The sequence below is a fragment of the Pinus tabuliformis genome, chromosome 6, assembly GCF_031772625.1.
Source record: "Pinus tabuliformis cultivar Carrire ecotype Pingquan chromosome 6, CPIR1, whole genome shotgun sequence".
Lineage (NCBI taxonomy): Eukaryota > Viridiplantae > Streptophyta > Pinopsida > Pinales > Pinaceae > Pinus > Pinus tabuliformis.
Genome location: NC_142292.1, coordinates 622,584,758 through 622,656,846, shown reverse-complemented (window position 1 = coordinate 622,656,846; position 72,089 = coordinate 622,584,758).

The following is a 72,089-nucleotide window of genomic DNA, read 5'->3' as shown; positions in this document are numbered from 1 at the left end:
CTTGATACTGATTATAGCTCTAGTGTTGGTCTTCTTTACATAGCTATGTTCAATTACAATCACTCCGCATAATGGTTGAAGCTGTGTCTGAAGTTGAGTGGAGTCCATGTAAAGTCCCTTGCCCACTTGATCTACTTGGAGAAAACTTTAGAAAACAAGAACATGATAATAACAAACCTAGGGGCAAAACCTTTTGCTTTGCAAGTTCTAGTTGGGTCTTTAATAAATATAGTTAAAGTCTATAAGCACTTTTTAAGGCATTTCAGCACACCTCAGTAACTAATTTAATCATTTGCACATCTCTTGTCTTTTACTTGTTTAAAACTTTTGAACAATTGATATCATTCAACGTTTTTGTGAATTAATTAAAGTCTGGCCAATTTTCGTTGATGAATCCATTGCTACTGCGTTGTAGCATTTCTTTTTGCATTCTGGTCAGGTGAAGCAGTAAACCTTGATGCATATTTAGCTATAATGGCCCTAGTGTCTTTTAACTCCTCAATTTATATTTTATGTGACAGCCAAAGAACTGGTAGCTTGTTAATTGAAAAGAAAAACTTATTGTTGGATGATACAGCTTGACATTATTCTTGTGATTGATCTCTATAGGATGAGTTTATGATTACACTCCATTGGCTGACATTGGAATGATGGCCATCTTAATTACACTTCACTGGCTCACTAAAGAGTAAAATATGTAAACAACTTAATAGTGATTATTGATGAGAGGATGAGATTTACTGTTTTGTTCTTTATGTTATCTGCAAAACATAAAACACATATAGTTGAATAGAAAATATTGATTGTGAACCAAAACAAGTTCTAACTGATCTAATAAAATTGAAACTTGAATGGCCACTGTAAACGCATGTGATAACAAACACTACTTATGAGAACAATAGTGTTTGACAATAGATTTCTAATTAGCAACTTTGTATTTTCTTTCGATTAATACAATTGTGTCTCTTCTTGTGGTCACTCGTTTTAGTGACCCACTGGTGCTCACTAGAGCTGAAAATTTTCTTGTCCTTGCCTTTGGAGCAATTGTATGTATGTGGAAGGAAAAGCAGGTATGATATCGCTATTGATTTTCCAGACCATTGTTATGTACCTTTTCAGGTGTGAAGATGTGTAACTTGTGGTTTAGCTTGATACATTCTCTTGTGTACCACTTTACTTTAACTTTGCCAATATCATAAGTCGAGTAGCGATTTAAGTGTATGTCTACATGGCAGAACTATTTGCATGGCAGAACTGCGTTGGGTTTGAACTTTTATAAAAAAATTACATTGTATTTAAATAAATATGATGTCCAAATAGAATAGAACTCCAAACATCAAATCTCTTTGCTCCTTGTAGGCTTCAACCAATATCTCTTTTAGAGAAATTCAACAACTCTAATTTAATAATCCTATCGGCCTCTCTTTGTACCTTTTGGGACAATTGCTAGTTTATTAATCCAATCATCTACACATTTTCATATATACCTTTGTTGTCGATAGATAAAATTTAATTTCCTTTTAAAGGAAAAATAAATTAATCGTCTAAACATTGTCATATATGCCTTTATGTTTAATGTTTTAATTCCCTTAGTAAACTAATAATAAGCTTCTTTAGTATATGGTATTTTAGAGATTCCTAACACTTCAATTCTAAAATATAAGTGTTTTAATAAACCTTATTTTGGAGTTACTTTAATAAATTATATTCAAATTTCAGATTTGAATTAAACTAATTGACCAAGGAAACGAGAGCACGAGAAATGAGAAATTTGTGATTAAATTTCAGATTTGAATTAAACTAATTGACCAACTAAGGAAACGAGTGCACGAGAAATGAGAAATTTGTGACTAGCACGTTCACAAATTTAAAATTTGTCTTTCTAAACATCTCCTCTTCATATAGAAATTTGGGGCACAATTTTTCTTGCAGAATGTACATATGTGTGGAATTTTTTTGCATCTTCACATTACCAAAGACAAAGTGCTGTGATATATTTAATCAATCATTTGTTATATTTTTCGGAAGTTACAGGTATAAACAGTAATGGCGGATGGAACAAAGAGTGATGACAGATGGAATAATTCGATACGGACGCATACTTCAAATGTGCGGATCATAATGAACATGCAGATTGCAAAGAATCGTGTTTCACTCCTGCCACTGTTCATACTTTCAACTGCATTTCGATGTCTTGTTCCTTGGATTGGTATTTTCCTTTGTCCTCTTCACTCTTTTCCTCGCATTTCTCCTTTCTCGGTTCCAACCGCTGCCCTCCATCCACAAGTTTTGCATCTTCAACACGTGGGCTCGTTTTGTTGCGATAAAAGCAGTATAAAACCATCTGAGCCAACCCCAACGGCACTCCAACAAAATTTGGTGCCTGCGCAAAATATGAAGTACACACAAAGCAACAAACCACTTAGCCGTAGTTTCAAATTAACGGTTCTTACTGCGCGATATGGTTGGGTCATATAAAGTGATCACGTGAATTTCAACGTATAAACTGGTAACAACAATTTATTAATTATATTACCATGATGACAATATCTCTGCTGAGAGAGCCATACACCATCCACAGCACACTTCCCAGGAAAGCGAACAACGAGAAATAGAAGCTCGGCATGAATTCCACGCTCTTCGTTCGGATTACCATTCTCTGAATAGTAATAAGCACAGTATAAAGACATTTACAATAGCCACTGTCAGTACCAATAATCGATGCTGAAAGCTGCTGACCCTTCCGAGATTTTTTAATAATTATGAAAATTGAACAGAGCAATGTAAAGCTTACAATTACGGATAACGGTGAAGCGTAGAGAATAACAGTCGCTACCATTCCTGCAGTTCCTACAAGCACCTTCATATGCTTGTGGTCACTTACAGCACAAAATGAAGCTATCGCAATAGCCCCAAACAGCATCAACGCACAGGCGACCATCCCGGCCATTTTCTTCTGCAACAATTATAGAGAGAGACAGTAAGTGCATTCCCTCCAGATTGCATTAGTTTTACCCGGTCGTCTCTTCAGTTTCTAGTTATATCAGAGGTAATATACTGAAATTCCAATATTTTACCTTGGGTTTAGGTGGAGCAAATATAAGATAGATACAAACAAAGCAGCACTCGATAAGGAGGCCAATGCCATTGACAACCATAACTACAACGTTATCCCACCCGTTGCTGATCAGAGGGGACCCATAGAACGTATAGAGAAGACAATTGAAGAGCGCTATTGTGTATGGTAACCCGGAAAAGCTCTCTGTAGTTCTCTTTTCTATCACCCTCTTGAATGTTGTACTGTTCACCAATATCACCAAAAAATATCAAATTAGCCCTATACCCAGTATGGTGCTTTATTCCTAGTTGAATTTTAGAATCTTGCACACAATACTCACATTGGCGCGCCATACATGAGCAAAGCAAAAGCACTTCCTGTAATGTCCATGCCAAATCAGAGAAATCAGTGGACATGATTAACATTTTAGTTCATTAACAACTATCTAAAATGCGAAAAAAATAGGTTTGATATGATCTATAAAAAAAGAAATTCATATCTATGATTATAGAGGACTTAGGCAGAGCTTAATATTAGGGATTTAGTGGTGCTGAGAGACCTAAAATTCCAACCCCCAAGCGTATGAAGTTGTTCATCATTTCTTTGTTCTCAACGCTGAGTTTTTTACTAGCGTCACTTGGACGACAAGAAAAAAACAATGCCTCTCAGCGGGGAGTTGGGGCAAGTCTTGTGCTTACAGCATTTGCACTATGGGCATACAACTATGAGAGGGTGGGTGTATACTTATACCCCTTTCATCACATGCAATTTACTTTGCTTTCTCTCTGTGTCTGCACTGATATTCTCTCACTTGCTGGACGCTGATGCAAAAAACGTCATGCAGCACGAGAAAGTAGATGTTTAGCACATTAAACAAAGAGAAAAGTACACGTTATTCAAATGGTTTTTGGTTGATCGTGCGTCTGCAAATGCATTTCATGCCTTCCTGGGAACTGTTGACAACCACACAATGTATATTCCTATCCCACAGGCATGCAGAGAATTAGTAATTTTGTATTCAGAAGGTGTCACCACCTTTGCTTTTGTTAATGACCGCATATGCCCCGGGTCATCTTACTTTTTCCACATATATAAGAACGGTTCTCAGGGCATCTCTCTGTTTCAATATTTCCTCTAATAGGTACCTGGTATTCATTTAGGACTTTAAAAAGTGTGTCCACATGGTTTTGTGGGTTTAGTTGTAACTAAAAAGCATTCCGTAAAGTTTTATTCCCACACTTCGCCTACCTGTATATGCCAAATTGCCAATGAAGCGCTCTTCTGCATCTCCTTTAAGTTTGAATCTTTCCTCTGTGATTCCCTTCAATATTAAAATATGTCGGAGGTGCTTTTTCCTCTACGGTTTACATCCAGCCTCCAACAACTGTTTTACGTAAAAGTTATGTAATAAATTTAAGAATAAAATAATTATAATTTGGAAAATAAAACTATCTTTTTTTTAAATAGAAAACTATATTGTTAGAATTATGATTAACTAATTTATTATTTTAGTCGATGATTTTAAACTTAATTTTTTATGGTTAGATAAAGTTTTTGTTTTAGTTAATTAATCAAGCAATCTAATTCTTAAGACTTAATAATTTACAGAAAAGTAATGAAAGAGGGATATTGTTGATCATTTTTTCCAAATTAAACTAAGTAGAAAATTAGAAACTTGTGACACTCCACCATTATCATGGATACATAAAGCTTCATATAACTCATATGATATTTAGCCTAATCACTTGTTGGACAACAATGTTGTAGATTATGTGATATCAAATATCTCTGTATACAACTAAATAATCATTTTTAACAGTTTAAATGACCTAGAGCCCAATTCTCATGATATACCTTTGACCCTATAAACTTTGTCATGCACAAAAACTCCATTTAAAGTCTAAAGTTTTCATGCATAAAAGCCCCCATTGAAAAGAACTCCAGTAAATAAAGGCACTTGCTTTTGAAAAAAATAAAATTCATATCTTTTTAAAGGACTTAAATACTAAATTAAATATCATATCATATAAGAACAATAGATCATAGTTTTATAACAACTCTCTCTACTTCCATAAAAAAAAGTCGCTTTTAGTAATGAGTAAAAAGAAAAATATAATTCTCACCCGTTATCTCAAAAGTCTAAGAAATACACTCTATCTTACCTCTTCATAGAAGGGATCCCTTCCACCATTGTACTTAACATATAAAAAGTAGATAAACAACATGGATTATAACCACAAATGACTTAAATCAAGATGGAATAAATATGTCACGTTTTGTCTAAATAATTGGGGAATAAATAAAAAAGTTATTTTATAGAAGATCCATGATATTAAAAATATATTATAGTTAAGTTTAAGAAGAATTCATGGGCGCAATAAATAATTAGGTAATAAAAGAAAATTAAAATGCTATGAGAGGGTTCTACTTTGAAACCTATCTCTCTATTTTCACTTAAGTAAATATCAACATTTCTAAAATAAGAACTAACTCACACCAAATTGCATATTGAAATATCATGGCATGTAAGAATGTATCACTTTAGAAGATTAAAGATGAAAAACACTTTCTCCTCAAGTATTGTGTTATACTCCAATTAGATCTCAATTTCAAAATATTAATTGCAATACCAACCTTCGTAACCAAATCATCAAAGTTGAAACAACATTTAAATACTTCCCTTAATACATTTTAAAGAAAGAATCCACTTTAAATCAAATTTAGCTCGTTTAAGGTGACTCTCATAATGTTTTATTATAATATTGATAGACCATCTAATAAATTAAGTTAATAATCACATCATAATTATATATTTATAAATTTATAGATAAATTAAATTAAATATTGAAAATTTGGTTCAAATGTTATATTAAAATATATATTTTTTAATTTTATATTTTAAAATTAATAATTTTACTATTAAAAATATATAAATAAGATTAAAAAAAAAATTAAAATTACTATAATTTTATAACAAAATTCTCGAAGAAATCACCCAACATGTGAAAACACTTTTCATCATCATGATATTCACGGTACATCCAATCTTGTCACTCTGATTTCTACTTAACTTATGTGAGAACTAATACTTGCTTTTAGTAAATTTAAGATATTAGCATATTTAAGTGTAGGATGGTCCATGAGAGCTTGTTAAGTATATTCAAATTCAAATATAAATATGGTATATAAAAACATACATAGTGGTATTTTTTTTCCTTTGTCTAACAAATTTTTCATTAAATTTTACAAAGTTTTTAATATAATTAATCATTATTAAATTTTTCATAAATTTCTAGAAAGTGTTAAGCATAATTTTTTTTATAATAAAATGATTATTTTTTGAAAATTTAAAAATAGTGAATTTTTTGAAAATTTAAAATATTCACTATTTTTATTTTGAGAAATTTATGATAATATTTTTTTTTATAGTAAGCATATATTTCATATTAATCACATTAATATTTTTTTTTGTGATCTATAATGCTTTTTATTTTGAGAAATTTACAATAATATTGCTTTTTATTTTGAGAAATTTACGATAATAATTTTTTATAGTAAGCATGTATTTCATATTAATCACATTAGTATTTTTTTTTTGTGATCCATAATTCTTACTACATTATGGATGACAAAAGCCTAAGATCTAATATTTTTTTATCTTTGTAGTTTGTGTTTAATTTTGAATTCAAATTATTTTTTAAAGGTATATGAAAATATTAGTATCATGACATTTTCAATGATCAATTGTCTATGGGTGAACATCAAACATACCTTATATATGTATGCCTTCCTTTATGTTGAAATTGATAATGGGGTCTTTTACAGAGGCCTTAGCACCATAGCTAGTTGGGAAACCTTCGACAGGTTTCTTCTATAAGCATACTTTATTAGCTATGCAAAACATATCTAGGTAAAGTGGCTCCAACTTTGGCTATATCATAATTGAACCATATAGTAATACAATGAATCCTTCTAAATTTGCTAGATGCATCTCTGCATTATTGATTTGGAACAAGTACTTATAATTTGATTAAATTTTTATTTCTTTCTTTCTCTCCAACATGAAGTTTCTTTGGTGTTGTGTGCATCCCTTTTATTATCTTTTCAAAATTTTCTTCATAATAAAAATAATTTAGGTATCCATCCCAATACATTTCACTATTTATCCTACTTAACTCCCACTCTATCAACCCCCTCTTGTAATTCTCCCTCCTCGCCTTGCATAGGATAACATTGCACTTTTCATAAGATGACCTTTCACACCATCATAGCTTATTGTGCATTTCATCGCTCATGAGCTTCTAAAGACTTATTTTGTGAGATAGAAACCCCTCTCATGGACATAATCAATGTGAAAAATATGATTGATCCTGATCTTAACATTGTATAGACGACTTACCGTATCTCTTAACCCATTGTTACTATGATCTTTACCTACACCTACTAGATTAATGATTGAGTGTTGAAGTAGATTATGGGAAATGATATTCAAAGTAATTTGGTCACCATCACCCATGTCAAGGCATTGCCTCTACCAATTAATCTTCAAATTGATCCTTACCATCTTGGGTGGGTCACCAAAGTTGCTCAATGATTATTCATGTCATCACAATGTCCCATCACCTTTGATAATGGTCTCTATTATCATGAAAAATTGATGTGAGATGTATCATTTCTTGATTCTATATAATTGTTGCTAGTTATTCCTTATGGGTGTGAACATTTTACCAAATGACTTCATGTGAACTCATACACCCTGTCCAGGGTCAAACCTATTTATTTTAGTCCTTTATGCCTTCCATGGGTTGAACCCCTATCCAAAAAGGGTGTAGTATGGTAGGTCACCCTTCATAAAAATGTACATACTTACATCATTCCTGAAGTGAAAACTATTAAGCCCCCAAGTATGCACAATTTCTTAGACCCTCTTCTCATTCAATTTAGTAAGGATTTTGTTGAATTTCATGATTTTCCACGTTCCTTCCATAATAAACATGACATTGAGTTAGTCGCTAAAGCCCCCCTTCCTAATTTTTATGTTGATCAAGTTTTACACGTATGTTGACCTATTGTCTTGCACATTGATCTATATTGTGTAATTATATACACCCACATATGAAGATAAAGGCTAAAATAGAGTAGTTATAAAAGAGAATGTGATCCAGTGAATCAAATTACAAAATCCTTCTAAGCTATAATAACATACTACCACATTCAAATAAATCCTTATTTTAAATATTAAAAACACCCATGGATCCATAAAGACATTTGAAAAGAGAAAAAAGATTAAAAGGATAAACAAAACCATGAAGTTTCTTCTACAAAAAGTAGCTATAATTGAGGATGACATTCCAAGATTAGGATTTGACACTTTTCATCATTAGGCAGAGAAATTTTTATGTTAAAACGTCTAGAAAGGTTTTTCTATAGGGATCCTTTAGTTTATAGTCCACACATTTGTCATCCAAACTAGGATGCATTAGCTATAGATAAAATTTTTGGTTCATTTCCAACAAGAACATGATATTTCTCTTGTCACTATAGTGTAAGTTTTATATCAATAGATTGCATAGGTTTTTAATTAGGATTTTACCTCCAAATAACTACAAATCCCAATGATAAATAGTTAACTACTCATATTTTGGCATATTATTAAATATCACATTATAGTTTTAGTTATTCACTCTTAACATCGATAGTGTTTTACTTTTGTCCCCCTGCCCATATTAGGTTGCTCATTCATATGCTCATGGGAGCTACCTTTAAATACTATTTATCTTCATGCTACCCATTAGTGTAGACTTTGGTTGTTCTTTTGTAGGGTCATCTATGTTTTTTTACCTAAATCGTCACATATATGTTGAGATATAATCATCTATAAAAACATCTATCTGTTGGAGAAACTAAATAATATTGTAGAATTCACTATAAAGTTGACAATGGAGTCGTATTTTGCATTCAATTCTATCATGCTTCCAATCAACTTGGAGATAATAGCAAAGGCGATAGAAAAAAATGTGGTGGTGGTGGAATGCTTAAAATATGCACTGCCAATTGTTTTATGGATTTTGAATATATAGATGTTGGCATGATCATTCAACTACGTGTCAACTACTATGAAACCTACAATGCTCCACCAAATGAAGAACAAACAACCCAACAAATGATAGTCTTCAAATATGGCATTTATATCCACACTTTATCTTTTGTGCCTCACAATAGTATCATGGAAATCTAGGCCATGATGCACTCTAGGTCGAAGTCAAAGTTGTATCACACCTTTCCTAAAGTGAAAGGACAATGGAGCCATTATTCACTTAAACTAAGAGGAAATGGTATAAAACATGAAAGAGCTAATTTGAGAATAATAATGTTGGTTTGTACTACATAATTAATACGTGGTTATAAAATTATTAAAATAAAGGGAAAAATAAGTCAAGATAACCACCTTCATTTTGTAAAACATTTTTTCCTATAAAGAGAAGCTAATTATATATGTAGGCACCATTTCTTGGGTCTCAAATATTCACTTACTCTCTGACAATATGTTCATGTTAGTGGATCAATTAAGTATGTAAATGGCAGGGTGTTTTGATAAATATTTTGTAGAATTGTATAGAATATTTTGTACTTGTAGGCAACTATTTTTGCATTTTGTTAAATGTTAATATAGATAGATATTTAAATGTTCATTTCTCTTTATGTTGTAAATATTGTACTTTAATATTTAATATTGTAGCATAATATCTTTTTTAAAGGGTCAATTACAAAAAAATTAAAGACCTCTGTATTTTATAATTTACATACATATCAAGGCAATATTAAATAAAAAAGATAAATCAACTTAAACTACTAGATTCGTGCAAAATGAAACTTAGTAATTGCATATTTCAATAGAAATAAACTACTAAAAAATATTTTAATTTCAAATAATGCATATTTATTATACATTAATCATGCATTCCACGATTTCCCTGTGTTATATAACATCACACACCAATAAAAATCATAAATAAATATAAAAAATAAACCCCCTCCACAATTTGAAATATGCTAGAGAGATTTATGGGTTTGTTTCTATAAACATTCGAAAATCTTATATAATTTTCTTATTATATATATATTTAACATTTACAACCATTTTTTTACTCCATAAATCACTATGAGGGTATTAAGAATGGTTGTAATTATTTAAAATTCTAAAATATTCCACATACAATATTACTCCAATGAAAATTGCATATATAACATCGTAATACCCATCCCAAATTTTAACATTTCAAAATGGTTCCCACAATACACTTATTGTGTAAGGGTTCCCCTTCAGCCATAAAAGTATCTTTTAAGCCCTAAGATGTTAGTTTTCATCTTTGGATGATGGTCAAGAGGTCGATAAAAAATTATGTTGTGTCAAAACTTATAATAATTTCCATATTAAATCATGTTAAATTTACTATAAGATCTTATGATCCTAGGGTTTTGTTCATTCAATCAAGACATTATTGGATTTTCTCTATAACATGTTTTATGGGAAGATTTTGATACAAAACCTTTGATGAGAGAGAGGAAAAATAGTGAAGAATTGATGATAGCTAATTAAAGTTCCAATGCACTATATCTTGGGATATATGGCCCATGGAAGGTAGGGTTCATAATAACCCGAAATCATTCTCGAATGAGTCAACTAGTTGTTTTCTCTAAGACTTTGTTTATGTGAATTTTTTGGAGGCTAGGGAAAAGTACCATAATATAGGTGATCAAATTTTCATATTTTTTTCATTATAATATTGGAGTTATAATTTTTCTATGATAGGGTTTGGGACTAATCCTAAAACCATTTTTAAATGAGTCATCTTGGAATTCTTGCAATAAACATTTTCAGTGAATTTTCAAACTCTGAAATTTTTAGACTATTGGGGTGACATAGAGAATTGCATGTGGAAAATTGTTAAGATTTTGATTTATTACACTTTATGAATTTTATCTTGTGGAATTTATGTATTTTGACTTTCCTTGAAATTATTCTCAAACAAGTCAATTTGGCATTTTTCAAGGTGCTACAAGAAAAATTTCATATTCAAAGGGGCTAAAATGTCAAAGATATATGAAAACAAATTTCATCCATCTGGATAGTCTCTAGTTCAATGTGTTAAAGGTACACAACTTACAATTGGAATAATTATTCATTTGACTATCCATTTTTAGGTGATTGGAAATTGCGATAGAGGAGTATTAATATTATTTTCACATATGGAAAAAAATTCTATCAGAAATAATACTCGTAATAAAAAATAAAACATGACATTGAAGAAAGCAAATACCTAAATATAAGTTCTCCCAATTAAATAACCAAGTCGATGCGTATGAATATTCTAAACCCCTATCTAAGTAGGAAGTTGAGCGTGCAGTTTCTATTTAGAGGATTGGCCCATAAATTGGAATTCTTATCATAAGGATTAGAGGATTGGCACATAAATTGGAATTCTTATCATAAGGATTAGACGATTGGCCCATATTGGCATTCTTATCATAAGGATTATAGGATTGGCCCATAAATTGGAATTCTTGGATTAAAGGAAATTATACTTTTAGATATTTATAGAAGAGGAATGGGAAGCTAAACATTGGACTTGAATTGATTACCAAGGTGGATTATGGTTGAATTAATGAATAGTCGTGGAAACATTTGAACAGGTGTTTGATGATTTCATATAAATGAATTTTTTATCTTGTTGTTGATCAAATGGATGAGACTACTAAGGTTCAAGAAAACATATTAGTCTAATAATTTTTTATTGGAAATGTTTTTGCTACTTGCATTCGGAAATTGTGTTGTTATATGTACTATTGAATTGCTCAATTAATTGTCTTAAAATTAGGGATGATATTTAATGATGTTGTTAATGCTTCAATGAGTGAACCCAGCTTGAGATATTTAGTAGTTTGATCAACTAAGGCATATTTTTTCAACTAACTAACCTAAGTTCAACTTAGTTATTGGGATATATAGATTAAGTAATATTGTGTTCCAAAGAGTGCATATTTTTTAATGGGAGCCTATTTAGAGGATAAGTTTTAACTATTGTTTATGTGTTATTGCCTAGTTAACCAATTGACTAGAAGTGTGTTGTATTATTATCTAGTTGTCTAATCGACTAGGACAACAGTGTCTTGTTTGTTTAGTTGGATCATTGACCAAGAGAGTTTGAACAATAATTTGGTAACTTTATTTTTTTTGTTTGATCATTTTTTTACGTGCTATATTTTATTAAATAGATGGAAATATTGTTTCATTTATTTCCAAGTAGATTGGGTGAAGAATCATATTGGTGATAGTTGTTCAAAATATACTTTCAAAAGAATTAATGTGCCATGGATTGATTAGTATGATGGTTATTTACAAGATATTGTTTAGAGGTGACGATGTTTCTTACTATACCTAGATGAATTATTATTTTTTGGTGATCGACACTTGTTGCCTGTATCAAATTGAGGGAGGAACTTATGTAATTTATTTTTTCATCCAAGATGATCCTTGGGCGGGGCCAAGGATGGTGGAACCAATTATTGTTTAAAAAAAAATCTTTTTGGATTATGGATTTTCCCATTAGAGGGATTCAATTGATCGACTATGTGTACCTACTTTGATCACTTCAATATCCATGTCTCATTACCAATTATGGTTATGTGTTCACATACATGATGGTTTGATCATCTACCCAAACTATATGTCAATATATCTAGTTGACTAGTTTATCATAAATTATCTCATGGAACGTTTCTCATCAAACTTTAATGTTAATGATGTCTATTAAAACCACCACTACTCTTGGAATATCTAGTGTTCGTTTCTAATGTTTATTATATGATCCACTAATAAATATCTTATTTTTGCTACTTAAACATGGTCAACAACCATGGACCCTTTCCTAGTATGAAAAAATTCCCATATGCACACATATCCCACTCAAATATTAAATACCCCTTTTCGAGGGCCTATCTGGTTCTTTGAGACCATGCTTATCGACACTATGCTTAAAATATTTATGCGTGACTTGAGGCCTTTACCTCCTTTCCTTACTATGATCAAGACCCAAATACCAATTCTTGGTGCTCAAAACCTCCTAATGGAATCCATATCCTAATTGGAGGCCAAACATTCCCTCAAAATTCCTTTATAGTGGTTCAAGGACTCATTAACGCTCATGATACTTAAGAGCTTTAATTATTTCATAATTATCTTTAACTTCCCCCATGACCATTATCAACATATTGAGACACATCCCTTGCATCTCAAAATTTATAATGATCCTCATATCTCATTCATAGAGCAAAAAACTATGAGCCCTAGAGGACTAATTTTGTTCATATGACCCTTTTTTACTTCATCGACCATGGTCTAGGACTTGAGACCATTCCAAACTGATGTAGGAGTCACAACCAACCCCAACCAATATTGGTTTAAGGATTCTTCCAAAAAATGAATCATGGAATCCAAAAAGAGAGGACATGATTTCCTCTGGTTTATGTAATTTTTTATTTTCTAGAATCCTCTAGAATGCATTAGTTGATAGAGGACAAGATTACTCATCTTGATTATGGTTTTTGTTTCATTGTTTCCAGAGATAAGTTGTTTGGGAGATGTGAGGCAGACGTGACTGATGCAATGTAAGAAGAAGACCAAGAGAGAGAGGACCAGGCTAGTTTTGAACTAGGACGAGAGAGAGAGAGAGTCGGGGTAGTTTTGAACCATGTTGAAAGGTCATCAAGCCATCACGACATAGATTTCATTAGGTCGTGATGCCATAGATGTAATCATTTTTATTTCAATTATATAAGTAGCCCATTTTTTTATTCAAATTTGTGTTGTTTTATTTATGCAATCCCTATTTAGAAGTTAATGGTTTATTACATGTTATGGTTATGATGTCTTGTCTAGTAGCCACAAGGATAGTATTGTATCCAGATCCAAGTCAACAACCATGCATTCAACCCATGAATTAATTTCGTTGTAAGTGAAATATGAGACCACCAAGCAGGGAAGGATTGTGTCTTCACATGAGAGCCATGCAAAAATGGTGAAGGTTCATTAGATGAAATTAGAGCAATAAAGGAGTCAAGGTCTACATGGTCAGGCGTAATTCAAACTAATGGCGAGGAAGGAGTCGACCAACCTAACCCCCAACTTAGGAGGGACCTTGTTGGATGGTTGGGCCCTGAGCTAGTCAGATGTCCGCAAGGAAATACAAAAACGCTAACCCTTGATCAAACTGAACACTTGTGACCTAATGTCATGGTAAACATGAGTATTACAGAAATTATCCACATTGGAATTGAGTCAACATAGCTACGAGATGGAAAATATTAGGCCACAAGGTCAGGAGGTTCTTTATTCGCGGCATAGAGAGATTTTGGGGTTTTAGAGTTGAGATTTCATTCTTGCGGATGCTAATTTGGAAGCTTAGTGACAAATTCCAATCATGGGACTATGTTCCTATTTTTTAATGATACCGCAAAAGCTAGGAGGATCATCCTGGAGGATGTGAGAGACCACACAGTCTCGAATTTACAAGGAAAGGAGAGTCCCTTTGCTATGTTGAATACCCTCACTAAGCTATTAAAAAATGGTATCGATGCTAGGAAATTTGCATTGATGGACAAGCTAAGAAACATATGAATGAAGAAGAATGATGTCATTCCATATTACCTGTCCTTATTTTCTCACTATCGAGATTATCTTAGAGGAGTTGGAGAAAATATTCCCTCTTTAGAACTAATGAGCCTAGCTCTCCAAGGCCTTCCAAAATCCTAGCATAGCTACCAAGACTCTGTAAATGGATGGGATAAATTACCAAATTTGGAGAGACTTTGGTATGATCTAGTGAAAGAAGAAATTTAGTGGAACACTAGAGATGGAGTAAAATCCAAATCTAAGGAGGAAGAGAAATTTTCCTTGGTTGGGAAGAGAAAGAAGGGTAATGGAAAGAAGGGACAAATCAAACTAGATTCCATCCAGAATAATGGAAAGAAGAAGGATCTAAAAAAGATAAAATGTTTTCATTGCCATGAATTTTTGTACTATGCAACAAAGTGTCCACACGAGAATTCTAACAAAAACCCTACATGAGGAGTAGGAGGTGAATAACTTGCCTCAAAATTCAAATTAAACATGACCATGATTGCATGCATGGCCAACACTTTAATGGGGAGTGTGTGGTATCTAGATTTAGGTATCGTGTTTCATATGATGGGACACAAAGAATTATTCAGTAGCCAAGAGGACAAGGATATCCAGATGCACATAGAAATTGGGGATGACGGGTGGTAGAGTAACAAAGGAATTGGAACTGTAACCTTTAAGAGGGAGTTGGGCTCCCATATTCACATGAAAGATGTCATGTATGTGCCTGGGTTGAAGAAGAACTTGATATTTGTAGTTGTGTTGCAGGATCATGACTATGATGTTGTTTTCACTAAGGGGAAATCCTTTCTAATACATGTATCTACCATGCAAGTGAAACATATTGGAGTTTGAGTGAAGAATATCTTCAAACATGAGGTGGAAACTTATGCTGCACCGAATATCAAGGTAGAAAATATGTAGAGTCTATGTGTTGGAGAACTCTGGATAGTCTCTAGTTCAATGTGTTAAAGGTACACAACTTACAATTGGAATAATTATTCATTTGACTACCCATTTTTAGGTGATTGGAAATTGCGATAGAGGAGTATTAATATTATTTTCTCATATGGAAAAAAAAATCTATCAGAAATAATACTCCTAATAAAAAATAAAACATGACATTGAAGAAAGCAAATACCTAAATATAAGTTCTCCCAATTAAATAACCAAGTTGATGTGTATGAATATTCTAAACCCCTGTTTAAGTAGGAGGTTGAGCGTGCAGTTTCTATTTAGAGGATTGGCCCATAAATTGGAATTATTATCATAAGGATTAGAGGATTGACCCATAAATTGGAATTCTTATCATAAGGACTAGAGGATTGGCCCATATTGGCATTCTTATCATAAGGATTATAGGATTGGCCCATAAATTGGAATTCTTGGATTAAAGGAAATTATACTTTTAGATATTTATAGAAGAGGAATGAGAGGCTAAACATTGGACTAGAATTGATTACCAAGGTGGATTATGGTTGAATTAATGAATAGTCGTGGAAACATTTGAACAGGTGTTTGATGATTTCATATAAATGAATTTTTTATCTTGTTGTTGATCCAATGAAGGAGACTACTAAGGTTCAAGCAAACATATTAGTCTAATAATTTTTTATTGGAAATGTTTTTGCTACTTGCATTTGGAAATTGTGTTGTTATATGTACTATTGAATTGCTCAATTAGTTGTCTTAAAATTAGGGATGATATTTAATGATGTTGTTAATGTTTCAATGAGTGAACCTAGCTTGAGATATTTAGTAGTTTGATCAACTAAGGCATATTCTTTCGACTAACTAACCTAAGTTCAACTTAGTTATTAGGATATGCAGATTAAGTAATATTGTGTTCCAAAAAGTGCATATTTTTTAATGGGAGCCTATTTAGAGGATAAGTTTTAACTATTGTTTATGTGGTATTTCCTAGTTAACCAATTGACTAGAAATGTGTTGTATTATTACATAGTTGTCTAATCGACTAGGACAACAATGTCTTGTTCGTTTAGTTGGATCATTGACCAAGAGAGTTTGAACAATAATTTGGTAACTTTATTCTTTTTGCTTGATCATATTTCTATGTGCTATATTTTATTAAATAGATGGAAATATTGTTTCATTGATTTCCCAGTAGATTTGGTGAAGAATCATATTGGTCATAGTTGTTCAAAGTATACTTTCAAAAGAATTAATGTGCCATGGATTGATTAGTATGATGGTTATTTACAAGATATTCTGTAGAGGTGGCGATGTTTCTTACTATACCTAGATGAATTATTATTTTTCAATGATCGACACTTGTTTCCTGTATCAAATTGAGGGAGGAACTTATGTAATTTATTTTTTCCTCCAAGATGATCCTTGGGCGGAGCCAAGGATGGTGGAACCAATTATTGTTTTAAGAAAAAATCTTGTTGGATTATGGATTTTCCCATGAGGGATTTAATTGATCGACTATGTGTACCTACTTTGATCACTTCAATATCCATGTCTCATGACCAATTATGGTTATGTGGTCACATACATGATGGTTTGATCATCTACCCAAACTATATGTCAATATATCTAGTTGACTAGTATATCATAAATTATCTCATGGAACTTTTCTCATCAAACTTTAATGTTAATAATGTCTATTAACACCACCACTACTCTTGGAATATGTCTTGTTTGTTTCTAATGTTTATTATATGAACCATTAATAAATATCTTATTTTCGCTACATAAAAATGGTCAACAACCGTGGACCCTTTCCTAGTATGAAAAAATACCCATATGCACACATAGCCCACTCAAATACTAAATACCCCTTTTCGAGGACCTATCTGGTTCTTTGAGACCATGCTTATCAATAATATGCTTAAAATATTTATGTGTGACTTGAGGCCTTTACCTCGTTTCCTTACTATGATCAAGACCCAAATACCAATTCTTGGTGCTCAAAACATCCTAATGGAATCCATATCCTAATTGGAGGCCAAACATTCCCTCTAAAATTCCTTTATAGTGGTTCATGGACTCATTAACGCTCATGATACTTTAGAGCTTTAGTTATTTCCTAATTATCTTTAACTTCCCCCATGACCATTATCAACATATTGAGACACATACCTTGCGTCTAAAATTTTATAATGATCTTCATATCTCATTCATAGAGCAAAAAACTATGAGCCCTAGAGGACTAATTTTGTTCATATGACCCTTTTTTACTTCATCGACCATGGTCTAGGACTTGAGACCATTCCAAACTGATGTAGGAGTCACAACCAACCCCAACCAATATTGGTTTAAGGATTCTTCCAAAAAATGAATCATGGAATCCAAAAAGAGAGGACATGATTTCTTCTGGTTTATGTCATTTTTTATTTTTCTAGAATCCTCTAGAATGCATTAGTTGGTAGAGGACAAGATTACTCATCTTGATTATGGTCTTTGTTTCTTTGTTTCCAGAGATAAGTTGTTTGGTAGATGTGAGGCAGACGTGACTGATGCAATGTAAGAAGAAGACCAAGAGAGAGAGGACCAGGCTAGTTTTGAACTAGGATGAGAGAGAGAGAGCCAAGGTAGTGTTGAACCATGTTGAAAGGCCATTAGGCCATCATGACATAGATTTCATTAGGTCGTGATGCCATAGATGTAATCATTTTTATTTCAATTATATAAGTAGCCCATTATTTATTCAAATTTGTGTTGTTTTATTTATGCAATCCCTGGTGAGAAGTCAATGGTTTATTACATGTTATGGTTATGATGTCTTGTCTAGTAGCCACAAGAATAGTATTGTATCCAGATCCAAGTCGACAATCATGCATTTAACCCATGAATTAATTTCGTTGTAAGTGAAATATGAGACCACCAAGTAGGGAAGGATTGTGTCTTCACATGAGAGCCATGCAAAAATGGCAAAGGTTCATTAGAGGCAACCAGAGCAAGAAAGGATTCAAGGTCTACATGGTCAGGCGTAATTCAAACTAATGGCGAGGAAGGAGTCTACCAACCTAACCCCCAACTTAGGTGGGACCCTGTTGGACAGTTGGGCCCTGAAATAGTCAGATGTCCACAAGGAAATAGAAAAAGGCTAACCCTTGATCAAAGCAAACACTTGCGACCTAATGTCATGGTAAATATGAGTATTAGGGAAATTATCCACATTGGAATTGAGTCAACGTAGCTATGAGATGGAAAATATTAGGCCACAAGGTTAGGAGGTTCTTCATTTTCGGCATAGAGAGATTTTGGGGTTTTAGAGTTGAGATTTCATTCTTGCGCATGCTAATTTGGAAGCTTAGTGACAAATTCCAATCATGGGACTAGATTCCTATTTTTTAAGGATACTGCAAAAGCTAAGAGGATCATCCTGGAGGATGTGAGAGACCACACAGTCTCGAACTTACAAGGAAAGGAGAGTCCCTTTGCTATGTTGAAAACCCTCACTAAGCTATTAAAAATTGGTAGTGATGCTAGGAAATTTGCATTGAGGGACAAGCTAAGAAAGGTATGCATGAAGAAGAATGATACCATTCCATATTACCTATCCTTATTTTCTCACTATCAAGATTATCTTAGAGGAGTTGGAGAAAATATTCCCTCTTTAGAACTGGTGAGCCTAGCTCTCCAAGGCCTTCCAAAATCCTAGCATAGCTACCAAGACTCTGTAAATGGAAGGGATAAATTACCAAATTGGGAGAGACTTTGGCCTGATCTAGTGCAAGAAGAAATTTAGTGGAACACTAGAGATGGAGTAAGATCCAAATCTAAGGAGGAAGAGAAATTTTCCTTGGTTGGGAAGAGGAAGAAGGGTAATGGAAATAAGGGCCAAATCAAACTAGATTCCATCTAGAAGAATGGAAAGAAGAAGGATCTAAAAAAGATAAAATGTTTTCATTGCCATGAATTTGTGTACTATGCAACAGAGTGTCCACATGAGAATTCTAAAAAAAACCCTACATGAGAAGTAGGAGGTGAATAACTTGCCTCAAAATTCAAATTAAACATCACCATGATTGCATGCATGGCCAACACTTTAATGGGGAGTGTGTGGTATCTAGATTTAGGTATCGCATTTCATATGATGGGATACAAAGAATTATTCAGTATCCAAGAGGACAAGGATATCCAGATGCACATAGAAATTGGGGATGATGGGAGGTAGAGTACCAAAGGAATTGGAACTGTAACCTTTAAGAGGGATTTGGGCTCCCATATTCATATGAAAGATGTCATGTATGTCCAGGGTTGTGACTATGATGTTGTTTTCACTAAGGGGAAATCCTTTCTAAGACATGTAGCTACCATGCAAGTGAAACGTATTGGAGTTTGAGTGAAGAATATCTACAAACTTGAGGTGGAAACTTACGCTGCACATAAGATCAAGGTAGAAAATATGTAGAGTCTATATGTTGGAGAACTCTGGCATAGGTGAATGAGATAGTTACAACATGGACCCTTAAAAATCATGTATCATATTATGACCATTCTCTCGAAATGCACCCTTCACGAGCATGATGTCTGCAAGGGATGCACATTGGGGAAATATGTCTAATCCACCTTCGAGGGTTGAGATAGTAGAGTTGGAGCAATGTTGGAGAAAGTCCACTTTGATACATATGGACATTTTTTATAGCCTCTATAGTAAAACATAGGTATTATGTGATTTTTGTTGATGACCTTTTCTAGAAAATGTTGGATCTTCTTCATATGGAAGAAATATGAAGTTTTCTCAAAATTTGTTGAATTCAAACCATTGTTTGAAAAGGAGACTCGTAAGAAATTGAAAGCCCTAAGAAATGATAATGGAGGAGAATTTGTATCTAACACCTTCAAGTTCTTTTGTTCCAAAGAAGGTATTAGAAGACAACTGATAGCACCTCATAACTAAGAGCAAAATGGGGTTGTTGAAAGGAGGAATAAAAGTATAGTGTGAGTAGTAAGATCCATGTTTCATGATGAGGGGTTGTCATTACATCTATGGGAAAAAGAATGCAACACTGAAATTTATCTGCGGAACAGGAGCACTCATAAAATACTTGCCATGACAGACAAAGAAGTTCTTTCTAGGAGGAAGCTAGATGTATCTCATTTCAGAATTTTTTGAGCTGCTCTGTATTGTCAGGTCTCCAAGGATAGCGAGAAGAATTTTGACCATACATCTAAGACAAGAGTCTTTATAGGATATATAGACGTACCTCATATTTATAGGGTGTATTTTCCCTCACTCAGGATGACAGTAGTGAGGAGAGATGTCAAATTTAATGAGGAGAAGTCTATGAAATTCTACTATAGCATGTGTTGAGTATCCCACCAGGGGAGGAGCCTCTACCTTCAAAGGAGAAGCCTCATGCAAAGCTTCGGTATGTTGTGGAGCAGCCACAAGTAGAGGAGCAAAAAGGAGGCCAAGTGGAGGCACCCACTCAACAAGAATCTTCCAGAGAGGGGGAGGAAGAGAACTAGAGAAGCTAACATATTGGTATAGGATGCACAATAACATGTAATAGCTCCTACATTAGTGCACCGGAAGAGGAGGTCACTAGACAGGTAAAATAGGTATATGGCTCTCATGACATAACTCATTAGGACATAGCCTTCCTCATTTGAGGAAGTAGTTTGTCAACTAGTGTGGGGTGATGCCATGGTGGAGAAGTATGACTCCGTCATGGGGAAAAGTGTATGGGAGGTGGTGTTGATACTAGAGAAAAAGTTAGTTGTTGGTTCCAAATGGATCTATAAAGTGTACCATGAAACAGATGGGAGAATTGAGTAGCACAAGGCTATATTTCTACCAAAGGGTCCTCCCATGTAGAGGAAATGGACTATGAGGAAACATTTTCTCGAGTGGAAAGATATTCCTCCACCATAACCATTCTAGCATTAGTTGCGTAGATGGAGTGGAAGATCCATTAGATGGATGTGAAGACCCCCTTTCTCAGTAATATTTTTGAGGAAGAAATTTACATAGAGAAACCAAATGGATTTGAGACATATGACAAGGAGAAACATGTATGTAGACTCAAGGGAGCATTGGATGGTCTCAAACACATGCCCTACGCATGGTACACTATGATCGACCCATATCTCAGTGAATTGGGCTTCAGCAAAAGTGAAGCAGATGCCAACCACTATCACATTGTGGTAGGTGGAAAGTTTCTTGTCTTGGTTTTGTATGTTGATGACTTGATACTTACAGGTGATGATCATTTGATTCACTCTTGCAAGGAGGACCTTTCGAGATAAGTGAGATGAAATAAATGGGCTTGATGCATTACTTCCTTTGGCTTGAAGTATGGTAGGGTGATGGTGAGCTGTTTATGATTCATTGGAAGTATTCCTCTAAATTAATTCAGACATTTCACATGGAGAAATGCAAGCCTAGGGACACACCTCTAGCTACAAACTGGAGGAAGGAGATGCCTCTTTACGAGAGGCAGTAGATGTTACCATCTATAGATATCTTATGGGATCCTTGATGTATCTAGTGAACACAAGGCCTGATGTATGCTATGTAGTTAATTAGTTGAGTCAAGCCATGGTGACGCTTACCACCCTGTATTAAAAGGAAGAAAATCATGTGTTAAGGTACCTTAAAGGCACAACCAAGTATCAATTATGGTACAAGAAGACAGAGGGAGTGAAGCTCCAATTCTTCACTAATGCAAATTGGGCATGGATTCTATCAGACATAAAAGCTATTTTAGGTTCTATCTTTAGTGTTAGGTGTGGATTTACTTCCTTGTATAGAAAAAAACAAAGGTCTATGCCACTCAACTCAGTAGAGGCTGAATACATGGCTACATGTCAACAAACATGTGAGGCCATATGATGAGGAAAATACTTGTGGGTCTTTTCAGTTAGGAGATGGATCTGATAATGATCTATTGTGATAATTATAATTGTATTAAACTCTCTAAGAATCCAATATTTCATGATAGGTCCAAGCACACTAATATCAGGCACCATAACTTGCAGGATTATGTGCAAAGGAGAATTATGTTGCTAGACTACATTCCAATTGAGGAGAAGGATGTAGATATCTTTGAAAAGACATTTTCAAGAGAAAACTTTGAATTCCACAGGTGTAGGATAGGGTGGTGCAAAATCCCTTCCTTGCTAAAAGAGAGTGTTAGAAATTGTAGCATGAAAGGTTCAATTTGACTTTTTCCTTAGTCAAATTGAGTAATTCAACTTTCCACATCAATAGGATGACTTGGATTATAGTTAGCTTGTGTTACATGGCCTTCTCTACTAGTTTATTCAGTAAATTTGAGTTATAGGCTAGAACTAGAGTTGTGCATGTAGTGATTGCTAAAATTTAGCAATGTCGTTTAAATTTTTTTAGTTGAACTCAATTAAATTGAGATCGAGTAATAAGTTGACTCAGTGGAAGGTCAATTGAGTAGTATAACTCCTGTTAACTTAATGATATCTTAGTTAAACTAGTCAATCGACTAAAAATATCCTAGACATGCATGTAATTCAAATTGTGTAGCTGGAGTGGAGGAAAAGGAACATTGTAATTATCAATTGTATACTAGTTGAGTCTATAGGCTTGATACTTAAGTAGGTGAATCATTCCTTGGGAATTGCATAATAAAATAGGAGAAAATTCCTATATTTTAGGAGCTAATTTCCTCCGGGATTGCGTAAAGAGATAGGAGAAAGTTGGAGTCTTGAATTAGCTAAGTGTTTTCCAAAGCAAGATGTTTAATTTGATACTTCTCTATGTTGTTTCAATTACTTTAGCCCAATTCAACTCTTCAATTAGCAATATTTTCAATAAAAAGTAATCTTTCCAATCATGAAGAGTAATTGAAGATAGAATAATAAATGTAATGATAAACGAGACAATCAACACGTCAACAAGAGTCACCAACTTTTTCCAAAGACTAGGGAAAAACCCCACTAGTGGTAAAACCTTTTAAAAACTATTCTTTTGAATTCAGACTTCTGTGATCCATATCAATATTTTGAAGAATTCTTCGGCGAAATCACATGGAGAAATTTATTAGATTGTCATAAAATGTTTAGAGAAGAGTACAATAAGCCCAATACAAAATAATACAGAAAAAATAACCCAATAACATTCAAAAATATCTTCTTAGCATCAATATATATTAGAGACAACTTTTCTTGTCTTCGGTAAACTGTGGTCAGTTGCAGTCAATTATCAAAATTTTCCCTAGTTTACAGTCGCATGGAGGAAGAGTTCATGCATGTGACTAAGAGATTCCAGCCACTCCCTTGAGCCTGCAAACCTTCGAATACAGTTAAAATTCTCCTTTGGCAAGCATACGACTATGACACAAAACTCTAAAAACATGAGCGAGCTTCGGACCCTATAATCTCAGACCCATGTGAATAAATTACCTCAACTCTGCCTCATACTTGTGTGAACCAATCAATGAAGAAGAGAATAAGAAGACGTTTGGTGATATTTAAATGAGCTTGAGGTCACTTTTATTTATAGCCTTCTGATGAATTTCTTGTTAGGGCCTACCTGTCCAAATGTGCATATGTGACATTTTCTTCATAAGTTCACTTTCCCTTATTTGATTTGAGTGCTTCAATAGTCAAAATGGGTACTTTCAAAAAGGGGAATCTCCTCCGATTGTTGGAATTTTTCACTGAGATACAAAAATTAATACTCCCTCCTAGATAGGGAGAAATTCCAATTGCATCCTATCATGTATATCCTATCATCATATCATGTCCCATCTCTGCTCAACTCTATCTGCTGAAACATTCTCGAATCTAAAGAAGAAGAATCGAGGAGCATTAGCTTCAGCCCTCTATAAAATCAGAGAGCACATCTCAATCTAAAATAAACATCAGGGAGCACATCTCAACCTAAATCTACATCTGGGAGCACATCTCAAACCAGAATCTCATGGGGGAGCTAAATATCTAAAACCCCATACCGACCAATAGGGGATATAGCGAAGAACATATCAACCCATCCTATTTCCCATGGATCTTCCAAAGAATGACCCTCAATATTCATTTGGTAGAACACATACATAATAATCATCTTGGGTTGTACACCCCAAGTACACTCTCAACCCATTGGTGAGATGGGAAGTGTTAATCCCAACAAGCCTAGCTTATGGGTGTGATGCCAACTGGGGTATACTCTGTAAATACCAAGATAAGGGAGAAACATGTCCAACCCTATGGGTAATAGGTAAGGGAGAAAAATCTAAGATCTTATTGTCCAGAGATCCCTCAATCCTAGAACCCTCCATCTCAATTCCTCATCCTGAGAGCTCAGACACGGGAAAAGAGTTAGCTCAGTGTTCTCAACCAGTGATTCCCCTTATCAGGAGGGGTCACATGCATCAGTCTAGGTTGCCCTTTGAAGACCAAGAACTTCCATTTCATTAAATCATATGTAAGAATGTTTACAATCTACTCATTTGTCGATATATGATGGAGTCTAACGACCCCTCTCTCCACCATGTCTCGAATGTAATGATATCAAATCTCATTGTGCTTGGACTTGTCATGAAATAATAGATTCTTTTCCATATGTATACCACTCTTTTTGTTGCAATATATCATTGTAGTGTCTATGAACTCCTCAAATATCTCTCCAAAGAGATTCCTCAACCAAATTTCTTCGCATCTAGCCATGTTAGAAGAATTATAGTCTACTTCAATGGTACTAAACGCTACGGACTATTGCTTCCTGCTCATCCAATATATCATGGTAGATCTGAGACCAAAACAACATCCTAATGTACTATTCTTGTCGATAACATTTCCTGCCCAGTCAACATCAATATATCCATGAATTCAAACATCTCTAGTAGTATATCTCAAACCAAGGGTGATCGTCCCATGCAAATATCTCAAAATGTAGTTGGCAGTGACCCAATATGCATGAAGAGGCTAGGTCATGAACTGATTCAATGTGTTTAGTACATATCATATGTCTGGAGGAGTCTTAAGTGAGAACATAAGATCCCCAATCAAATTTCTATACTCGGATGGATTCGCCAAGTCAAGTCCAAAATATCTTGTGTTTTCTTTCATGTTTTATTTTTTATCAAAGCTTTGACTTCCTTAAAAATTTCAAAGGCTTCATCCTTGTGCTTCAAATAATATATCCACGTATTTCTGTGGAAGTCATCAATGAAGGTGATGTAGTATGTTGGGTTGTGCTATATTTTTTCCATGACTAGCCCTAGTAGTTAAACCGAGGGATTAGAGGGGGGCTGGAGCCTTCCCTTCGTTGTGCTAGGAAAATCAGGGGGCCGAAAGGTTTAACCAGGCCTTTGTGTCTTTATACCACCCCCGCTTGAGCCTTAGGTGGTTTTGGCTAGAATTTAAACCTAGCTTAGGAAGTCTATGATCTCCTATGTTATTGAGTTTGTGCTTGTACAACAGAAGCCTACTCATAGCTAGGCTCTCGATAGAGGAAAGACCTACTTCTATAAGGAGAATAGGATAGGGTTTATTGCTTTTAATTTTCAGGTTATACGTTATAAAATGCTTTTGGATTTGCTCAGTCTTTCTCCAGGATTCTCTAGATATGCTGCAACCCCAGACCTCACATCCATATAAGATAACAGGAGTGACTAAAGTTTCAAAGAGGAACTTCTTTTTATCCCACGTTATGAGGTTTGTCGTTTTACAATTATTTTCAAGACAAAAATAAGCTTTCCAACCCCATTAATCCTTTTCTCAACGCTATAGTTCTAGTTGAGCTTGTGATAAATATCAATTCCTAGGTATTTGTAAGAATACACTTCCTCCAAGTTATTATTGTCATACATAATATTAGCATAAGTGTCGTTCTTGGATTTCATAATCATAACTTTTGTTTTGTCAGTGTTAATAGTAATACCCATGGTAGAGCAGAAATCCTTAAGAAGCCTAATTTGCTTATCAATATCAGATGAGCAACTTGCGAGAGAACAATATTATCAGCATAGAGAAGAAGGATGATGACTATCCCACCTAAGATCATGCCAACACAACCTACTTCCTCTAAATAACTTTCATGCTTGTCGATGTAAATGCCAAATAGGGTAGGGGAGAGGGGGCAACCTTGTTTAACTCCAATATTACATCTATTATCTTTCGACCACTCCTCATTGCTTTTTAGCTTGGCAATTACATTCTTGTATAATCTTATAGTGGTAGCTCTCAACTCGAAAGGAACCTTTAGCTCTTCTAATATATTCCAAAGGTTGTTTCTAGGAACCGTATCGAAAGCCTTTCTAAAGTCCACAAAGCAACAAAAGAGATTGGATTTATCATTACGACATTCCTCCACAATGATCCTAAGCGTAACGAGGTGGTCTGTTGTTGAGTGGTGCCTTCTAAAACCCACTTGGCCTTTAGCCCACTTACGTTCACTTTCAAACCATATGCTCAACTTCTTTTCCAAAATAATACCATATAGCTTCGCTAAGAGAGGGCTCATAATAATGGCCGATAATTAGAGGGATTGTAATTTACTATATATATTGTATATTATTATATAATATATATAATAATATATTATATTATTATATTATTATTATTATATTTTTTATATTTTTTATTGATGATGATGATAATAATAATACAATATAATTGTTATTATTTTTTTTATAATTTTATATTATTAGATTTTTTAAATAATATAATGATAATCTAATATTATTATGAGCCATTCTTATTATTAATTAATAGATATTACAAGTTTATATAATTATTATAATATTAATATAATATTTATACAGTAATATATATTAATAATCTGGTTGTTAGTATTCATATAGTTATTAATAATCCTAAATATTGATAATAATTAATCTATACAAACCTTGAGCTAAATATTAAAAATACTAAAGCTTAATAATAATAATAATACTAATATTATTATGAGTTTATATTATTATAATAATATAATATTATTATAATCAAATATTATCAATAACTATATAAATATTATCAACCAGATTATTTGTATATATTATTATATAAATATTATATTAATATTATAATAATAATATGAACTCCTAATAATATTGATTACATTATAATAATATGGTAATTATATTTTTATATTATTATAATAATATAATATTATAATCAATTATTATTATTATATTGTTATTATTTTTTTATAATTTTATATTATTAGATTATTTAAATAATATAATGATAATCTAATATTATTATGAGTTATTCTTATTATTAATTAATATATATTATGAGTTTATATAATTATTATAATATTTATACAATAATATATATAAATAATCTGGTTGTTAATATTTATATAGTTATTAATAATCTTGAATATCCATAATAATTATTAACGTGGTTGATATAGGTTTATTGGCGTATATCAATTAGATTGGAAAATATAATTGTATATATGCTTAATATACATTTTTTTGACATATATCAACTATATTGGTAAATATGGTTGTGCTAACCATATATACTACTAAATCTACCATTGAATCTTTCTCTATTTGCTTTAGAGGTATTTGCTTTAAACGTATCATAGGATAGTTTTCATAGGTACGTGGTATTCATTTCCAAGTTTAAAAGGTGCCCGGATGCATTATGCTTTTGTGGGTATCGTTGTAACTAAAAAGTATTGCGCAAATTTTTATTCCTACACTTGAATCTTTCCTCGATATATATAACGAATTATCCTCGATTCCTTTCCGTATTAAAATATCAATGTGATTTTGTCTAAGACAATTTAAATGCACCCGTCAATTTTTATTCCTACACTTATGTTTCCATGAACTTTTGTAATCTATTCGAGTACCCTTTTCTTCCCATGAACTTTTATTATATGGTGCATAATTTTATTGCACGCTTCATAGTGGACATAATAGGCCATCTTTTTCATTTTATATTTCCAAATCATATTAACCTTACATACGTAAAACGTTGTGGGGAAGATTTTAAATATTAAAGTTATGATGTATATTACAACTGGTCTTCATTGTTTATTAATTTTATTTTATTTTTAAATAGAAAAGTGTACTTCGTACAGAGTTTACATATTACATATTAATGTTATTATGTATATAACAATCTAGTTAACATTTTTTATTCGAAAAATGAGAGAAAATAAAATAATAATTTTTTTTAATAAGAAAAAAAAAAATAATGATTTTTTTTTTAATATGGTAATATTTTTTTGTAATTGTAGAATTATAACTAAACAGATTATTATTTTATCTAATTATTTCAACTATAACTATCTATAATTAGATAAGGTCCTTGTTTTAGGTGACTAATTAAATGATGATGATGATGATGGTGGTGGTGGTGGTTAATATCCACTGAGACCAAACATTGGTCTATCAGACCTAAATAAACAAATTATTTATTTTGATTTAAGATTTTATTCCTATGCTCAAAAAGCTTGGAGAGAAGCGTCCCGAGCTCACTATAATTTTGACATTGTAAAAGGCTAGGAAGGTTAGTATTGTAACAAAGATTGTGAAATTCAGATCTAATGTGGTTGTACACAAGGCACTCTAAGAGGAAGTGGTTTTCATCCTCGATATTCCTCTTCTCACATATATGGCAGATCCTTTCCATCCATGGCGTTTTAGGAACTACCCAACGACCTATTTCACTATGGAGCTCATGAGAATTCATTCTAATCTTTGCTATATTAATTTTCTTCTTTGAGCTAGTTAAAATAGAGAGATACTTTTGATCTTCTAGGGTGGGGTTGATGACCTTCTTATAATAACTTAATTTTCTTTTAGCCTCTAAATCTTTCTCACACCACATTTTTTTCTTTGAACTTAGAAGTAACAATATCTTTAATGTTATTTATGTTTTTCAATGCATCATTCTTGTTGATCTCCCAATGGTTCAACCAGGCCCTTGTGTCTTTATGCCACCCCCGATTGAGCCTTAGGTGGTTTTGGCTGGAATTTAAAGCTAGCTTAGGAAGTCTATGATCGTCTATGTTATTGAGTTTGTGCTTGTATAGCAGAAACCTAAGCATAGCTAGGCTCTCAAAAGGGGAAAGACCAGCTTCTATAAGGAGAATAGGATAGGGAGTATTACTTTTAATTTTTAGGTTATAAGTTATAAAACGCTTCTGGATTTGCTCAATCCTTCTCCATGATTCTCTGGAGATGCTGCAACCCCAAACCTCACAGCCATATAAGATAACAAGAGTGACTAAAGTTTCAAAGAGGAACTTCTTTTTATCCCACATTACGAGGTTTGTTGTTTTACAATTATTTTCAAGACCAAAATAAGCTTTCCACCCCCCATTAATCCTTTTCTCAATGCTATGGTTCCGGTTGAGCTTGTGATGAATATCAATTCCTAGGTACTTGTAAGAATACACTTCCTCCAAGTTATTATTGTCACACATAAAATTAGCGTAAGTGTGCTTCTTGGATTTGATAATCACAACTTTTGTTTTGTCAGTGTTAACAATCATACCCATGGTAGAGCAGAAATCCTTAAGAAGCCTGAGTTGCTTATCAATATTAGATGGGCACCTTGCAAAAGAACAATATCGTCAGCATAGAAAAGAAGGATGATAACTATCCCAGCTAAGATCGTGCGATCACATCCTGCTTCCTCTAAATAGCCTTCAAGCTTATCGATGTAAATGCCAATTATCCAAGACCTAATAATTTTCACTAGTTTAATGAAGTGGTGGAAATGACAACAAGAAACTTTTATACATGGACAAGGCATCACTATTGTGAATTATGTAATATTAGATATCACTATATCTAAGTAAATAACGATTTTTGACATTTTAAATGACCATAATCCTTCTAATCATAGACCTTTAACACTATAAACTCTAAAATGTGCCATGAATAAAAGTCTCTTTGAAGTGAATTTAGATAATAAAGGAACTTTTTTTTTACAAAAATAAACTTGATCTTTCCTTAAAGGGTTTAAATACTAAATTAGATCTCCTCTCATATAAGAATAATATTGAAGACCTTTGTAAAACCTCCCATTTTCAAGAACTTGAATTGTTATGTAATGGTTATAAAGACCAATGCTAGTATGTGATAAACGTGTTTATGTTAATGTTTATATTTTATTAATAAAGTTATTAATGTTATGATGGAAAATTCATGGACTGGCACTAGAGAAGAGGATGAAACTTGCCAAAATTGTAGAGGAATCAGATTCGTTATGATTTTTCCTAAGAAAAATATATATAGAAATATATATATGTGTGTGTTAACCTAGTGGGAGATAAAGACCGGGAATAAAAGCACTGCAAGTGGAAAAGGGAGGATTTTAGCTTTAAGGAGAAATATGAAAAAATCCTAGGCTGAGGGGAAATAGAACCCGTGGAGGCAGGACACTACCCAGGAAAAATTTATGAACATGATAATGATAAATAAGCATTATTGAAGAAAGAGTAGATGTTACTCATGCCTGGCAAGCTGTCATAGCTCGGGGGGAATTAGAGGATTCATGTTTGGGAGGTCTAGTGCAGTCAGCCATTAATTTTTCGAGCTCAAGTATATTGGTCAGAAAATTCTTAACTTTGCTTGAATGGTTTTACAGTAGATGTATGTTATTTTATAATGGTTGCATGTTGATGATCAACTATGTTTCGTCGATGATTATTGGTATTAATTGCAGAGTTGCATGTTATGTTAATATTCTTCCTAGTTGCAGAGTTGAATATTATATTTATTAAATGCATGATAAAGTTTAGATAATTATTGTAGTGTTAATATTCTACCTAGATGCAAAGTTCAATATTCTATTTATTAGATGGATGCTAAAGATTAGAAAATCACTATAGTGTTACTATTTCTTCCTAGTTGCAGAGTGGAATATTGTCCTATACTAGATGCATGCTAAAGATTGTTACCAACTGAGGTTAGATATTTCCTCTCAGTTGTAGAGTTAAATTGTTGTGTTCTATCTAGGCATACTAATGTTTGGTTAACCATTGTAGTTAGATATTCTTCTCGGTACAAGTTTATATAAATGGTGGGTACCATATTGAATAGTAATTGTATAAGGTATATTGGCTAAAGAAGGACCTGCATATTAAGGTGTTCCATGAACAGCTGCAAAGGAGGAGGATGCATAGGCATTGTTGTTGAATATGACAAAGCATTTTCAAGTATATGAATATGAAAGCAACTTGAAAGTGCGATTGGAAATTTATCAATTGTAGGGTAAAGCCACTCTGTGGTGCGAGAAGCGAAAGAGTCTTCAAGCACTGGAAGAAAAACAGTATCGTGGGAAGAGTTTCAACAACAATTCAAGTCTAGATTCATGAGCAAGAGGTATTATGATGATAATGCTAAGCAATTTCATGAGTTGAAATTGGGGCAACTAACTATGGATGAATTTGTAAACAAATTCACCAATTTGTTGCGTTATGTACCGTATTTGAAAGAAGAGAAAGCTAAAATTCAGTGTTTCCTTAACTTTTTTACGGTCTCTTATAAGGAGAGAATTGAGTTTTCATAACCCAAAGGCCATAGACAAAGTAATCAGAAAAGAAAGGCTATGTCATCAACAGTTCAAAATATAAAAATGAAGGTGGAAAACTGTGGAAGACCAAGGATGGTGGATGAACTAGTGGGGGAGTGAAGAAGCAAAAACTACTCTATTTGGGAAATTTTGGTAGAGATCGTTGTAAAAAAACGGGTTAGAGAATAAATACCCTTTCCAGCTTAGCCTCACATAGTCTCAAGATTAACTGAACCAAATAGCAAAAATTATGATGCCACCAAAGAATCACTAAGGTGCTAGGGATGTGCGGGACATCATATAATGAGAGTGCCCACATAACTTCGAGTCTATGTACAACATATAGATAGTTTGGGAGGCCACTACAATAAATGATATTGTAAGGAGCATGCCAAGGATCACTGCCACCGTGGAAAACTAGCAAGTTGAACATCAAGCCACTATGCTTGAAATAGAAGGTAAAATCTCAAACCAGTCTGTGTTTATTTTAATAGATCTGGGAGCTACCTTAAGCTATATTAGCCCCCAAACTATAGAAAGATGCAATCTAAAAATAGAAATTGAATTGAATCTTCTTCCACTTAGGTCTTATGACATATTAGTGCTAATGGACTAGTTAGAACAACAAGCTGCTATTATAAATTGTCTCAAGAAAACAAATTTCTGCCCTGCATCTGAAAAGAAGCACTAGGAAAGGTTTTCAACTGTATTTGGCATAGGTGGAGCCCAACCCTCAGCTGTCTGAACAAGAAAAGTTGGAAACGATCCCAATGATCAAGGAATTCCTAAATGTTTTTCCAGAAGAAATTCCAGGATTACCCCCATCCAGGATATAGATTTCACGATAAATATACTACCCAGGGCCATTCTGGTGTCTAGGAATCCATATCGTATGAACAATCCACAATTATGAGAGTTAAGAATGCAATTACAAGAGTTATTGCACAAAGGATATATCAGACCCAACATTTCTCCTTGGGGGCATTGGTTCTTTTGATGAAAAAGAAGGACAGTACATACAAAATGTGTATATATTACCATCAGCTAAACAATTTAAAGGTAAAAATTAGATAGCCCCTACCAAGAATAGATGATCTATTTGATCAAGTTAGAGGGACCTCAGTTTTTTCAAAGATTGACCTAATAATGGGGTATCATAACTTGTGAATTAAAGAGGAAGATATAGAGAATATGGCTTTTGAAACACAGTATGGGCATTATGAGTTCGTGGTGCTACCTTTCGGTCTCACGAATGCTCCTGTGACATTCATGTGTATCATGAACAACATGTTGCACTAGTATTTGTATCACTTTGTATCAGTCTTTATAGATGACATCTTCGTATATTCCAAGAACAAGGAGGAGCATCAACAACATTTAAGGATGTTACTGCAAACATTAAGAGAGAATAAGTTGTACGCAAAAAGTAGCAAGTACGAATTTTTCCAAACCAAGATATAGTAGCTCGTACATATCATATCTAAAGAAGGATTAGCAGTGGACCCTGAGAAGATTACAACCATTTTAGAATGGCCAGTACCAAGGGATGTGTCTGCATTTCGTTATTTTATTTGGATTTCATGATACTATCGCAAATTTGTGATGGACATTTCCAGATTGGCATACCTCATCACCTCATTACAAAAAGGGGAAGGAAGTTTGAATGGAGTGAAAAGTGTCAAGAAAGTTTTAATAAACTTAAAAAAATGCTTACCACGGCTCCTATCTTATGGATAGAAGATTCAGATCAGGAATTTCTATTACGCACAGATGCATGCCTTGAGGGATTAGGAGGAGTTTTGCTACAAATTTTTTTTTTGATAAACTATGAATCCTGGAAATTGGAAAAACATGAGCAAAATTATGTTGTGTATGATCAAGAGTTGACTATTTTAATTCATGCATTAAGAATTTCGAGACATTATTTGTTGGGTAAAAAGTTTGCTTTAATGTCCGACCACATCAACCTTAAATATTTTTTTAGTCAATCTGACTTGAATGCAAGATAGGAAAGATGGTTAGCCTTCCTCAGTGAATCCGAATTTGAAATCAAACATATTAAGGGGAAGGAGAACAATATTACTGATGCATTAAGTCGACATGATGGGAACATGGGAGTAAGTGTAAGAACGGACCTTGAGTAACATGTAAGATTATCAGGGCAGGATGACCCCCAATACTAAGAATTGCATAAGCAAATATAGAAAGGTAACACAACAAGGTATGTGATCAATTCTAAAGGATTGATCACCTTCTAAGTTAGGTGGGTTATTCCTAATAGCACCCCTCTCAAACATTTTTTTTTTTTATGAGAAACATAAAGAGCCATATGCGGGTCACCAAGGATACGATAAAATGATAACTACATTAAGGAAGAAATTTTCCTGGGCTAGAATGAAAAACAAGGTAGTTGATTACTTGGCAAGGTGCATGCCATGTCAACAAGTGAAAATAGAACATCAACATCCCGCAGGTCTGCTAAATACATTACATGTTCCATAATGGAAGTGGGAAATGATTTCCATAGATTTCATAACTAGATTACCAAGAGCTTGGTATTAGCATGATTCCATTATGGTGGTAGTAGATGTACCGACATAAGCAACCCACTTTATTATTGTACAATCCACCTTTGGAACAACACAAATCATTAATATCTTCATGAAAGATATTTTCAAAGTACATGGTATAACAAATATGATCATATTACATCGAGACGCCAAGTTTTCTTCAAAATTATTTTTGTTTGCTAAAATGAAACAAAATGACTTTAGTAGCTTATCATTTTCAAAGATCAACTACCCAATTGTGAGTGAGAATCATCATACCTTATATAATTATGCCTTCCTTTTTTTCGAACTTGATAATGGGGCATTTTACCATAATCTTAAGACCATAATTAGTTGTGATACTTTCTAAATAGTTCTTACAAGAATATACACTATTTTCTATGCATAAAGCCTCTATGTAAATCATATTCAACTTCTATTATATCATAATTTAATCATATAGTAATACATTAAATCATTGAACAAGTTATAGGTGTATCTCTCCATTGTTGGTTTTGAACAAGTAATTATAATTAGATTATTTTTTTATTTACTTCTTTCTCTCCACCATGCAGTTAATTTGGTGCCTAATTAATCCCTTTCATTATCCTTCCAAAATAGAATTCCTAACAAAAACAAATCCGGGAAACCATCCCATGACATATAATATCTATCACACCTGACTCCCACTCCAGTAAGCTGCTCTTGCAATTCATCCTCCCCATATAGCAGAATATAGCATTACACTTTTCACAAGATGCTTTCTCACAACATCATATTTGATCATGAATCTTATAATCCATGAAATCTTAAATCCTTATTTTGTGAGATAAAAACTCCTCTCATGAACATAATTAATGTGGAAAATCTAGTTGATCTTGATATTCACCTTATATAAACAACTCACCAAATCCCTTAGCCCATTTCTGCTATGACATTTACCCACAACTAATATAATAAAAATTGAGTGGTCATGTAGATTGTGGACAATGGTATTCAAAATAATTTTCTATTCATTACCCATGTTAAGGTATTAACTATACCAATTACTCGTCATTCTTGTGCTTACCATCTTCAATAATTATTCATGTCATCACAATGTCTCATCACCTTTGTTATCATTGTCTAGTTTTATGAACAAGTGGTGTAAGATGTCACTCATCTTGAGTCTATAAACTTGTTGCTAGGTATTCTTTATGAGTCTGACAACTTTAAGAGAAGCACTAGTTAGAGTGTCAGAGTACATAAGTCCTACTTTATTAGGTGTGATCACTCATTTGAGAAGTATCATGTCATTATTATGTAGGATTTGGTTAGATTTAGTTGGGTTGAAAAACATTCTCCAATTAATTAGCTTCCTAAATAAGAGTATGTTTGAGATATTTCCTCAAATAGTTGATTGTGCAATCAAGGTAAATCACTCATGTATTTATACATGTAACATTATTTGATTAATGAATTAGTGTTTATGCATTTTTACTTTTACATAGCTCAAACTTACAACTCTAACAAATATTTATTTGATTTTTGAAAATTTTTATAGAAAATGTACCAAATTATAGAATAGTGAGACTAATTGAATTGTTTTAACCATAATAATTTAATGTTTTAAATTGCTTTATATAATATATACATTTTGTAAACCATATACATAATATATATAATTGACATTAAAATATTGAAATCTTTTATTTATGGATCACATTTTTTAGATATACATCAATATTATTTAATCTTTCACATTGAAATATATTTTATTATGTCTAATATTGATTTTATTTATTATTATTAATATTTTTTAAATGCCACATATTAATTTTATGTTAAAATTGAATGAATTACACATATTCCACTTATTATCCTTGTCGTAAAGTAATTATTTTTTATAGTCTAAGGAGGTGATGTTTTCCTTGAAAAAGAAGCATGATTTGATGAAACGAGGCATAATTTTTTGGATGTCCTGGTTACTATTGTTAAGCTTCTGAATTTTGGGTGCCCTAAGGCTTCTTCATGGTGTTGAATATGTTTGCATCATTAAAAAAATTGATTCAGACACTCCCACATTAAGATTTGTTGGATAAATTTGTCATCATGGAAAATCATAGCCTAGCTAGAGAACACCTTTTTTTACTTTCAATTGCTTCTTGGAAACATTAAATTTTTTATTAAAATAATTAGTTACTTTGAATATTCAAATAGTTTATTTTGAATATTATATTGAAATAGTTTTAAAATGTATAAGAAATAAATATTTTCATTACCCTCAGAAGTGAAAATATAATTTTATCTTTTATTTTTATTTAAAATATATGTTTATAAATTCATATAAAATTATGTTACTACATGTTATTACATGAACTGAAATATTTAATTTGTTGTTAAGAGTGTGAATGAAATACTTTTACCAAGTCTCTTTTATACTCAATTGTAATATAACTAGTATAGAGTCATCCTAAGTGTGGATCTTACAATAGCTCTAAAAGATCAAAGTTGTCAAGGTGTAAAAAATCCAGGAAAGGTTTTCACCTATTCCTTTTAGCTCTTGATAAATGAGGAGCTAAGATATATTTATTATTTATACTGATTTTTAATAATATTATGTCGCTCACACACACATATTATAATTTCATTAAAATCTTAATAAATCACTCATAAAGGCCTCCACACACACATATGTTTGACATTTTTCTTTGACATGTTTTTTTATTTTTTAACATTAAGTGGGGAGGATAATAGCCACCCCTCCTTACCACCCAAGCTAGACCTACTTCACAATGAAATATAAGATTATAAGATTATGAATCATTATTTTAATTTGTATAGTATTATTTTATTTTATATAGATATTATATTTCTATACAAAATATTTATATTTCTAATTATATGTTTATTAATTAAATTTATTAAGTTTTTATATGTCTATTAATTATATGTTTTGAAATATCATGGCTATGAATATGAATTATTATTATTTTAATGTGACATGAATAGTTTTATGGGGTAATTTAACTAATAGATAAAATGACTTATTGTTGTCATAGTTTAGCAATATAATTTTGGGTGAGATTGTGATTTCTTGTCGTTTAAAAATGCATCAATAGATTCAGCATATGCAAAGGCCTAGAGACACTTGAACTTTGCAAATTACATAGCTTAAACTTATGTTTAATATATATATATATATATATATATATATATATATATATATATATATATATATATTAAAAAACCTAAATATTATTATTATTTTTAAATTAAATTTTATAAATTATAATTCCAAATCAAAATTTATCTCACTTCACTTTATACTTTATATCAATAACATTGATGATTATGATCCTTAACATTATATCAATAACATTAATGACTATGATTCTCACATGTCACTCTTTCGTTTTCGCAATCTATTATACTCTTTCCTTTTCACAATCTATTAACTATAATAGTCACATATAAGGTTTTCCTGGTCAATATTTGTACTTGTAACCATGGTGACATTGGATTTACTTTTAAATGAAAATTAAATTATTTATTAATTAGATTTGGACGAAAAAGTGTTTTAATAAATCGTATTTTGGAGTTACTTAAGTAAACTCCATTCATTTATCGGTGGCACTATACATCGAAATTAAAATGAGAAAAACCAAGGCCATGAGAAATGACCAATCACAAATTGTGTGACTAGCGTTTTGACAGATTTAAAATTTGTTTTTTAAACATCTCCCTCTCATACCTAAATTTCTCCACATTACCAAAGACGAAGTGCTATGATATAAATAATCGATTATTTGTTATATTTTGCTGGTATAAACAGTAATAACGGATGAAAGAATTCGATACACGGATAAATGAACATGCAAGTTGCAGATAGTCGTGTTTTACTTCCCCTCTGCTCATACTATCAACTGCATTTCGATGTCTTGTTCATCGGATTGGCATTTTCCTTTGTCGTCCACCCTCTTTTCCTCATATTTCTCCTTCCTCGGTTCCAATGGCTGCCCTCCATCCACTAGTTTTGCATCTTCAACACGTGGGCTCTTTCTGTTGCGATAAAAACAGTATAAAACCATCTAAACCAACCACAATGGCACTCCAACAAAATTTGGTGCCTGCGCAGAATATGAAGTACACACAAAGCAACAAACCAGTTAGCGGTAGTTTCAAATTAACTGTTCTTGCTGCGCGGTATTGTTGGGTCATATAAACTGATCACAACAATTTAAACTGGTAACAACAATTTAATTATTATATTATTACCATGATGACCATATCTCTGCTGAGAGAGCCATACACCATCCACAGCACACTTCGCAGGAAAGCGAACAACGAGAAATAGAAGCTCGTCATGAATTCCACGCTCTTCGTTTGGATTACCATTCTCCGAATAGTAATAAGCATAGTAAAAAGACATTTACAACAGCCACCATCAGTAGCAATAATCGATGCTGCAAGCTGCTGAGCCTTCCGAGATTTTTTTAATAATTATGAAAATTGAACAGAGCAATGTAAAGCTTAATATTACGGAGAACGGTGAAGCGTAGACAATAACAGTCGCTACCATTCATGCCTTTCCTACCACATTCTTATGCTTGTGGTCACTGACAGCACAAAATGAATCTATCGCAATAGCCCCAAACAGCATCAACGCACAGGCGACCATCCCGGCCATTTTCTTCTGCAACAATTATAGAGACAGACAGTAAGTGCATTCCCTCCAGATTGCATTAGTTTTACCCAGTTGTCTCTTCAGTTTCTAGTTATATCAGAGATAATATACTGAAATTCCAATATTAACTTGGGTTTAGGTGGAACAAATATAAGATAGATGCAAACCAAGCAGCACTCGATAAGGAGGCCAATGCCATTGACAACCATAACTACAATGTTATCCCACCCGTTGCTGATAAGAGGGGACCCATAGAACGTATAGAGAAGAATATTGAACAGCGCTATTGTGTATGGTAACCCCGAAAGGCTATATGGTGCTTTATTCGGAGTTGAGTTTTAGTCTAGTAATATTTGTAATATTTGCAAAAGCACTTCCTGTAATGTCATGTCAAATCAAATAAATCAGTGAACATAATTGACGTTTTACTTCATATACGACGAACACGACTACCTCAAATGCAAAAACCCGTTTCGTCAATTAGAAAAGACCGTCCTCCAGCGTGAGAAAGTGGACTTGAGCACACTGAAGTCCCTCCCTTGCCTTCTTGGCAACTGTCAACAACACAATGTTTAATATTGTGTTCCTCCCATGGACATCCAGTTAGTTTAGTATTCAGAACGTGTAGCCACCTTTGCTTTTCTTGTTGACCGCATATGTGCAGGGTCATCTTATTCTCTCCATATACTAATGGTTATCAGGGCCTCTCTCTCAGGGTCATCTTACTTTCTCCATATACTAATGGTTACCAGGGCATCTCTCTCCATTGAATCTTTCTCTATTTGCTTTATAGGTATCGTAGGATAGTTTTCATAGGTACCTGGTATTCATTTCGGAGTTTAATATTGTGTTCCTATTCCCATGGACATTCAGTTAGTTATTTAGTATTAAAGTGTCGCCACCTTTGCTTTTCTTGTTGACCGCATATGTGCAGGGGCATCTCTCTCCGTTGAATCTTTCTCTATTTGCTTTACAGGTATCTTAGGATAGCTTTCATATATACTAATGGTTATCAGGGCATCTCTCTCCGTTGAATCTTTCTCTATTTGCTTTATAGGTATCTTAGGATAGTTTTCATAGGTACCTGGTATTCATTTCAGAGTTTAATATTGTGTTCCTATTCCCATGGACATTCAGTTAGTTATTTAGTATTCAGAAAGTGTCGCCACCTTTGCTTTTCTTGTTGACCGCATATGTGCAGGGGCATCTCTCTCCGTTGAATTTTTCTCTATTTGCGTTACAGGTATCTTAGGGTCGTTTTCATATATACTAATGGTTATCAGGGCATCTCTCTCCGTTGAATATTTCTCTATTTTCCTTACATGTATCTTACGATAGTTTTCATAGGTACGTGGTATTCATTTCGGAGTTTAAAAGGTGCCCAGATGCATTATGCTTTTGTGGGTATCGTTGTAACTAAAAAGTATTGCGCAAATTTTTATTCCTACACTTGAATCTTTCCTCGATTTATATTACGAATTATCCTCGATTCCTTTCCGTATTAAAATATCAAGGTGCTTTTGTCTCGACAATTTAAATGCACCCGTCAACTACACTTTTGTTCCCATGAACTTTTATTATATGGTGCATGATTTTACTGCACGCTCCATAGTGGACTTTTGCATTTTATATTTCCAAATTATATTAACCTTACGTACATAAAACGTTGTGGGGAAGATTTTAAATATTAATGTTATGATGTATATTACAACTTGTCTTCATTGTTTATTAATTTTATTTTTTTTAAATAGAAAAGTTTACTTCGTACAGACTTTACATATTACAGATTAATGTTATGATGTATATGACCATGTAGTTATTGAGTGTTTATTTATTTATTTTTTTCTTTCTTTCTTTTTTTGAAAATAAGTAACATAGCAAGAAAATAAAATAATATATATATATATTTTAATTAGGAAAAAATAAAATAACATTTTTTTTAATTATGGTAATATTTTCTTTTTGATCGTGAAATTATAACTAAACAAATTATTATTTTATTTAATGATTTTAACTATAATTATCTATAATTAGATAAGGTCCTTGTTTTAGGTGACTAATTAAATTATACAATTATCCAAGACTTAATAATTTCCACCAGTCTAATGAGGTGGTGGAAATGACAACAAGAAACTTTTATACATGGACAAGGCATCACTATTGTGAATTATGTAATATTTCATATCACTATATCTAAGTAAGCAGTGATTTTTGACATTTTAAATTACCATAGTCCTTCTAATCATAGACCTTTAACACTATAAACTCTAAAATGTGTCATGCATAAAAGTCTCTTTGAAGAGAACTTAGATAATAAAGGCACTTGCATTTTGACAAAATAAACTTGACCTTTCCTTAAAGGGTTTAAATACTAAATTAGATCTTCTCTCATATAAGAATAATATTGAAGACCTTTGTAAAACCTCCCATTTTCAAGAACTTGAACTGTTATGTAATGGTTATAAATGCTAGTATGTGATAAACATTTGTTATGTGAATGTTTATACCTTATTAATAAGCTTATTAATGTTATGATGGAAAATTCATGGATTGGCACCAGAGAAGAGGACAGAACTTGCCAAAATTGTAGAGGAATCGGATTCATCATGATTTGTCCTAAGAAAAATATGTATATATGTGTGTGTGTGTGAACCTCGTGGGAGATGAAGACCGGGAGTAAAAGTGCTACAAGTGGAAAAGGTAGAATTTTAGCTTTGAGGAAAAACATTGAAAAATCCTAAGCTGAGGGGAAACAGAACCCCTGGAGGCAGGACGCTACCCAGGAAAAAATCTGTGAACATGATAATGATGAATAAGAATTATCAAGGGAGAGTAGAGGTTACTCATGCATGACAAGTTGTCATAGCTCAGGGGGAATTAGATGATTCATGGTTGGGAGGTCTGGCGCCGCCAGCCATTGATTTTTCGAGCTCAAGTATATTGGTCAGAAAATTCGTAAGTGTGACTGAATGATTTTATAGTAGATATATGATATTTGATAATGGATGCATGTTGATGATCAACTATCTTTCGTCGATGATTATTTTTTTTAATTGCAGAGTTGCATGTTATGTTAATATTCTTCCTAGTTGCAGAGTTGAATATTATATTTATTAAATGCATGCTAAAGGTTAGTTAATTACTGTAGTGTTAATATTCTTCCTAGTTGAAATGTTGAATATTATATTTATTAAATTCACATTAAAGGTTAGATAATCATTGTAGTGTAAATATTCTACCTAGAAGCAAAGTTGAATATTGTGCTTATTAGATGGATGCTAAAGATTAGAAAATCACTGTAGTGTTAATATTTCATAGAGTTGAATATGGTGTTATATTGGATGCATGTTAAAGGTTAGATAACCACAGTAGTGTTACTATTTCTTCCTAGTTGCAGAGTGGAATATTGTCCTATACTAGATGCATGCTAAATATTGCTACCAGCTGAGGTTAAATATTTCCTCTCAGTTGCAGAGTTAAATTATTGTGTTATATCTAGTCATACTAATGTTTTGTTAACCACTGTAGTTAGATATTCTTCTTGGTACAAGTTTATATAAATGATGGGTAGTGTATTGAATAGTAATTGTATAAGGTATAATGGCTGAAGAAGGACCTGCATATTAAGGTGTTCCATGAACAGTTGCAAAGGAATATGCTAATCATTACGGTATTATGAACGACTTGGTTTCATGTAGGAAATTTTAAAGCTCATATAGTGAATACTGAATATAGGTATTTTGTTTTAATTAAATTGAAATTACGCAGCCAATGTAGTAAAGAGAATACCACACAAATGAGCATGTAGGGGTTTTGAATGGGAATTTCATTCTTGAGATGGTCTTCTATTTAAGGGAAATGGTACAATGGTAGATGAAGATGAGTGAGACTACATAGGTAAAATGTAATTAACCGATACCCTACGGCCATAACATTTTAACTGTAGATATAAGATAAACTGGTAATTGAACAAGAGATAACTAAAATAATTAGATAAGACACAAAATGTGATTCTTCGATTGTCATTCATAAAGTATTTCCATTCACATGTGTAAAAGAAAAAAAATAAAGATGTGAATCAAAAGGAACCTATGTTACTCTGAAATTTGAAAACAACATCCATCAAATTATGGGAAAACTGACTTAAATATCCAAATTCATGAGGGGTGTTTAATTCAACTCTTTAGCAATTTTTTTTTTACAAGATATCTTATAATCTGGATCAATCTCGTATTAGAGAAAAGATAGGGACAAACTAGAACAACCGCAGTGACTCTCAATAGCACTTATACATTCGGCATAATCAATGCTCTATTCAAGCTAGAAATCAAATGTACATATAAATATGACTAATAATGGATCAACAAAAGGGAACTCAAGCCCTGTAACCAGGGATGTAAAATCACTTCTTGGTAGTAGAACCGCCACCACCAAAATTATGAATGTCAAGAGTCTAGGGTAAAAACCCCTAAAGAACCAGAAATACAATTAAGCGAATTGTGGATCCTAATCGGCTTCACTAGGTCGGAACCACATAGACCTCTATAGATAGTAGAACAGAAGCAATGGGGATAAAATTTCAAGCATCAGAACCCATTTTCAGCGGGAGTCACCAACCTGTTCAGTAGAAAACCATCACGAGTTATATGTTGTAATCTTGCGTATCTCTGTCTCATATTTATCGACCTAGGGTATAACTGGGATAAGAAAAAACACCCACATCAGTAGAATAACTTAAAAACAAAATTGGGTTAGCGATTAAACAATAGCAACCCTATTTTAAGGGAGAAATCATTGGTAAAAGGGTTACCTATGGAACCATGTGAACCTATCACCTCTCCTCATACCTGCATGAGGAATCCAAGGAAAGGAATTAGAATAATAGGTTAAGAGAAAATAAAACAAGTAAACAGTAGGAGTGGATTTTCAAACTATCCAGGGAAGGACTCACCTAAGACTGGATAAGTGCCTTTCCAAAGGGAGGCATGATAGTGAGGAAGTCCATGTATTCCTCTGTCAACATTAAAAAAAGAGATAAACCAAAATCAAGTCTAACCAAAGGAAAATGTGAATGATACAAGAAAAAAATAGAGTTCATGGGTAGAAATAGAGAATCAAAGAATTACCCTACTTTTCCTGCGGTGCTCTCCTAAATGTGTCATCACAGGACAAACCTTCTCTTCGTTATAAGCCAAGGGTGGAAGGAGGAAAGGTAGATGTCCACTCTCTGATTAGAGAAGGGTATCAGCACCACAACAGGAAGCTGAAACCCTCCCCTCCACTTCGGCTTTGTAGGCCGCAAGAGGAAATGACAAACCCAATGGAGAAGATAAACAAACGAGGTTAGCGTTGGTGAGGATAATTTGAGCGGTAGATCGACCATAATGGATCCTAAGTATTGAAACTCTCCTCGACCCATAAATGTTTGGGATGCACACCTAAGGAATGGATGCACAGAGTGTAGTCCTATTGAAGCGACATAAATTAAAAATGGCATGGTGATAGCATGGAGTAAAAATTGGTTCGTAAAATATGAATTAAATGTATACAACTGTTATGTACCGGAAAACGACGAGTGCCTCTACCATTACACCAAGGGAAGTGATGTGAGGAGGATAGAGTAAGGTAAAATATATGTCATCAAAGCATAATCAAAATCTCATTACCGAGCTTAACCACATTAATGTACTCTAGCATCATGACTAACGTGGATCATGCCTCATCTACTCAACCAATAACCACATAGTCTAATATTAAGGGTGAGGACTTAGGACTAGTGAGTTTAGTGTTGGGGTGTTATAACTCCTATAATAGTATAGATTGCACATGTAGTAAAGAAAAATGGTAAATAAAGAAAAAAATCTTGGAGTGAAAATTAGGTTTGTTACAAATGGTATCAGAGCATAGTTCTACTTTGAGCTTGTATAAGGGAATCTACACAAAACAAACGCTGCAGAAAATAAATTATTTTTTATGTATGTGTATGTTTAAACTTACTATGTTAATTGTTTTTATCAAATCTTAATGATGATGTAGGTGAGAAAATCTGAAATTGAACAAGTATGGAAATATCTCTGCTGCCAAATACTAAAAATGAGGAATTGTATGTTGAAATTGGGGAAGTCAGCAGTACTACTGGCATAATCTCTCAGTGGTGAAAATGGTAAAGACACTACAATCAGAGTTAGTTCAACTTCCTGGCAGTAACAAAAAATTGCTGAGAGCCAGTGAAGATCAGGAGAAGCTAATTCGAGAATGGAGAGAGAAGTGTAGTAAAAAAAAGTGTAAATCAAGAAGGTACAAGGAACATAGGATCTGAAAAGTCATGAAGTAGGGGAGAAATCGATCATGAATCACCAAAGGCATATAAGAAATGAAGGAAGGTTGAATTACAAGGAGAATTTGAAAATATCAAACCACCAGTGTTTGATGGTGAGATGGAGGAGGATGCAGAGGCATGGTTGTTGAATATGACAAAATATTTTATAGTATATGAATATGAAAGCAACTTGAAAGTGCGAATGAAAATTTATCAATTGTAGGGTAAAGCCACTCTGTGGTGGGGGGAGCAAAAGAGTGTTCAAGCGCTGGAAGAAAAAACATTATCATGGGAAGAGTTCCAATAGAAACTCAAGGCCAAATTCTTAACTGAGAGGTATTATGATGATAAGGCTAAGGAATTTCATGAGCTAAAATTGGGGAACTAACTGTGGACCAATTTGTAAACAAATTCACCAATTTGTTGCATTATGCACCCTATATGAAAGAAGAGAAAGCTAAAATTCAATGTTTCCTAAACTGTTTTCCCGTCTCTTATAAGGAGAGAATTGAGTTTTGATAACCCAAAGACCATGGACAAAGTAATCAGAAAAGTGAGGCTATGTCATCAATAGTTCAAAATATAAAACTGAAGGTGGAAAACTATGGAAGACCAAGGATGGTGGAGGAATTAGTGGGGAGTGAAGAAGCAAAAACCACTCTATTTGAGAAATTTTGGTAGAGATCATCGAAAAAAGGGGGTTAGAGAATAAATAACCTTTCCAGCTCAGTCTCACATGGGCTCAAGAGTAACTGAACTGAATAGCAAAAAGTATGATTCCACTAAAGAATCACTAAGGTGCTGGGGATGTGGGGGACCTCATATGATGAGAGACTTCCCACATAAATCCCAATCTATGCACAACATATAGATAGTTTGGGAGGCCACTACAGTAAATGATGTTGCAAGGAGAATGCCAAGGATCAGCGTCACCCTGGAAAATGAGCAAGTTGAACATCAAGCCACTATGCTTGAAATACAAAGTAAAATCTCAAACTAGACTGTGTTTATTTTAACAGATCTGGGAGCTACCTTAAGCTATATTAGCCCCCAAACTATAGAAAGATGCAATCTAAAAAAAGAAAAAATTAGAAATGTATGGCTAGTATAGCTAGGCACGGGAACTAAGAGAAAAATAACTCAGTATGTGAAATAGTGCCCTGTTGACTTTAATGGTTATTTCACAGAATTTGAATTGAATCTTCTTCCACTTGAGTCATATGACATATTAGTGGTAATGGACTGGTTAGAACAACAAGCTATTATTATAAATTGTCTTGAGAAAATAGTGACATGTGTAGGAACTGAAGTGGTCTTGATGGTCATTAAGGGAAAGCCAAAAATGGTAACGGTTTGACAAATTTCTACCTTACAACTGAATAGAAGAGACAGGAAAGGTTGTCAACTGTATTTGGAATAGGCGGAGGCCAGCCCTCAGCTGTTTGAACAAGAAAAGTTGGAAACAATCCAAGTGATCAAGGAATTCCTGAATTTTTTTTCCAAAAGAAATTCTAGGATTACCACCATCCAGGGATATAGATTTCACAATAAATCTACTACCCAGGGTTGTTTTGGTGTCTAGGACTCGATATCATATGAGAAATCGAAAATTATTATAGTTAAGAATGTAGTTACAAGAGTTATTGGACAAAGGATATATTAGACCCAACATTTATCCTTAGGGACATCGGTTCTTTTTGTGAAAAAGAAGGGCAATACATATAGAATGTTTATAGATTACCATCAACCGAACAAGTTAACAGTAAAAAAAATATACCCCCTACCAAGAATAGATAATATATTTGATCAAGTGAGAGGGGTCTTAGTTTTTTAAAAGATTTACCTGAGAATGGGGTATCATTAGTTGTGAATTAAAGAGGAAGATATATAGAAGACTGCTTTTAGAACATGGTATGGGCACTATGAGTTCGTGCTGCTACCTTTCGGTCTCATCAATGCTCCTGTGACTTTCATGTCTCTCATGAGCAATGTGCTGCACTAGTATTTGGATCACTTTGTATTGGTCTTTATAGATGACATCTTGGTATATTCCAAGAATGAGGAGGAGCATAAAGAACATTTAAGGATGTTACTACAAACATTAAGAGAGAATAAGTTGTACACAAAAAGTAGCAAGTGAAAATTTTTCCAAACCATCATACAATACTTGGGACATATCATATCTAAAGAAGGATTAGCAATGGACCCTGAGAAGATTACAACCATTTTGAAATGGTCAGTACCAAGGGATGTGTCTGCATTTCATTCTTTTATGGGGATTGCACGATACTATCGCAAATTTGTGAAGAAATTTTCCAGATTGGCATACATCATCACCTCATTATAGAAAAATGGAATGAAGTTTGAATGGAGTGGAAAGTGCCAAGAAAGTTTCAAAAACTTAAAAAAATTCTTGCCATGACTACTGTCTTATGGATAACAGATCTAGATCAAGAATTTGTAATATGCACAGATGCGTGCCTTAAGGGATTAGGAGGGGTTTTGCTACAAAACAATGTTTTGATAGCCTATGAATCCCAGAAACTGAAAAAACACGAGAAAAATTATGTTGTGTATGATCTGGAGTTGGCTATAGTAATTCATGCATTAAGAATGTGGAGACATTAGTTGTTGGGTAAAACGTATTTTTTAATGATCGACCACATCAGCCTTAAATATTTTTTTAGTCAATCTGACCTGAATGCCAGACAGGAAGGATGGTTAGCCTTCCTCAGCGAATTCGAATTTGAAATTAAACATATTAAGGGGAAGGAGAACAATATTACTGATGCATTAAGTCGACATGCTCAGGCTATAATTGGGCACATGGGAGTAATTGTAAGAATAAATCTTGAGGAACATGTAAGATCATCAGGGCAACATGAGCCCCAATACCAAGAATTTCACAAGCAAATACCTCAAGGTAAGACAACAAGGTATGTGATAAATTCTAAGGGATTGATCACCTACCAAGGTAGATGGGTTATTCATAATAGCACCCCTCTCAAACAAATAATTTTTTATGAGAAACATAAAGAGCCATATGTGGGTCACCAAGGATACCAGAAAATGATAAGTATGTTAAGGAAACAATTTTTCTAGGCTGGAATGAAAAAGGAGGTAGTTGATTACTTGGCAAGGTGCATGTAATGTCAATAAGTGAAAACAGAACATCAGCATTCAGCAGCTCTGTTGAATACATTACATGCTCCATAATGGAAGTGGGAAATGATTTCCATGGATTTCATAATTGGATTACCAAGAACTCGATATCAGCATGATTCATTATGGTGGTAGTAGATGTACTGACAAAAGAAACACACATTATTAATGTACAATCCATCTTTGGAACAACACAAATCGTGAATATCTTCATGAAATATATTTTCAGATTACATGGTATACCAAAAATGATCATATTACATTGAGACGCCAAGTTTACTTCAAAATTCTAGAAATCAATGTTTGGGAATTTTGGTAGAAAAATAAACTTCAGTATAGCATACCACCCACAGATGGATGTGCAAACTGAAGGAAAAAATCAAGTCTTGGAGGACCTGCTTCAAATGTATGTGATGGATAGACCCACCAAATGGGAAGACTATCTACAGATAATTGAGTTTGCCTATAACAATAGTTATCAGGCTTCCATTAAAAAGAGCCCCTGTGAGGCTCTTTATAGAATAAAATTCTATGACCCTCTCCTTTGGATTCAACCAGAGGATCAATTGATCCTTGGGCCTCAACTCTTGGGTGAAATGGAAGAGACAGTGCAAAAAATTCACTAAAATATTAGAACGGCTCAACATAGACAAAAAAGTTATGCAGATAAAATAATATTTTTGAAGGAATTTCAAACAGGGGAACATGTGTATTTTAGGATCAGGACTTGCAAGACTACCTTGAGTACTAGCAGTTATGCTAAATTGGCACCACAGTATTATGGTCCATCTGAAGTGCTCGACCGAATATGTATTGCTATTAGAAAAATATGTGCATGATAACTCTCATGTAATTGACTGACATATTCTACAGGTGGAGCCCAAAGGAGATTTCTTGCCCGAGCCACTATGTGTTCTGGAACGGAGGGAAACTGTAGTGCAGAATTGAGTCATATCTCAGGTTAAAGTGCAGTGGCAACACTTTACTCCTGCGAAGGCAAACTGGAAGAAAGAAGAGGTCATAAGGGCTTCTTATCATAAGTCATTATGTGTTGAATAATAACATTGATGACAGTGTTAAGTTAAAGGGTGGGATGATGTAACACCTCCTATTTTCAAGAACTTAAATTGTTATGTAATGGCTATAAAGACCTATGCTAGTATGTGATAAACATGTTTATGTGAATGTTTATATTTTATAATAAAGTTATTAATGTTATGATGAAAACTTCATGGAATGACCCCGGAGAAGAGGATGAAACTTGCCAGAATCTGAGAGGAATCAGATTCTTCATGATTTTTATTAAAGAAAAATATAGATAGAAATATATATATGTGTTAACCTGGTGGGAGATAAATACCAGGAATAAAAGCGCTGCAAGTGAAAAAGGTAGGATTTTAGCTTTAAGGAAAAACATGGAAAAAGCCTAGGCTAAGGGGAAACAAAACACCTGACGGCACGATGTTGTCTAGGAAAAATCTGTGAACATGATAATGATAAATAAGAATTATCAAGGCAAAGTAGAGGTTACTCATGCCTCGAAAGTTGTCATAGCTCGGGGGGAATCAAAGGATTCATGGTTGGGATCAGGTCTTACGCAGTCAACCATTGATTTTTTGAGCTCAAGTATATTGGTCAGAAAATTCCTAACTGTTACCTAAATGGTTTTATAGTAGAGGTACGTTATTTTATAATGGATGCATGTTGATGATCAACTATGTTTCCTACAATTGTTGGTGAGAAATTTTCTAACATCATATTTATACTTTCAACTTTCCTTCCTATACATAAAGCATTCTCTAGGGATTTATATTTAAGGAGACATATCTCATATTAGATGCTTTCCTTTCAAGTTACCATATCTAACAAATTATTCTTTGAATTGTTCTTTAACTTGAGGCTCAAATTTTAGAATTTTTGAATGTGCTCTATTTGGAATTTTTTGTCAAATATTTACCAATTGTCTAAAGAATTTATTTCTCTTAATATCCTCATAATTTTATATCACTTTGTAAAAATAGGGAATGGTATAATAGAATCCTTTTTCCTTTACCAAAGCCATTGATACCATACATGATGGTCTTGTCCTAAGAACATGGATGCAATATTGACCCTTTTTAAGGATGCAACCTAGTGTATATTAAAGTATTGCTCCATCTGGAAAAACCATGTTATAATATTGTTACCATCAAACTTCCTCATAGATATTTTTCAGAATGTAGTAATTCCTTGGTGTTGATTTGAAGCCCTTGTGATGTGTATATTGGATTGAAAATTCATGATTATAGTTTCATGATTCAATATTTTCTCTCTCCAATTGTGATAACATACTTACCATATGTGATTGAGTCTCAACACCATTCCTCTCCTTATGTTCATGATTTCCTTAGATCTCCATATAATTCTTTTATGGATTTTTCTATTTCTTCCTTAATTTTGTTCATCTTATTTTTCCAATTCACCCATCATTTCTATTTTGAGGTTTTCTTGAGAGCCTAATGAATCCACCTTTTTCAACATAAAACCATCCATTTCATTAAATTTATTCTCTAATTGGGAGAACCTAATTTCAAAATCTCCACTTTCTTCATAATTCTTGGATGAACATTTAGGAGGTTTAATTTTTGTTGTAGGATTTTGACCTTTCTTTGGATCCACGTGAGAAAATAATAATAGTACTCCTATCTTTTACATTTTCTAGTCACCTAAAAAAATGGATATTCTAGTAAAAAATTATATTACTTTCAATTTGTGTACTTTTAAAACCTTAATTTGGATAATATATGAATGGTTGACAATTTTCTTGATATATCTATAATATTTGAGCCCTTATGAATATTAGACATCAATCTATAATACTTTGGTATGTCTTCTCTACGATTCCACAACTCTAACCAAAATTTGATTTTCCAAGTAAATGTTATGGTAACTTTCCTAAAACTTGTTGATTTTTGCCCTCTTCCTAAGAGAAAACTTGTATAAAATTTCCATCTCCAATTATTTAAATATAGCTATGCAATGTTTACTTGAGGCACATTTGCATGCCTTGTATGATCTCTAAAATTTTTACACTATGAAAAGTCTCAGAAAAATTTGATAGCAATAATACTAAGACGACCCATTTGAAATTGATTTCTAAACCATTGAGAAACCATCACATACATAAGACATATCACTAAGGTATAACAAACCAAATTCTAATTTTTTTATTAGAGATACATAGTGTTTATCCTTAAACATAACAATATTAATATTTTTAATATCATCAATATTCTACAAAATAACTTCTTTATTGCCCAATTATTTATCCAAGACTCAAACATATTTATGCCATCCCTGCTTAAATCATTGGCTATTTTGGTTGGAGTAGAAATCAATTTTAGGGATCCTCTTGTCATTCGTGTTTTCTATATTGTTATTATACATTCTTACCTAAATGTAGTTGTGTTTTGATAGGGGCAGACTTGCTTCTATGAGGAGGTTGGTGGATCCTCCTGTTGGCATCAAAACTATTGTCTGCAAATGGGTTTATAAAATTAAGTATAAGGCAGATCGTTCAGTTGAAAAATAGAAGGAAGACTTGTGGCAAAGGGGTATTCACAAAAACAAGGTGTTCATTATACATAAACATTTCCCCCTACAACTAAATGGGGAACTATTAGAACCTTATTTTCTATTGCAACCCAAAAAAGGATGGAAAATACATCATATGGGTGTAAAAATTGCATTCTTGAATGGTGAATTGAAAGAAGATGTCTTCATGTTTTAACCAAAAGGTTTTTCAGTTAAACGAAAAGAGAAAAAAGTATACAAATTGGTGAAGTACTTGTATAGTTTGAAACAAGCACCCCAACCATGGTATGAAAAACTAACTGAGCATCTTCTTAAGTTGAATTATAAGCATTTTGATCTAGATTATGCACCTTTATTTGTCAAGAAAATTGGAAGATCAATTGTATATCTAGTTTTCTATGTCGATGATTTGATGATCACATGGAACAATGACGATTACATAGAATATGTTAAGAAGGAGCTTAAACATGTTTTTCTTATGATAGTTTTGCGTTTAATTCATTATTATTTAAGAATATAATTCGATCAAAAAACTCAACATATTTTTATTTCTCAAAAAAATATGTTGTTCAATTATTGAGTAAGTTTGGAATGCAGGATTGTAATGTTTTTTCTACTCCAATAGAGGAAAAGCTAAATCTTACTTCAAATGAAGGCAAAAGATAAAAGAAAAGTACAAGCGACTTGTTGAAATTTTGATTTATATTGCTACTACTCATCCTGACATAAATTTTGTTGTAGGAATACTTTCCAGATTTATGCATCATTCCTATGAAATGAGTGTTCAAATATTTTAAAGGAACTCAATCATATGACATCAAATATTACAAAGCTTTAGATGTCCATCTCACTAGTTATTCATATGTTGACTTTCATGGTGATAAAGAGCATGGGGTGTCTACTTCTAGTTATTTGATGACTCTTGGATCAGTAGTTGTCACTTCGAGATCACAAAAAAAAAATGTATTTTCTCATTCTACACTAAAGATGAATATGTTTCGGTAACACAAGATACAAAATAAATCATTTGGCTTCAAAAAATACTTGAACATTTGCAGGAGAAACAAAATATTTCAACGCCTCCCTTTGTTAACAACATATCGCCAGTCCAAATGGTGAAGAATGCTAGATTCCATAACCGAACCAAATATCAACACAAAATATCATTTGATTCGACATCATTTAGAGCCCAAAAAAATTGAGTCTGACACATTGTCCTACTTCCGAGAAAATTGAAGATACTCTTACCAAGGCATTGTGACGTGAAAAGTTTGAAATTTTCAAAATTTTACTTGGCATGTGAAATGCCCCTTCGAATTAAGAGGGGGATGTTAACTAATCCTTTAGGATCAAATTGTATATTAGTTAGTATTAGTTCATTATTTTTTTACCTATATTTCACGTTAATATTTTATGGAGAAGTTATTCATACATAATTTTCTCCCCCTGGTTTTTCATTGCATAGATATTAGTTTTTGAAATCAATAAAACAATGTCTGTTGTGAAGTTTATTTAATGGGACCTGTCTATATTTTTTTTATTATAAAAGAAACATAAACCCACTTAAAATTGATACATTTTCCTCTAAATAAATCGTAGATTATATCACTCAACAATATCCTTTTTTAAACTTTTTTCTATTAAGAAAACTCTAAATATTAATAATAATAATAATTAAATTTAATAAATTACAATACAAATCAACATTTAACTAATTTAACTAATTATGATATTACCTTGGTGACAATATATCTGCTAAGAGAGACATACACCATCTACATCACAGTTCTAATGAAAGCGAATAACGAGAAATAGAAGCTCAGCCTGAATTATGCACTCTTGGTTTGGATTACGAGTCTATCAATACAAATAATGAATGTTGAGAGTTGTTGAGAATTTTAATATTTTTCTTAAATCGCTTGTATTGTGTGCCCAAATTATGAAAATTGAATAGAGCAATGTAAAGCTTACAATTACAGATAGCGGCGAAGCGTATACAATAATTGTCGCTACTATTTTGTAGTTCCTACAAGGACCTTCTTATGCTTTTGATCATCTACAAAACAAAATGAAGCTATTGCCATGGAAAATTTTAGGGGCTAATATTCACATGTGGGCTAATTTTCCACGATTTTTAAAAAGATTTTTTTTTTTCCAATTTCCATTTTTTCTAAAAATGTTTCGCCTAATTTTTACAATATAAAACTATTTACCTTAAAAATAACAACCATTATATAGAGACTATATATAAAATCATTGTAAATTTGAATAATTTTACAAATATATGAATAAATATTTCATAATTTTCATGTTAGGGACTAGTGAGATTCTCCAATGTTTTTAAACTTCAAGATAATTTTCCATCCTTCAAATTTTCCCTCGATATCACTATAGTCCCAAACACCACCAACGCGCAAGTGACCATCTTGGTTATTTTCCTCTACAAGCAATTTATATATATAGAGAGAGAAAATAAGTCAAGGCCCTCCAAGGTGCATCAATTTTATCCAAGCGGCTCTTCAGTTATACTGTCTACATTAAGGAAATATGTTGAAATTCCAATATCACCCAATATAAGAGAGATGTAAACGAAGCAATACTAGAGAAGAAGCCAATGCCACTCACAACCATGATTATGATGTTATCCCACCCATTGCTGATTAGAATGGAAATTGAGGCAAAGTGTTCTATTTTGGACAACAGAGGCGGAAATTAATTCACTCAATTGAATTCTGCAATAAAACAGAGCTAACAACACAAGAAAATTTACACACTTTGAGCATAGGGAAAAAAAAGTGGTTGCACAATAAAACTTAAGCCTAAAAACTCTAGAATGATATCACAAAACAATATACTTTAAAGTATATTTTTGAGTACATGAAAGATACATCCATATGAAAAATGGAGGCTTCATGAAGTAAAACTATGAGTTCTTACTGAGATGTACACTCCACTAGGAGTTGTGGAGAGTAACCTACTGTAATCCCTATAACTAAATTATGTTACACACTGAACATAAATTTCTCCACTATTTTATCTCCTTGACATCTCAGACTCACATTTGTCACATAGGAAAAAACTTCTACATGCTTGTTTTGTTCAAGACATACATTTTTAATATTTCAATACATGACAAGATAAAATATTTAAAACCTAGGATGGAAGTTTGTACTAAAATGTGATTTTTTGAACTTACAGATGTTGTGTAGTTCATATATCAACTGCGGAATAAATGTGTGGACCATACATTTTACCAACCCACGAATAAATCCACGACATGCAATAAAAATCTACTTGGTTGACTTACTCTTGCACCACAAATATGGTTGTTGTCAATTTATTTAATGTTATTTTTGGGATTTATTTTCCAACATAGAGGTAACCTGTAAAACTTGTAAAGAAGACAATTGAAGAGCACTATTGTATATGGTTACCCCAGAAATTTCATTGTAGTTCTCTTTTCTATCACCCTCTTGAATGTTTTATTGTTCACCAACATCACCAAAAACATGTCATTCTGAAACCCAATATGGCGCTTTATTCCTAGTCGAATTTTTATGAATTGATATTTTCACAATATATTTGCATTGGTGCTCCATACATAAAAATAGAAAAATCACTTCCTGTAATGTCATGTCAAACAAGAGAAACAAATGGACATGATTAATATTTTAGTTCATATACCACTAACATGACTATTCGAAATGCAAAACTATAGGTCTTATGCGATCTATAAAAATAGAAATTCATATGTATGAGTATAGAGGATTGAAACACACTTAATATTAGGTTTTCGGTGATACTAAGAGACCTAAAATTCCAACTCTCAAAGTATGAAGTTGTTCATCATTTAATTTGTTCTCAAATTTCGAGTTCCTTACTTGCATCATGATAAAAAAAATACCTCTTAGAGAGGAAGTGGTGCAAGTGGCACAAGTATTGTGCTTATAACATTTGCAGTATGGGCATACAACTATGAGAGGGTGGGTGTCTATAGAACTTTTCTTTGTCTCTGTCTCTACACATATATTCTCTCACTTTTTGGATGCCATTGAAAAAAAAGTAATGCAACATGAGAAAGTGAACTTTATCAAATTAAACAAATCGAAAAGTACATATTATTCAAATGGTTTTGGTTGATCATACCTTTCCTTCCTAACAACTGTCAACAACAAAATGTTTAATATTATTTTCCAATGCCACACAATTAGTTATTTATTTATTTCTTTTTTAATATTTGATCATGATTTCTATTGATATTTAAAAACCAAAAATTACAACTGACATTCTTTCTAGCACATTGTCGAAGTTGTCAACTAGAAGTTATTATTCACACAAGCCCAAGAGTGACAATTTCCCAAATGTACAAAAAATACCATAGGTACTAACAACTAGATATAATTACTAAACAAGGATAACCATTGGTGAAACAAACATACTACGGTAATAGAAACAAACATAACATAAGAGAAACAGAAAACATGAGAAACCAGAACATAAATCTAGATAGTGGAAGAGCATAGGTAGAGTCATTCATCAAGGATGAATACTAGTTTATATAGAGATGAATTTAAACTGACCATATTGAACGGTGTAGCATTGATGATCACTTCACCATTCTAGGGCATTGTCGAGTCAGTATTGGAATCTAAATTAATGTAGCACTCGATTTTGTTCATCCAAACTGCGATGTCATCCATATCATATTTGATATCCCTAATTATTTTTTTGATTTCCTCCTGACCCAAAAATAGCTTGTAATTATCAACCTATTTGTCCCTCAGAACCATGTGGAACAAAGAGGCCATTTGCCTATGTGAGAATATTGTGAAGGAAAAATAACCAGTGTTTTCTCCATTTACCTGGGTCGAGTACCCACTTTGTTTTCCTTTCAAAAACCTTGAAATCTAAATGGTACATTCTTTCACAAAATTCTCTTGCCTCCATGGATTGAATTTCCTGTCAAACCTCTAGAGGCATAACATAAAAAAAAATTCCACTAACTCGCAACCAAATAGACAATGTTTTTTGCATGAAGACACCGCAGATGATCCTCCCCTTCTACTGATGAGTTGTTTTCGTAGTTCCATCGAACAAAAAAACCTCCAGTCCAACTTAACCAAAAAATGTTGGGATAACTCATAATTAATTTTGCAATGGATGTTTAGGTCAGACCGTGAAACAAAACCCTCAATTCCCAGGAGACTGGACACAACTAGCGGTGAGAAATACCTAGTGTAAACATCATCCATGTACCCATAATAATGAATATTCTAGCCAAACATGACTATATGAAATAGGACTTAAAAGTATAGACAATTCCTCTGCTTGAGACGTCGTAACATACCCTTGGTAAAATCGCATTAGAGGAAATTTGAGCCTAAGAGTGGACTCATAAGGAAAAATAATAAAATAAGAATTAAAATTATAAAATAAGAGCTTTGCGTTTTGGAAGGAAAAGAAGAAAACTACTTTTTTTAATTGTATTTCTATCTTTTCTCCTTATAGGTTTACTAAAATTTCAAATTGAGGCACCCGTTGGATGTGGAATTAAATTTTGTATTCAATGAGTACCGATTACGCATACTTTTTAGAAGACCCACACTGACAAAAATTGAAGATACATTAAAAAAGTTTGTTTAACATGTTTTTTTTATTGTATCTTCAATTTTTATCAATGTGGGTTTCTCAAAAGAGTGCATAATGGGTACTAGTTGGACATGAAATTTAATTGTACATCCAATAGGTGCTACACTTGAAATTTAGTAAGCTTTTAAGGAGATAAGACAAAAATACAATTAAAAAATATAGTTTTTCTTCTTTTCCCTTCAAAATATTAACATTTAACCCTTTTTAACTTTAAAGGATTTTGATTGGTTTACATATTATGACATGGAAATTACTTGAAAAAATCATAGGCACTTTTAGGCTAAAATTTCTTGTAATGAAAGCTCACAGTATTAAAATCAAATAGAAAATGAACCATTGTACTAGACACTGGAAAACAAGACTGGGAAGTTAAAGGATAAGTTCAAAGGTTTGAGGGATTGCAAGTCTATTAACGAGAGTACTACAACAAACTCAAAATAAGGCCCAATGGAGGAATGATGTAGAAAGCACAAAAAATACGTTTGATAGACACCCTTGACCCTGTCAATGACAATGATAGAGGGGAAAATACATAGAAGATACGATCCGAAATAATCACCACCCATAACTATATCCCTCAATAGAACTTGAACTAGGATGTCTCGCCAAAAAACACAACACAATTTGAGGTTACACCATATGCAATTAAATGACATAGACTGATTGCATGACCACCCGAGCCTCGAAAACACCATCACATACCTGCTCAATGTTGGAAATAATGAGAATTGACCACGATAGTTATTATCATAACAAGCAACACTTAAAGGGTTGTGACCATGGAAAACATAATCCACCCACACATTCCTTGAAAGAATGAAAGAAGCATGGTGCCACCCTACAGACAATGGTGCTCTTCACCACCCTACTATTGGGTTGTGTTATATTTTTTCCACTGATTTTGTATAGGGGGGGTGACACGGTGTTTGAGGGGTGCAAGTAACCCCCCTCTATGGGGTCCTGGGCAGCGCTTATAAAATTCTTTTTTTTGGATGTTATATTAGGTTGGGAGAACTTACCTATGGTTTTGTGCATGTTTTTCGCACATGGTTTTGGACGCGATGGTTTTCGATCCATGGTTTTGGATGCGATGGTTTTTGGTCCATGGTTTTGGATGCGATGTTTTTCGGTCCATGGTATTAGATGCTTTGGCATGTATAGATATGTATTGTAACATTGAAAGGAACATAATGGAAAAATCAAGCTGGTAGTCTTGATTTTTGGATTTAGGGGAAATCTCTGTGTATATGTATTTTATGTGTTATGCTCTCGCATTGTTTATTTTCTGTGTTTTAGAATTCATATGTAGTTAATTTATGTATGGGGTTAAAACCTACACCTACAACAATAATAGAGCCTATATATAACTAAAATTTAATGGGACCATATAAATTATATGGAGATCTTACCAGAATCCTTGGTTCAAAGACAGAGATGATAACAATTTGGGAAATAATTATACCACTTAAAACATAATCCACCAATGGATGCCCTAAAAGAGTCATAACTGTTTGGCACCACCCTACAGACGTTGATGCCCTCTACCACCCTACGTGCTCAATAGAGCTTGTATATAACAATACTGAAAAGGAATGGTGAAACCATGAAACATAACAGAGACTTTTTCATTCCTTCACCACGCACCAAGTGTTAAACCCCAACTTGTGCCTCTTGTGCCCAAAAACGCCCATAATCCATTTATCATAAATGTTGCTTGATGACCTATTAGGGAAAATTTTCCCTATCTCCATTCTCCCACAAGCCTAATCCTCCATTGTTGCTTCGAAAACCTTAACTTCCTATTCGATGGTGTTGGCATAACCCACTACCTTGTACCATAACCTACTGAAATAAATTCCACAAATAAACCACCATAAAACACCCACAATTAACAACTTTTGCCCTCTCCACGCATTGGGGACTTTGTGCCAATTTGGTGGCTTGGCACACTCTCCCAGGTTAATGTCCACCTTCATCACCGAAATGTGTTACATGTGACTCATTATTTTCTTACTTCTCGTTTGCCAGAATGCTGCCTGCCTGAGATCGTCGATGGTTTGGCATCAACTAAACACCCACACTAGGGATCAACCTATCAACTCTTTTCCTATCCTATGTTGCCCATTGTTGTAGTGCTAGGATAGAATCATGCTATAGCCATTCATACCACTCTTCCTCGAGAGCTACCTCAATTTCACTACTGCCTCATTTAGCTAGAACATCCACTACTTTATTAGCTTCCCTCTCCATATGAACAAGGATAACATAATGAAACTGTAGTATGAGTTACCCAATCTTACTTTGTATCTCTTGCCAATTCCAGTTGGAGATTGCTTTTTTCTGAAGGTGACCTACTATAAGTTTGTGCGCCATGTTGGTCTCAATTTAAGAGTCCCCATTAATTTTCAATAGACATATTCCTCTTCCTGCAGCAAGTTGAAGTCCTTATTCCAATGCCCTGAATTCCACAATGTTTTTTGTGGATTGTCCACATGAAAATGCATAAACACACAACATATTCAATTGAACATCTCTCAATATCCTTCCAATGGCTACAACCCCTGGGTTTCCCTAGTGAGCCTGATCAATAGGTACATCATAAGGGTCATAATGCCATCCTCAAACTTTAGAACTATCTATTTCTAACATTTATTTATATTTTTGTTATATTATTCTTAGTGAGAGGGGTAAAAGATGTGTTGCTATGTCATGTGGCCTAATATAGTTTAAATGCAGGAAATGGAGAAATTTTGAGATGATTTCAATGCAAGATCTTGGAGTAGACAACACAGAGGGAATCTAGGAGGTTTTCCACCTCCTTAACTCCCTCAGTCACCCAAAATCACCACACTCTCTCTCATCATCTTGAGGTCATTGGTAGCCAACCAAGATGAGGTCATTGGAAGCCAAGCAAGTGCAGTTCAAGAAGATCTAGATCCACCCTTATCAAGTTTTGGGAGACAAACATTCCTACTTTCTAGGGATTTGTTAGTAGATACCCTCCTGTATAAATAAACATGCTAAAGAATGCATTAGGATTCGAACTTTGTTTTTAGCTAAGAAGTTATTGAGCTCAAGAACTTGATACTGTTAATTTTTGCTAGTTATGTGATGTATTTGACATTGATGTAATGATAATGAGAAGTTTCTTATTGATCCATCAATGAGTTAGTTCCATAGGGTTGAAGCTCTTGGGTTTCAGCCTAACCCCAGTGGATTAGGTCCCACTTATGTATTGGTATTTATTTTTAGCTTAAAATGTTTATTAGTTTTGTGCATTTCATTAGATCATAACCCCTCAAAAATATTGTGATTTCAACCTCTATCTCATTTCTATGGAAGAATCTATAATCAAAGCCCAAAAATGATATGTTTATGATTTCTTGGAAGAAGTTCTAAGTGAGTCATCGTGTCTTGCATGTGTTTGTCGTAGCGTGGAATTTTATTTGTTACTAGATCATAGGTTTTGGCATAGATTAGATGGTATTTAAATTCAACACATCCTTTCCACCATTGGTTATTTTATTTTTTTAATGATAAAAGAGTATGTGCATGTGATGTTGCAGGGTTTTTTGGATTTGTAGGAAACGAGACTTTCACCATCTCCATCCAGGACTTCTTCACCATATTTGATGAGTACCAAAATTCTATTCTTTAGCGCAGTCCCTTATGTCATCGTGAGCAACCCTCTTAGTCCAAAACATGCCTTCCCAAGGTGTTCAGCTTGGTTAGGGGTGTTCGCCACCTTTCATCCATCTACCACAACCTCCACCCTTCTTGCCATCCCTTGATTTCATCATATCTACCTCCCAAACCTTCTCGAAAACCTTCCTGTGGCATTACAAGCCTTCTTGTACATTATAGGGCACCTATAGTAGCTTCTTGTAGCATTCCTATAGTAGCATGTTTTACCCCCTCTGTTGACCTACGATGCAATTTTGACTTAGCTAAGGAGTAGGTTGATACCCATCTTGGACTGCATGATCAAGGGAAGCACCTAGGCCATTTGATGAGCCTCATCATTGGGTAACTATATAGACCTTAATACACCTCCAAGCTTATTTAAATAAACTCTTCTCATAATTCCTTACATATTTTGATTATATTTTGCTTAATGAGATGGGTAAATGTGAGATGTTATATCTAGTGGAATAATGTGCAATGATTGCAGGTTTTTGAGAGTAAATCATGGCAATTTTTGCTAATCAAGGGTAGAAACTTGAATAAGGCAAGGAAGAGATATTGTAGGAGATAGATCCTCCTCATTTAATCCTCAGTCATTCGAATATTCCTCCATCAAATCACACTAGCTCGGAGTTGCAAGAAGTCGAGTCATGAAGATCAAAAGATAGTCAAGCCAGTGAGAGTTAAAGTGCCATTTCATCTTGAGTTTGGGAGATGAGCCTCCCTAGATTTAAAGAACTCATTGGAGTCTTCATTTGTATGAATAAATAGGCCTAGAGCCTCATTAGGATTCAGATTTTTGATGTAAAATCACTAAGAATTTTCGAGTTCAAGATTTGTAGAAGACATTGTTATGTATTTTTTTTGATATGATAATGAGAATGAGAATTTCCTTGATCCAACATTGAGTTGACTCAGAGGGTTGAAGCTCTTAGGTTAGGGCCCAACCCTAGCAGCAAAGGCTCCTCTCCTGGTATTTGTATGCTTAGTTGGTTTCATAGATTAATGGTTGAATTTTTTTTAGCATTATTTCATTGTAGGTAGTTGTGGAGTTGAGTAGTTTTCTTCCATTTATGCATTGCATTAGCAGTATCTTAGGATGATAAAGGAATATCAAAAAGCTAATGGTAGATAGTGTTGGTCTCACTCCTCCCCTCAGGGTCCATGTTTTCAGGAAAGAACTCCTATGCAGCCACAAAAAGACAGAATTTTGATTTCTCATGGAATTTAGGGTTTTTTGATACTTAGGCCAGCATTTTATCAGTTATCAAGAATAGGATTTAATTGTCTTTTTTGATATCTTCAACCTTGTATTAGATCTCATAGTGTTTCACATTATTTCGGAAGTGTCTCCATGCATGAACTAGGCAACTAGGTAATGAAATTCTATTTTCTTTAGTTGATTGAAAATCTTTCTTGCTTGACATGATTTATGGATAAATGCCAATGATTGATGCAGTGCAGGAGTTTCAGAAGTCCAAAGAGATTTCATGACCAGAAACCTCATCCTAACCTCATCCAGCCATGATTATCACTTTTTCCACTAACTCCCTCACCAAATACATCATTCCATAAGAACACTTCTCCAAGTTTGTTGACCAAATCCAAGCATCTCACAAACTCTATTTTGAGATCTGAAGGAGTCCTAGCCACTCCCTTGCCTCATTTCTCCTAACATTCACCTTCCCTAAGCCCTACATCGCATTCCAAATCACTCCTATTGCTCTCATTTGGATCGTGTAGGAGCATTAGGACATCTTGTAGGAGGCACTAGGACATCCTGTAGGACGACCTATAGTGGACTAGTTTGAGGCCGAATTGTGGAAAAAGTGCCTAGGTAGATAGGAGAAGACCCCTACTTGCCTCCCAATCCCTCTAACCATTCACCATCATCCCTAATCCACATGCCACATCACCAAGAGGATTTAGCATTCATACTTTTCACACAAAAAAAGGGACAAAAAGGAAAAAAGAGTTATTGTGTTCATTTACATGCATAGAAGTAGAGTGTTTGGTTATTTCAGATTGCATTCCTACGGCATTAGGATTACACACATGCTAACTTAGCATTCGTTTAAAACGAATCCTCTTAGCAGTTAGTTAGTTGAGTGGTGTGTTTAAGCATTTGATCTCAGTTTTTCCTTACTACAGTAGACAAGATTTGAATTAGTATAAATATCCCTTTCCCTAATTGGTAATCAAGCTTCTTGTGAATCAATAGAAGGTTGGCTTGATAAACCATAGTGGTCTATTGCCAGCTTAGCAGTGAAAAAGAGCGGATGCATCACATCTGCTTATGTATACAACACTATCACCTCCATGTTTGTACAAAACCCATGTTGATAAAGAAAAGGTGGTAGCCCCAGGAGTTGTAACATTCTTGTTGAAATACTAGTGCTCATCACTTTTTGGTACCATTTTTGGGGAGGTGTCTGAGTAAGATGTGATTTATGCTTTATCTATTCCACTTCTTATCTCTTACATTCTACTATTAGCTTCATTTATGCAAAACTAATTATAAGTTAGTTTTCTTTCTTTTCGATTCTGCAAGTGAGATTTCATTCAAGCGGTTAGTTTCCATTTGGTTTGTGATTTCAATTCTGAAATTAGTCTCAAATCTTGAATAACCCACCAAAAAAAAACAAAAACACTTCTTTCATGCCTCGTAGGAATAGTGATAACTTAGGGGAATTTCTACCAAATACCCCCACCACTTCAAACAGGCAACCTTTCCTCTTCTTCAATATATGTGAATTGGAGGACCCCTTAGGTGAACAAGTAGAGATTTTTGAAGAGCCTACAGGGGGAGAAGAAGAAGGAGAACCCATTCCAACTTACCTAATGGCTGAAAATAGAAATGACAGAGGAGGTAGAGAAATAATTGAGGCTGACTTTCCCATGAGAGAAATTAATGGGGATACCAAGATGAAAAACATAAACCCCTTTTCTCTTCTTCATTTCCATGGCCTGACATCAGAAGATCCAGATACTTTCTTTTTTTAGTCTTTTTTCATATGCAGAACTTATGATTACACCACTGATGAGAAGAAGTTGAAACTATTCCCATCCACTCTCAAGGATGCAGCTTTGTGTTGGTTCATGGGTTTACCTGGGGATAGCATCACAACTTGGGCTCAGATGCATCAAACCTTCAACAACAAGTACTGAGGCTATTGCAGGTCGAAAGACACTAAAGAGGAAATTTTTAGGATGACCTTGGGGCATGATGAATCCCTAGAGGATTATGAAGAAAGATTCTAGCTTAGCTACAAATGGGTTAGGTGCACACTTGATCCTGAGTCACTGAATCGAGTCCTACTCCAATGGGTAGGGGAAGATATTTTGGATACCCAAAACCTGCTAGCAAGAGGGGACATCTACCAGCTACCCTATGAAGATATGAAGATTGTCTTTAGGAATCATTCTAGGGTAGCTAGGAAAAAGGGTAGGGGTATTCAACCAATGACCAACCCATCCTCTTCCAACACATCCATAAAAGGTGAAATAGGAAATATGCTGGAAGATTTCAAGAGTGAATTGTTGCAAACCCTTGCCCTACATATGGATGCTATGCACATCAAGAGGAATCAGGAGGAATCCGAAAGAGCATTAGCCATATTTTTTCCTAGATGCACAAGGAGGCACCCTAGAAATGAATGTCCATTAAACCTGATAGAAATATGCTCGGTCTCTGAAGAAAACCACTCCACAGACAAGCACCCTTCTCTACCTAGACTAAAAGCTATGTCTCAGGGAACTGAAGGGGTGACTGAACAACTCTACTACATAAATCAAAGGAGACCTAATGGGCCTTCGCCATACTAGAGGGACATGCAAGGGTCATCCCATGCATATTACAACCTTAACCAAAACACATCCATTCCCTCTTGGGGACCCCCTTCTCATCCCTCTTGGTCTACACCTCCTCCTTAGTATTTTTCACCTCAATACCATTCACAGTCGATCAACCAGTCATTTCAGCCATATACTCCACCACAGCCTCAGTGGAATGCACCGCCCCAAGGGTAGAGGCCCCCATACAAAAATTCTCAAACTTTATTGATTTCATCTCCTACTCAACCACAACTTTTACACCCTGCTCCACCTAAACAATCTTAGATGTCTGCCCAGCCAAATCCGAAAATGAGCAATAGACATGCACATCAAGTGTACCATGGAGAGACATCTTATCTTGCTTATGTTGTGGAGATTAAGGAAATCAACCCAAGATTTGGGAGTTTACTCCCGAACAACCAACCTCCACCTCCACCTAGGGAGAGTGAGGAGGAAAGAGAGAAAAGCATGCCTAGGGTGAAACCACCACCCTTTCCTGAAATATTAACTCATCCAATCCAACCTACCCCAGAAGAGAATGAAATTCTAGGTGAATTGAAAAATATATGTGTCAAAATTCCACTTCTCCAAGTCATCAAGGATGTACCTATTTACAACAGATTTATTAAAGGGAAGTGCTTGAAACATCTAGGGAGGTGAAAAAGAGAAACCCCTACCATTAATGTCGTTGGAAATATGTCTGACTTAATGATGGGGCAAGTAATATTCCCAAAGTATTTGAACCCTAGAAGCCCCGTAGTGGATGTGCACATCAGTGGCACCATTGTCCCACACACATTGACTGATCTTGGGGCTTCCATGAATATAATGACTAAGGATTCCATGCTCAAGCTCAATCTCCAGGGTTCATTAAGAAAGACCACAATAATCTTGCAACTTACAGAACATTCCACAGTAACCCTTGATGGGATTGTTGAGGATGTGATGGTCTCCATTGACTCTTGGGAGTACCCTACAAAATTTCTATTTCTCCAACCTAAGTCCAAGCTTACTGGTTATCCTCTCATACTTGGGAGGCCTTGGTTAGCCACTGTCAATGCCTACATCAGCTGCAGGGTTGGAAATATGACTATAAAAAATGGGCATCTTTCGAAGCAGTTAGTCTTGTACCCTCCTGCTCAGCCATCTCTAGAACATGAATTATGTTTATGGCTAGAAGAGGAGGAATAATATGAAATCTACTCATTCCAACTCTATACCTTAGAAACATTCATGAGAGGAGGACAACCGGATGAAGATGATTTTATTGAGCACATACTCCAAAGTCCAACTCCCAGCACCTTGTACACAGAGGAAGTAGTAAAGGAAACCAATATCAACCATCAAATTGATCTACACTTAGCTAATTCAAACCCTACCTGTGTTGAAAAAATAGAATTCGGCCCTGAAAGGACTTTGAAAATAAAACCCTCTCTCTTTGTACACTAAGAAGAAAAGTTGTGCAACATGCTAAGGGAACATCTAGATGTATTTGCCTGGAGTTACAAGGAAATGAAGGGAGTGCACCCCTCAGTGTGTGCTCACCACATTTATATCAAAGAAGGTTCCAAACCAGTCTAGCAACCCCAAAGGAGAATGAATCCATCTCTCAAGGATATAGTCAAAGAAGAACCGTAAAAGTTGTTGGATTCAGGATTCGTTTACCCTATCTCGGACAGTGAATGGGTTTCTCCTTCAATGTTGGTTCTAAAGAAAAATGGGAAGTGGAGGATTTGTGTCGATTACAGAGTTAAAAAAAGCGACAAAGAATGACCATTTCCCTCTACCTTTCATTGACCAAGTGCTAGATAGCTTGGTAGGGAAAATGTTTTTCTCTTTCCTAGATGGGTTCAGTGGGTACAATCAAATATAGATTAGCCCAGAGGATCAAGATAAAACCACCTTCACTTGTCCTTGGGGTACCTTCGCTTATAGGGTCCTTCCTTTTGGCCTATGTAATGCCCCTGCAACTTTCAAGAGGGCAGTCCAGAGTATCTTTGTTGAGCTAGTCAATGATGCAGTAGAAATTTACATGGATGATTTTACATCCTGTGGGTATGATTTCCAGGAGGTTCTCTCCAACTTTGGTAAGGTGGTAAACGAATGCATTGAAATGAACCTATCCCTTCATCCTAAAAAATTATGTGAGTTCTTAATGACTGCATGGACTATACTAGGTCATTCAATATCCCAGAAAGGACTGTAAGTGGACCAAAATAAGATAGCCATCTTCCAAATGGTCCCACCTTTGCAAAAACAGAGGAATGTCAGAATTTTTTTAGGTTTAGCATGATACTATAGGAGATTTATAAAATACTTTAGTAAGTTAGCTTCTCCTTTATTTGGGTTATTGGCCAAAGACTCTGAATTTTTGTGGTCAGGAAGCTATCAAGAGGCCTTGGACGCCCTAAAGGACAAGTTGACCACTACACCTATTCTCTGAGGCCCAAATTGGGCCCTTCCTTTCCATATACATTCTGATTCCTCTCACAAAGCCATAGGAGAAGCTCTAGGCCAAATGGATGAAAAGTTAACTTAAGCCATCTATTTCATCAATAAGAATATGTCAAAGGCCGAACTAAACTATACAGTGGCTGAAAATGAGCTCCTAGCTATTGTGCATTCATTGAAAAAATTTATGCATTACATTACAGGATACCAAACATTTGTACATACTGACCATGCTGCAATTAAATACTTGATGAATATACCCGATGTAAATGCCCGGATTATTAGATGGTTACTTTTATTACAACAGTTTGATCTAACTAGTATTAATAAGCATGGCAAGGAGAATGTTGTTGTAGATTTTTTATCCAAGTTGACTTTTCCTATAGGGGAGGAAGGAATGGTTGATGACCAATTACCGTATGAAAACTTATTCCCCATTTCACCTCCCTCTCCATGGTGTTTTGACATATAAAATTACTTGGTGTCTGCATAGTTTCGACCGAAATTGTCCTCGAAAGAGAAAAGAAAGATTATGAGGAAGAGCACCCCATTCACTTGGATTAGTGGAAACCTCTTCAAACTAGGCCCGAATGAAATTCTGAGAAGATGTGTCAGGGAGGAGGATGTCTTTGACATCATTCTGACCTATCATGATGAGCCTTGTGGAGGTCACTTTGCATCCAAAACGACAACATTCAAGGTGCTACAAGCTGGTTATTACTAGCCCACTCTTCATCAGGATGTGAGGAGGTATACTAGTCAGCGTGATTGGTGCCAAAGGATGGGAAAACCTAAAACAAGGGATGAAATGCCTCTGCAACCTCAAGTGACTTTCAAGCCATTTGACAACTGTGGCATGGATTTCTATAGGAATTTATAGGGTAAGTTCCTCAGATAGAACACCAAAGGACACCGCTCACAAACAGATCACAGATCAATACACCAATACTTTTGACGTGGTTAAAACCATCAAAGAGGGAAACAGTCCACAGCCTAAGCCAACGCGGCCACTTCACGCAATTTATTAATAAAAGAATGAAAATTTACATAAGCTTCTCTCATGGACGGTTAACCTACAAATGTCCCTCCATGCTCTTTAAATAGAGATCATGGACCAATCGGGTGTTAAGCCACGGATCAAGTGTTGGTAATACCGAGGAGAGAATGAACCGTCGGATCACTACATATCGTGACCATCATATTGTAAGTTACAAAATGTACATAGCAAAGAAACACACTTTACCTAACTCTATACTAGACCAAGTTATACTTAACTATTTCCTATGTGTCGGAATATCCTAACATCCCCCCTTAAGAACAACTTGGGATAGTATTGAAGGATTTACAAATATGACACAATAGGAGAAGGAAGGAGGCACTAGAGCCTATCTCCCCTTAGTGACAACTTCCTGAAATCCAACCATAAATCGAAGTTTACTGAACTTCACCTCTGTGAGAGCCTTTGTAAAGATGTCTGCAACTTGATCATCTGTTGAACAATATTGCACTTCAATAACATGGTCGTGAATGAGCTTTCTGATGAAGTGCATGTGCAGTTAAATGTATTTGCAACGCTGATTTTGGACTGGATCTTTGCATAGTTGAATGGCACTTTGATTATCACACCAAAGTGTAGTCGGATGTGGCTGCTGAAAGCCAAACTCTGACAAGATCTGACGAAGCCACAGGACTTCCTTACTAGCTTCTACGGCACCACGATACTCTGCTTCTACTCAAGAAAGAGAAATGGCACCTTGTTTCTTGCAAGCCCATGTAATAGGTCTTGAACCAAGAGTGAACACATAACCTGCAGTAGACTTCCGATCATCAGGGTCACCAGCCCAATCAAAATCAGTGAAACCAACCAATAGAGGAGCTGCTTCGGCACTGTAATGAATCCCAAACTGAAGTGTACCTCGAACATAACGAAGTATTATTTTAGCTACTTTCCAATGACTTTCATGTTGGTTTTGCATAAACTGAGCAACACTGCCAACAGCAAAGGAAAGGTCAGGACGAGTATGGGTTAGATACAAAAGTTTTCCTACAAGTTGATGGTATAAGGTAGCATCAACTTCAGCAAAAGTACAAGTGACTGAAAGTTTGACTGCAGACCGAAAGGGAGAAGGGGTTGGCTTACAATCTTCCATGTGAAAATGGCGTAGAATATCACAGGCATACTTGGACTGGGAAAGGGACATAACTTCCTTGGATTGTAAGGCTTGAAGACCAAGAAAATAGTGTAAGTGTCCTAAGTCTGTCATTTCAAACTTCCTTTTAAGGCTAGAATTCACATGGTTTATAAGGTTTGGATCACTACCAGTCAGGATAAGATCATCAACATAAAGAACAAGAATGATAAGAGACTTGCCCACTTTCTTGGTGTAGAAAGTATTGTTAGAATGACACCTAGAAAAGCCATTTTCTAAAAGAAAGCTATCCATTTTTGCATACCAAGCTCGAGGAGTTTGCTTGAGACCATTAAGGGACATCTTAAGCCGACACACAAGGCTGGAGTCTGTTTGTATAAAGCCAATAGGCTGTTCCATATAGATTTCTTCATGCAAGTCCCCATGCAAGAAGGCATATTTAACATCCATCTGATGGACTTCCCATTTGAAAGAGGCACCAAGGGAAAGAACAAGGCAGATAGAGTTCATTTTGGCAACAGGGGAGAAGGTTTCAGTGTAGTCAATGCCTTCAACTTGTGAAAAACCTTAGCAACAAGACGAGCATTATGTTTATCAACTTTCCCATTTGGTCCATACTTGGTTCTGTAAACCCATTTGCATTTAACAAGTTTTCGTCCCTTTGGTAGAGGAACAAGATCCCATGTATCATTTGCCAATAATGAATGATATTCTTCATTCATAGCTGCTTCCCAAATTGGATGGCTTGAAGCTTCTGCAAAGGTGTTAGGATCATAATTCATTGAAGCTTGAGCTAATAAAGAAGAGGGTCTATCAAACTGAGAACGTGTACATCGCTGATCTGTAGGATCACCGACAAGATCACCTGCTACATCCCGAGTAGCACGGACCCATTTTGGAAGCTGAGGAGCTGAAGGAGGATCCTGAGAAGGTGGGGGAGGATTTTCATCCTCGCTTTCATCATCTGAAGAAGAAATATTTTCAAAAGTAGAAGAGATAGGGAGAGGTGGCACATCCGCCGAACTAGGCTCGTAGGCCGATATATTTTCAATAAACTTTACATCTCTTCTAATGATAATATTTTTGGACTTAAGTGGAATAAGTCTATAGCCTTTGAAATCTTCAGAGTGTCCAACAAAAATACATTTTTCACTCTTAGGTTCTAAAGCTTTATGTTTCTCATCTGGAATATGGGCCCGTGCTTCACTTCCAAAAGCATGAAAGTGACTTACATCTAGTTTAATTGAGCTCATGGTTCTTCTGGAGTGATATTCTTTAAAACCTTAGTAGGAGTGCGATTTATTATGTAATTTGCATAGTTAATTGCTTCTACACAATAATTAAGACTAAGTCCTTTGGATTGAAGCATACAATTAGCCATTTCCTTTAAGGTATGATTCTTCCTTTCAACTACACCATTTTGTTGTGGAGTATATGGAACAGTATGTTGCATTTGAATTCCATTCTTAGTGCAAAAGTTGATGAATTTGTTGTTAACATATTCTCCACCATTATTAGATCTTAGCTTAAGAATTTGATGTCCAGATTGTTTTTCAACAAAGGCCTTAAAGGCCAAGAACATGTTAAATACTTCACTCTTGAGTTTTAAGTAGTATACCCAAGTGCGTCTGGAGAAATCATCAATGAAAGTTAAGAAATACTTGTAGCTAGAGAATGGAACAACTGGAAGTGGACCACATAAATCACTATGCACGAGCTATAAAGGGGCTGAGGCGTGAGAAAAGGCATGTTTTTCAAAACTGTCCCGATGATGTTTTCCGAGTACACATCCGGAACAAACACCATCTCTGCAAGATACCATTGGAAGACCTGTCACCATATTTTCTTTACATAGATTCTAAAGAGAGCAATAGT